The sequence below is a fragment of the Mus musculus genome, chromosome 3 (genome assembly GCF_000001635.26).
Source record: "Mus musculus strain C57BL/6J chromosome 3, GRCm38.p6 C57BL/6J".
In the NCBI taxonomy this organism is placed as follows: Eukaryota; Metazoa; Chordata; class Mammalia; order Rodentia; family Muridae; genus Mus; species Mus musculus.
Window position 1 is genome coordinate 49,891,826 of NC_000069.6, and position 72,089 is coordinate 49,963,914.

Below are 72,089 nucleotides of genomic sequence, written 5' to 3' on the forward strand. Positions count from 1 at the left end.
TTTGTTATAGAGTTACAGGGATATTAATGCCTAAATAGAAATGGAATTGTTATTAATAACCCTAACAGTTTCAAAATTTGATCTACATATGAGGTCAAAATTCCATTTACTCTTATAATAAACATGAGCTGTTGTTATAATTTTAGTGAATTTTCTTCTAGGAATTTGTAAACCTAATTGCATTTTCTCAGACCAAGAAGAGGCAAGCCAACTATGCTGTCCAAATACAGCATTTCCTTTTCCACAGAGAGTAAAGGAGTAAAGGACATGAACTTCAGCAGATGTATCATAAATATCTGGACTCCAAGGACCACTGTCACATACCTATACTTTGGGTGAATGTACTAATTCTATCTCTACCATCTGTTTCTTATAGTATTCCAACTTAGGGTGGAAACAAATACTTTTCTGACCCTTTGATCATCACTGAAGCCCACTCACATTCATCTGTAGCTTTGCTTTTCTCTCTGAAGCCTCTCAAGTGTTCATAATCTTCCAAACAAATGAACTAAGTGTCTTTCTATCTGAAATAGGGTGCCTTTGTTTGACAAAGTGATCTTCACTGATACATAACAAGATACATAACAATGGCCTTATCAGCATTATTTTAATTAACTAATTAGATAGTTAATTAATGTATTGAAGTGGAAATTTCTGGTTTCCTTGGAGGCTCAGTTGTGTCGTGTGATTTTTTTTTTCCTGAAAATTGTCTTATGAGGCTGTTTTGCTGAAGCAGACATGAGAGGATGTCCTACTGAAGCAGACATGTGGTGTCTTTCTGGAAGTTGCCTGTTGAAAGGGCATGTGATGTTTATCTGGAGCAGATGCTTGAGAGGACATGTGAATTTTGGAAAGAGTCTAAGTAGAATCCACCAAACAGTAGGTGATGCTCTTGCATTGGCTTGTCTTGTAAGAGTTTGCTGGATTTTCTTAGGTTGTGCTGATGCTGGTGTTCAGTGATGACATTCTTGCATTGGTTTACCTTGCAGTGGTTTGCCGTACTTCATTGATGACACTTGCACTGGTTCATCTTGCATTCTTTGCTGATCTTACTTTGTTGTGACTTTGAAGAGAGAAACACTCCAAAGAACTTCTGGTGGTATTCTAGCTGCTTCTTGCCATGTTGCAAGGAATTTCCATCATGCCAATTGGTAGAGCCTTGCAGTTTCTTCTGGATAGAGCGGCTGCTGTTGATTTGTTTTTAGTGCTTTGCTAGTGTACTGGACTTTTGACAATGGATTAGAATAGCCCCAAAGAACTATTTCTAAACCGGGCCACAACCAGTGTTTCCTATTAACCTTCCTTTTCTGGTGGGTAGTAGGCTAGAAGGCAAGTTGAAGCATTAAAAAACAAACAAACAAACAAACAAAAAACCAAACAAAACAAAAAAAACAAAACCCATAGTTTAAAGTAACTTTCGAAAAATCTAATCCTACCAAAAATAACTGTCATTATTACATGACACTTGTCCTGAGTAAAATTCTTCACCTGAGAAATTTCTAACACAGAAAAATTTAACCTGTGTTGATAGTTTGCATGCCTTCAGTTTAGATCTGTGGGATTTCAAACTTTGTTATTTATACTGTGCATATCTAAAAAGGTGCTTTGAAAAGAAAATGGCAGTTTGGTATATTGTAGGATATGTTTATATCACGTTTACAGTCCCCAGCCTGGAGCTCCCACTTCCTACTTGACCTTCCTTTGGGTGGTTAAAGCAACTCAAAGTAATGTAGCCATGACTTAAGTATACTCTCTCATTCTCATAGCCAATGATCATGATTCGTGCTCAGTGCATTTGAACTCTGTGGACTTTTCATGCCTATCCTCTGGGCTAATAGAGATACCTGTGCCACATACTATGATATAGAACACACTTAGAAATGAAGATACTTTACTGTTCGATAAATAGAGAAGCATACATTTTCTGAAATCTATTACACCACAATTTCTGGGTACCCAGTTTCTCTCCTACTCTTTTCTATGTGCATGTCAGCCACACAGATTTTATGCAACAAAGAATTCAGTTTACCATCAAATCAAATGTGTACATGAACAGATATTCAGTATACATCAATAAATGTGCCTTAGCCTAATTTTCTACCTTTGTAAACTATAAGAGGCCAGTGTGTGTAAACAATTTTACAGCCCTCTACATTTATAGGCCATGATGAGAAAAGACAGCTCATGCCAAAAGATACATGAAATAGAAGCCTTTTAAGGAATGCCCATCTCACACTCTGAAATGAAATTGACTGACAGGGTTAAGCCTAACCACAGATATTTCTTTTAAGCTCTGTCTCACTACACAAAAGGCTATTCTTCAGCCCTGTGGTTCATTTCACATCAGTATAATGAGAATCTTTGCTGTCTCAAGCTGGCTTGAATACAGCAAAGAAAGATGAAGGCTAAGTATCTGTGTGTACACTGCATCATGTCAAACAATAAATTATATGTCTTGAATTAGAATCAACAAATCAACAGAGACAACTTATTTTTTGAGGCTAAAGAATACTTTATAAGAAAATATTAAAGCTTTAACAAAAATATCAGTGGAAAATGATAAATGAGTTTGTAATGATAGATTTTTAAATAAATTTTTAAGTAATTTTGTTAAAATAGTGTTAATTATCAAGTTTATTCAATTAGATCCTTAAGAGAATATTATAAATAATATTTTCTGAGGTATCTGAATGAGTATTGAGTGAGCCACATTTTAGCATCTCTTAAATCTTAAAAAACTGATACAATATAGTTTCTGCCCTGTCACAAACAATACCATGAATTATAACAACTGACTTTCAAGATATGTAGAGAATTAAATTACCAACCAGTAAATAACATCATTTTTTAATGGGGTAAAATTCACAAAAGAAGATATGTAGACAAGAAGTAGACATTTGAAGAGATGTTATCCATCACATCATAAGGAAAAGGCAAAGGGAAGAAGAAATCCTGGCACACATCTGAGAACGGCTGCTATCCAAACTATGGCCAACACCACATGCAGACAAGGATGTAGCAACATGAGAACTGAGACTGTTTACCATTGGAAGTTCCTGAAGGTCAAGGTACTTTAGGGGACAGTTTGTTTGTGCTTTGGAACACTAAACAGATCTCATTACAGGCTTCAGGAGCCAATATACATAGGTTGTTTATCCAAAGAAGTTTGAATATACCCACTTACAAGTTATCAGGTGGGTGTTTGTAGGAGTTTTCCTTATAATTTCAGAACTCTGCAAGCAGCCATGATGATGTCTTTTAGTGGGTGAGGGAATAATGTAATAAGTCTGGTTATCCAGCCACACACTGGGAGATTATTTAACAGGAATAAAAGGAATGGAAGCAGCAAACCCTAAGCAGCTGTGGAAGAGACATAAATGATCATTAACAAGTGAAGGAAGTCCATCCGAAGACCATGCACCCTAGTTCAACTACATGGCATCCTGAAAATTCCAAAACAATAGAGACAGTGAAAAGACAAGTGATGGGAAAGGGTGGATGGGAAGAATATGAGTTCACATAGGAGAGAGGACTTTTAGGGAAAGGCAAGTACTCTGTATGAGATGGTAGCTCCATATACGTGGAACATTCTATACAACTGTAAACTACACATTTTGGGAGACGGTAGTATGTGACTGACTGCAGCTTCACCAAATGTGACTCTGGGGTCAAGTTGATAAATGAGGAGTTTACATGTGGGGAAAGGCAGGTAGGCCATGGGAAACCTCTGCACCTTCCTCTTAGAACATCTCTGAAACCTAAAACATCTCTGGAGGGAAAAGCATTGTATACCAGAACTCACATCTTACTGTTTCACATGAAACAGCGTCAAACATCAGTGAAGAATCTTATCAATAGAGCTGAAAGTTAGCCCCTTGGTCAAGAGCACTGTTAGCTCCTAAGAGGGCTGGCGTTTGCTTCTCAGCACTCCTGGTGGCTTACAGTTTCCTTCAGTCCTGGTTTCACAGGGTCCAACATCGTCTTCTGTCCAGGACACATACATGCAGGTAAAAAATCTGTACATTTAAAATAAAATTAACTTTTAAAAAGACCATTGATTTCTTTTCTAACCATAATAACAATAAATAAGAAGTTAGAAAAAATTAGGGATGGGATTAGTGATTGGTTTTTAGAGAGTACGCAGAGTCCGTTAGGTTCTAGTCAGGTGTGTACTTTAAAGTACCTCTGATTGGGCAGCAGAAAGAAAATTGAAAAAACCTGCATATCCTAAATTTCCCAAAGAGTGCTTATCATGACAGTGCCTATACAGGGGGTGCTTTTCATTTTGTTTCGTGGTGTTGAGGAATGAACTTAGAGGTGGATACATTCAAATTCGGCACTCTGCAATGGAGCCACATCCTTACCAAAACTATGTTTGACTTCAGACTCTCTGTGTGTGTGTGTGTTATTTGTTTTCTTTTCTTTTTGTTTTGTTTTTGTTTTTGTTTTTGTTTTGTTTTCTAGACAGAATTTCTCTGTATAGCCCTGGCTGTCCTGGAACTCACTTTGTAGCCCAGGCTGGCCTCAAACTCAGAAGTCTGCCTGCCTCTGCCTCCAGAGTGCTGGGATTAAAAGCGTGCACCACCACACCTGGCATGTTATTTGTTTTCTTGTTTTTGTTTTTTTGTTTGGTTTTGCTTTCTCAGTAGAGCTAGGACATTCAAAGATTTTTGCTCTGGAAGTGCCTGGATGATCTAATTTCATGATTTTAACTGATTCAAATAGCTACTCTGTATTTTTTAAGCACTACTGAAATTTAGAAGTAATTCAATTAAACTTATTTAGTTTTTAAAAATATTTTTATAAAATAAGTTGAGCACAGGTTTTAAAAGTTAGGTAATTCAAAAACATATGGTGCATATTATGTGTTTACGTGTGAATAGAAATTATACTTCTATGAAACAGTTAATCTCTCTCTCCTTCTCTCTTCTATCTTCATGAAAATATTCTTGAGGTGCTGGTGGGTACAATTCATGCCCAGGAATGCCCTGATAATCCAGAAGGTGGCAAAACTCTGAGGCCTCCCTTAACTCTTTTCTTAAGATAACAACATGGATGCAAAAGATATTTTCTGTGTTGTAAAAGTTAATAACAATAAACTTGCTTTGTGTGTGTTCAGTATGATTTATGTCTAATATTGTAGGGGAATTTTAATCCAGCAACATGACTGCTTTGGCATAAGATCATGTCCACAGATATAATCTAGCTGGAATGTAAACGTGCCACACACCTTTAATAATTCTAGCTGGGGTACAAGCATTCCTGCAGTACAAACATTTAATCCCAAACAATGATGTCTAATTGAAGGGCAGACAAAGTGCTGAATCAGAGAAAGATTTGTCAAGATCAGAGATAGGATATACTCAACTCTCAGACAGGAAAGAGAGGTTATTTAAAGAGCAGTGATGGAGAAACAATTCAAGTCAGTGGTGTGCAGTTCAGTTGGGGGCAGTTGAGCTCAGCACAGAGTAAAGCAGTTGAGAGAAACCCAGAGGCAGTTTTTCCAGTCAACATCATTCTGTCAGAAGCAAGAGAAGTCAATTTGAATTAGTCACTTTGGAGAGGAATTTGAGCCAGAACACCTGAGTTGAACCAGCCAGCCAGAATTCTGAAAGAGCTAGAAAGAGTGAGTTTATTCAGCAGTAAGTTTCAGAGGCTGAAACATTCTAGTTCTAGGTTAGCAGATGAAAGCTGGAATCTAAATCCTTCAAGATCTGGGTTTGCAGAAGATTAAATTGTATTGAGCCTAGAAACTTCCAGGCCTAGGTCTAGGGATAGTTAGAAACACTCTGGGCTCAGTCCAAACCAGCTGGGTAAGGCTCTCATCTCATCACTTCAGCTGAGGAAATAAAAGTGACATTTACATTTACATAATATAAATACATTTTATTATAATAATATTAACAAAAAAGATTGTAAAGCAAATGGTCCAAGAACTCCCTAAGGCATTTATTTATCCTTGTGGGGCAGAAATAAGACAAGAAACAAATTACAAACATTAGTGCAAAATATAGTTCACTGTCTTAGTATCCTTTGGCAACAGGATTTTATTGTTTAAATACATCATACACATTGGATTACCTGAACACGTTTTGTTTTATGTGTACACTTCGTGTTGTAGATTCAAAATGTTGTCTCCTCATTTTTATGCAATGGTTTAACACCTTCTGTACGTTCATTGTTTTGTAAGTTCACAATCACATGTACCTTTTACAAACTAAGGTTACATAATATTTAAAAAGATTGAAGTTGATGGAAGAAACACTAATACTCTCATAATGTAATGTTAGAGTTACTCTCATAATGTAATGTTAGAGTTACAGTCAACAAAGATAGGAATGAACATTGCGTGTTGTCAAGCTGAGGCCGTGCTCTAGATTACCAATCCCATTAGCGTGCCTCTTCAAGTAGATAAAGAAGATCTATGGAGACAGAAATATACGAATGAAGTCTGCCTCCATCTTTGGTCTAAATCCAGTCCCATAGACTATCAATTTTGTTAGTCTCTCATGCTGTTCACACTAAGGAGGGAAAGATGAAAAGAGGCCACAGACACAGTGCTGCAGATTACTTAGCAATAGGTGCTCAGGGAGGTGAGCTGGCTCGTCCCCATTTAGAGCACAGAGGAGATCATTTGAGGATTGGTCCAGCAATCAAACCATCAATATCACTTTGCATTTGGATCACCTGTAAAACGTGACTTAACTTCCGAGCCATCGTCCTAGTGAATAAAAACCAAGGAATTGAGCTTCCTTCTGAAAATAGCTTCAAAATTTATCTGTGGTCACTTTTCTGAGTTCCATTTCTGGAACTGGAATTAGATTTCTTAATTTTCTTCCCCGTAAGAGGGAGAAAATCATGTGTCAAGTTTTATGATGTCATTAAGAGCCCGTTTGAGTACTGACAGGGCAGCCGCATGAATTGTAGTGTCTGAAACAATGAGAACTGACCCTTAGACATTACATATTCCTGTGCACGGCGTTATCTGCAATTGCAGAGGGTGGAGGAAGAATTGAGAAAAAAATAAGAAACTTGATAAATCAACCTGAAGAGCGCATCTGCTAATTGAATCAAAGAAGCCTCGCATTTTCTGGACAACGTGGAATGTTCCAATTTCTCACTTCATTGAAAGGAGGCATCTCCGTGTAGTAGCCTGAAATATTAATTTTTAATATCACAGTGCTTCCTAAAACCCACTGTAAATAACTCCAAGGATCTGAGAACTCCTTGTTAATTTTCAAGTTGATATTGGTTCAGTCAGTACCAATCCAGAGCTAGGAGTCAGCAGCCTTGATTTAAACTTCCTGAACTTTGAAAACCACACCTGGCCTCCCATAGGATGGTAAGTGCTAAAAGCCTTCTGAAAAGAAAAGGAAACCACATATAAAGCAAACTTTAGAAGAATCAGTGTTCAGCAGAAGTTTGGTATCAAAAACGTAACTGACTGAAAAGTTGATCTTTAGAAATGTCAAGGCAATGCAAATATTCATGCAACTTTACCTACCCTCAGGTCATCTTACAGGCTCCGGTGTGTCATTTTCTATATGTGGAATCTGTGAAACTAAGATTTCAGACTTCAGAGAACTCTGAGTTTTTTATTTTTAGTTACTCAATCTTATATTAATTTTCTCACAAACTATGTAGCTATGAGTTACAATACATATCTGTCACAACGGAATAAATTTATCCTCAGGGATTGCAAAAATGAGCCTTTTTTATTGATGGCCAAATTCTCAGCACTTCCACAAAGCTCCCCTGCTTTTGGTGTGCATAGCTACATACAAATATTGGACTAATACCAATGTTTTCTTTCAAAGATGTTACTTTTTTTTTCAACAGATCTTCTTAATGAGCTTCATCTAAGATTTCTCCTGGGATTTCTGAAGTGTGGCTATTCAGCGCTTCTTCCAGAGGTCTGCCTGTGACCTGTCTGGTTTACACTCTGTTTACAAATGACCTACTGAGTTCTCTTGGTGCATGTCTGGATTTCTTTGTAAAACTCTTTTCAGCTTTCATGTACCACAATCTTTCCTTGCAATCCAAGCCCCCCAGTTTAATGGAGAGGTTTTCTTATAAACAATTTAAGTATGGTTGTTCCAAATCTATGCCAGCTGCTTCAGCTTCCTCCCTCATATTCTGGCAATTAACATCTGTAGCAGGGAGTGAGGGAGCGAGGGAGGGAGGAAAGGCCACCTTGCTCAGTGTCTCTTCTTTTCTCCTCAAGGGCTTCCAGTCCTCCTGCCTGGTTTCATTTTAGCTTAATGAAAAGTATAATTTAAAGAAAGATCTCTAGTCTTCAGTCTCACTGTGGTTAAAGGTACTCTTTTGAAATACAAAATAGACTTAGATATAAAAGTGGAGAAGTGACTGCAGATTAGGATTTCTGTGTGGTAGTCCTAAGGCTTGGGTGGTTTGCATCAAATGGAAGAAGAAAAGCAATCAAACAGTACAATACCAAGGGAAAGAGCAAAGACAATCCCAAGTGTGATGGATTGTATATGCTTGACCCAGGGAGTGGCACTATTAGAAGGTGTGGCCCTGATGGAGTAGGTGTTGCCTTGTTGGAGTAGGTGTGTAACTGTGGATGTGGGCTATAAGACCCTCATCCTAGCTGCCTGGAAATTAGTATTTTGCCAGCAGCCTTCACATGAAGATGTAGAACTCTCGGCTCCTTTTGCACCATATCTGCCTGGATGCTGCCCTGTTCCCAACTTGGTGATAATGGACTGAACCTCTAAACCTGTAAGCCAGCCCCAATTAAATGTTGTCCTTATAAGAGCTGCCTTGGCCATGGTGTTTGTTCACAGCAGCACAACCCTTACTAAGATACCATGCTAAGGGAGGAAAACTCTCTCCATCTCCAGTACTTAGAACTATGCAGCTCTTCACTACATGCCTGGAGGGAGATGAATGTGTCACTCATGGAATCCAGGGAAACAGGAGAACATCTTATTTCTAATATATTTTTTCAAATTAAATGTGGGCCAGCAACCCAGGAGAACTCTGCACAGCAGAAGCAAGAGAGACCCTCACTCAACAAGGAGTACAAGAGGAGAATTGGTCCCCAAAGCTATGTACTATGTACATATGACCTTCTTCACATGTGCCTGGTGGCACTCGTGTGTTTGAATGCACATCCACACTCTATATAAGTAATCAGAAATTAAAAAATAAACATTATTTATTCCTCTAGTATTTGATTTATAGACTTCTGATCCATCGACTCCTGTGTAACAATGTCACAGTATTACAGCTGTAATGGGGGTCAGGTGTTATTATGCCTGCACTTTAGTGTAAAAACGGTGCTTTCTGGTTTTGTCTGTTCATTTATGGTTTTAGTAATTAGTTAGAAAATTCTGGTAAGAAATTGAACTTACTGGACACACCAAAAACCAGATGAACACTCATTTAAAGGGTACAGAACTTGAAATGCACACAGACACTCTTGGTGTCATATGTAGGTGCATTTTGGCTATAAGAAATTCAGAATAAACCACAGATGAGAATTCATGAAAGATCCTCCTGAGAGAAATTGGACAGGATTTCCATGTTTGGCAAATAAAATGTAGGAAACTCTTTTTAGCATTAAAAATACCCTATGAAATATTTAAAACATACTTATCTTAAAGCTATTTGCTCTGTGTTTGAAATTCATCTACAACTGACTCTTCTCTCTGTCTCTGAAAACCATAATATTGATATTAAAAAATAGATCCACGAGCAACTCTGGAATTTATGAACACTATTATAGAACAGCCAAACTTGAAGTTTGTTCTCAGTCTGTGGAGGATGGGTGTATTAGTCAGCCTTAAATACTTCAGGATATCAATTTAAGAAGCAGAAAATAATATTTAGAAATATATTTTGAGGGTGGGTTGATGAGCAGAGGGAGAGGGGGATGGGATGGGGGTTTTCAGAGGGGAAATCAGGAAAGGGGATAATATTTGAAATGTAAATAAAGAAAATATCTAATTAAAACATACACACAAACAAAAGCAAAAGCAACAACAACAAAAAACAAACAAACAAGAACTACATTTTGGTTGTTTTATTACTGGTCGGTCTATTTTCTGCCTTGACCCCGAGGGCAGGGAGAACATCCTGAGGAAAGGCCATGGCATTGGTGTTGCTCCTCTCACTGGGTGGGGACAGAAAAGGTGCAGAAAGAGAATGCCCCTTTCAGAGACATGATCCCAGCAACTTAGCCTCCTGCCTCTAGGCCCCATCACTTACTAAGTAGGAGAGGCAACACATGCTCCCTCATGACCAAGCCTTCATCACATGGCCTTTGTGAGATGCTGAGCAGTAGAGAAGTGTTTGAGGATAAGGATATGAAGATTTCATTTGTCCAGTGAACAGCTGAGGGAGGGAAGAGAATAGCCTGAATGAATTTATAAGAAAAATAGAGAAACACAATTTTATAAAGAGACTTTGGGTCACAAGGTAGTTTTGCTATTGTTTGAAAATCAACTTGGCTGATGAGCAGTAGAAAATCATCAAACGGTTCTTCTCTGTAGGGGTTACATGGGTGGTATATGGATGCATGGGTGTGTACTTGCACCATGCAAGGAAGCCATAGGATGCTGGGTACCATGGTCCATCATTCCTCCCCACATTTCCATATGATAGGACCTCTCACTGAGTCTGAAACCTGGACACCATGGCAGCAAGTTCTTGGTATTTCAGAGCAGTTTAAAGATAACAGAAAACCTTCAGAGGACCCCTTAGTACTTGTTCTCCACTCCTGGCCTATGATACTTGCTCAGCTGCCCAAATACCAAAATTTCACTCTCTGTATGTCTGACCATCACTCACAAGACTACAGTAGTTTCTTTTATTTTGCTTTAACCCCAACACTGCCACCCTGAAATGAAGAAAACCATTCTCTTACAACTGTAATAGCACGCCCCACCCAACCCCAAAGGGAAAGAAGCTAGGCTCTCAGTCTCTAAAATCCATTTACTATGTAAACACACTGTGACTTGGACCACAGGAGGGCTGCCTAGTGGTCCCCTTAGTGAGACTCTCCTACATCACAGTAATCGAGGCCTCTCTCCTTACTGTCTGATACTCCACAGAGGCCGAGAACACCAGGCTGTACAAAACATTCTAGTAGCTTGCTGCCATCACCCTTTGAATAGAACTAGAAGTGCCTTTAAACCCAAGGACTCAGATTTGTCTTCTCTGTCTCTTCCCTGCCAACCCATCCCTTGCCCTCAGCAGGACATGGCTTTTGTTTATTTCTTTGTTTTGTTTTGTTTTGATTTGTTTTATCTCTCTGAATTTGGCTCTTCCCTCCAGACTTCTCTTTCACTCGTTTCTGACTCTATTCTAATACAGTCAGTTGTATCTCTGCTGAGGGAATCCTTCCAAAGCTGTGCATCTAATGGCCACCCCACACCCAATAGGCTTTGATTTCATCTTCCTATCTCCCTTTATTTTTCCTTGCAATACTCTAAGGTATGAGAAACTGGCTACTTATATATTGCATACCACTGCATATTAAAACATTATGCCCTTAACAGCAAAGTTTGTCTCTCTTGCTCTCTGATCCAACCCAGCACTAAAGAGTTCCTCAATGTTTGCTTTTTGAATTAATACATGGACTGAATATCCCTGGACATATGAGACTGATATAATTCTTTTAAGACAACTGACCAGAACACAATGAGCTGCAAAAAAAAAAAGTATTCGAAAGGAGGGAGACATAAGATGTGTTAGTTAGGACTTGCCTCTTTTCAGCCAAGCTTCAGGGTTAGTTAGACATTCTGATGCTAGGAATAAAGGGAAGAGTGACTGAATAGGATACAGTACATCTTTCTCTGCACATAGTCACACACACACACACACACACACACACACACACACACACACACACACACACTATACACTTATACATTTACGTACATACAAAAGGAGGGAGAATAATAGTATATTCAATATTATACTTTCCCTATACCTTAAACTCTGCTTTTTGTGGTGGGCAGGGTGTAAATGTGCTATGCTTATTTTCAATATTAAAGTTAAGTTAGTTAAACTTCTACTAAAAGTAAGATAAACAAGGGAAAGAGAAAATTTCACAAGCTTTTCAAGTTAAAAAAAAATCCTAACAAAATCAAGAAAAATTTTCTAAGAAGAAAATTAAATGGTAAATCATATAACAAAGCTAATTCAATTGGGTGAAAATTAAACTCCATTATTTTATCCATTCGTTTATGGCAGAACATCATGAATTGAGAATTTGGCTTGAAGGATCAGAAGAGCTCTTCCCAAAGGGCTGGACTCAGGGCTTGAAGGCATGGCTATTCAGGAAGACCAGCTGCTTCTTGATCTATAACTGACCTATATTTTACTGAGCCAAGTAACAAATTATAGTCAACACGGGGCAAAAATCATCATTCTGCAATTATTACTACTAAAGTGTTAAAAAAAAAAAAAGGAAAGGAAAACCTTTCATTGCAAGCCATAATTTTCCCCTTCAATTTCCTTGACAAATTCAGTAAAGAACCTGATTTATTTTTTAGCCCGTGACCAAGGTACACTACAAAAGCCAGAAATCTAAGGTCAGACCATCTGAGTGTTTCCTAGGCTGAGTGTACTATTATCACGGAACCCGTTACACATCCTAACAGGCTAGAAACCCAAGGAAAACAGCTTTTCTTTTCCAAAAGACTGAGCACAAATGGCAGAAGAAACATCATGAGAGTCTATCTCTAACACATAGATTTCTCCTTAAATATTTTTGGAGGAATGAGTAAAAAAGGTAAGAAATAATTAGTTCATTTTCTCCCTTTGAAATTATCTCAAAAGAAATCTACTGAATTTGGAAGCTCATATTTTTTTTTCCTTACAGATTGGAATCTTTATTTTATTTTATTATTTTATTCTATGTTACTATTTTCTGTTTATGGTGTTGATAGTGGTTGTGTCTGTGAGCATGCACATAGAGCTATGTGTGTATGTATGTCTATGCACGTGTGAAGGTCAAAGATTGATGATAGTTTTCTTCTTTAAATTCAATGTTATTTTTGAAAAGCAATCTCCCATTGAAAGCAGAGCTCACTGATTTAGCTAGACTGTCTGACCCATGAACTCCAGGGATCTGCTGGCCTCAACCTCCTTCTACAGTCTAGATCCTGCGCTTCCCAAGGCACGGGTCATCTCCTAGCTTCTACTTAGGGGTGTACACCCAATGTTTGTGAAATAGGTACTCCGCCAACTGACAGAACCCTCACCCCATCTTAAAAGAGCCATCTCTCAGTTCTCCATCATTTTCCCCAATACTAATATATGCCTCCCTCCAGTTGACTCTCCATGGCTGTTACTCTGTGCACAAATGACTCTCACCTTTCTTCCTTCCTTCCTACTCCATCCTTTTGGGTTTCTCCTTTTCCTCCTCCTCGCTCTTATGTTCATGTTTCTCCTTGGCTGTGTGTTCACCCGCTGCCCTGCAGTCCCTAGTGAGCGCTCATAAATATTCATGATTTGAATATTCCCTCTATGTTGAGGACTCAGATAACATCGCCAGTTCCCAAAGCTCAGCGACATTCCTGATGGATGCAGCTTGCTCACTGCCAAAGCTGATGCCCAAATGTTGGACGGACCTGTAGTGACGCCACAGTTCCCCCTTACCTCCTAAGTCATGCCAAGACAATGGCGTTTTGAATATAAAGCGGGTTTCTCCAGTTGCTTCTGTTATAAATTCTGACTGAAGTCACTGTGGCTCGCCATGTTCCTGGGGTGTTCAAAACCACCTCGAAGCTGCTCTTTCCTCTGAAAATCCCTACTTCGCCGATTCCCTGGGTCCGGCTGCACTCTGGAGATGAATTCTTCACTTTACAGACGGAAATCCAAAAGTGAAACCAAAAATCAAAGGCTGGTAACAACTTTTCTGTCTAACTAGGACTCAAGGAAGAGACTTCTCCCTAGTCTTTATTTTTACCAGGACAAGATGTGAGAGTTACTCTGGGCCCTTGACTAAGTTCCATTTTCTTCTCCTTATTTTGAACACAAATGCTAGATACAAATACAAAATTGGCTCTTTTGCCTTAAGTCTCAATATTGTTTATTTTTACTATTTTCCAAGCTTAGCAATCCTAAGTTTCAAGTATATTTTTTTGCATCACTGCAATATTCACCATAAAAGTGTGCATTATAGAGCTTGTTAGGTTTTTGTTAACTTCATACAATTGGGTGTCAACTTGGAGATGGAACTTGAATTGATAAAAGGCCTCCATCAGATTGGACTTTGGGCAAGTCCATGGAGGAGTTTTCTTAATTAGCAATTGATGAGGGAGGACCTAGCCTACTGTGGACAACACTGTCCCTAGGCAGGTAGGCCTGGGAAGTTACAAGAAAGATAGATAAACGTGGGCCTAGAGAGCAAGCTATAGAGCAGCACCCCTGCTTCATGACAGAACGCAGGATAGGAGATGTAATAAATCTTTTCCTCAATCAGGTCGTATTTGGCCATGATGTTTATCACAGCTATGGTAAGCAAACTAGGATAAGCACTATAAGACTTTTACTGGTGGGAATTTATAATGAACTAAATTTAAAAAAAAATAGAAGAGAAAACAAAGAAGATCCATGAGGCTGCAACCCTATACAAAAAAAACCCAGGTAACAGAGGAAACCTGAAGTAGAACAGGTCACCTTCAGCAAGAAACAGCAATCCAACTGGTTGTCCAGTGCTAAACAGTAAACCCAACTAACATCACATGGGCTCATCATGTTAGTCCTAAAAATATGTATGTATATAAATTACATACATGTATGCAATAGCAATTTTAAAAAGAAGCCATTAATTTCATGGACAAGGAAAGGGGTATATAATAGGATTTGGAGAGAAAATAGGGAAGTAAGAAATGTTAAAATAAATTAAAATTTCAAAAATAAGCAAACAAAATAAAAAGTATTCACAACGTTTAATGTCAATAAATATGAAACATAGAGATTTGATTTCATGATAATTTAGTCATAGTAGATACTCCAATATTGAGTTGTCATGACATGAGCCCACTGAACAATTTCAGTTCAGTGATTTATAAACATGAAGCTCTTTTTCAAGAATTATCTACATCTAGGTTATATTGAAGCTTAACTCTTGGTAAATAACATTGGTTAAAACAAATTTTGGCTGTTTCTGACTTTTACCTGCCTCAGACACCCTTTCCTTCTACTGGGCTGCCTTGTCTAGCCTCAGTCGGAGTCAGTGAGCCTCGTCTTACTGCAACCTGATATGCCAAGTCTGGTTGCTATCCATAGGAGGCCTTTTCTTCTCTGAAAATAAATAGATGTTGGGGGCATGGGGCGGGGGCGGGGGGGAGATAGGGAGTACTAGAAGAGAGAAGTGAGGGAAAACTGTGGTCAGGACGCAAAATTAGTTAATTTAAAACATATTGGGCTCAGCTGGTTGTGGTGGCACACACCTTTAATCTCAGCACTGGGGAACAGAGGCAGGCAGATCTTCCTGGAGAGTTCTAGGACATCTGGGGCTATGGAAACAAACCCTGTCTCAAAAGAAAAAGAGAGGGTGTCCAGTCTTGGAGTTTTTCATCTTCTTTCAATAATCCATGGTCAATAGAGTTTACTGGACTCATCTGGTTTACCTTGAAACTTTGACAGTCTAATGTTCTTCCCTGTCTCTAGTTAAGTTCTCATGGCTGCAGGATGGGTAGATTTGATGTGACTCTTTCCTAATCCTTTCTCATGGAGCTACTTTCTCAAATACTGGTGGGGAAAATCCAGGAACTCCAGAATCTCGACTTTTTCTCAGTGCTTGCAGTCCCCTAACACCTACCTAACAAACTCAGAGATCCAACTCGTCCTTAGCAAGATCAGCATGGAGACATGGTCACTCAGTCTGGATAGCAGCCTACAATCTGCAGTTTCTTAAGACTGCCTCTGCATTCCCAGCAACCAACAGAGCCAATGGCTTGAGCTATGGTTAATCATGATTATCAAGTGATAAGATTCAGAATTATTTTGGAAGCAAAGCACTGGGCGTAGCGGTGCTGGGTTTTCTAGATTAGGATGAGGAGGGAAGGGAGGATCTACATGAAGTGTGTGGGGAGCACCATTGCATGGAATGAACTACTGTTCTAAATAAAAAGGAGAAAGAGTTGAGAATCTACCTTCATCACAGAATCTCTGGTAGTGACCATAATGTGAGCAACTAACCACACTCTTTGGCCTCCCTTATGCAACTGTGCTCTTGAACTGTGAACCAGCATAACTCTTCCTTTCTTAACCTGCTCTTGTCACATATTAACAGTAATTACAGAAGTAGCTGATATAGCAAGCAATGCTTGAACTTCCAAGTTCAATCCCTAACACCCCTTGAAAAGGAGCCCCAAGAGTGTGATGTTCACAAACAGCTTTTCCTTTAGCCACAGTCTCTACGGAAACACACAGTTCTATTACATCTTTCTTCCCACCAATTCTATGACCAGTGTGTGCATCTCAGATGCATATCTTAGACTGTTTAGGACGGAAAAACGGGTGGTGGAACACAGCAGCGTTTGCCCCAGTCTTCCCCACTTTCCCGATGTGCTCTCCCACATTTTATTCCTCTGTTCTTCTATTAGACAACATGCCAATGAGCAGGATTCTAGGACTACGACAGAAGCCTTAACTTTTTGGAAACCTCCTCCCCACCCCCACCACATCCCTGCAAAGTACTTGGCTTGGGTAAAACAAAGAAAGTCAGTTTCCAGCAACATTTGGATGTTTGTGTTAGCCAGCCTTACAAGAATCTAGGACATTTTTGCTTTCACCCGTGAAGGCTGAGGTTCAGAGACTGACAAAAAAGCTTTGTGTTTTTCTTTATCTATCATAACCTATAAAGTTCCCAAGACTTTATGTAAGACAATTTGTAGCCCTTGGCATCTTAGCATTTTTACAGTGTAGAAAGGCAGTGCTCTGTGTGGCTGGCAGGACAATAGGTTCTGAAGCTCAGCAGGCATGCCGATGTATAATAATGTCAAAGGACCAAACAGCCATAGCTTCTAACCCTTTGTGTTTACAGTGATGATTTCAGGCAGTTGCGGTACTCGAGTTTTCAATCTCTCTTTTAAAAGTTCACTCTTGAAGTTTGATTCCCAAGGGAGAAAATACACTTCGTACATCTCATAGAGGGGCAGCATCAGTTTTTTTTTTTTTTTTCACTTCCTTCTCCTTGTTTGTCTTAGCTGCTGCACACTCAGAACTGCCTGAGAGCCTTGGGAGCTTTAGGGAGGTTAACTATTGGGTTTCATCTCTGCCTCACAGAAAGCATCTGAAAATAATCAAGATACAGAGAGAAGCTTGGAATGGGGGCGGGAAAGCCTTCAGGATTTGATTTAGAGGAACTTCCACTGTGAGCCACATTTCTTTGTTTACATGCATTCCTGCTCAGAAGGCCAACTTCCTGTCGTAAAGCTGCGTACAGAATTCGAGTATTCAGAAAACAACATGGCTCAATCCATCAGAACTCTGGAAGGGGACTTCGAATAACGAATAACTATTACTCTCAAAGGGCATGTTATAAAACCCAGCACCTCATCCGCGATTCTCGCCATTCATGTGCTTTCAGAGACATGAGTCTCTGCTGCTTCCACAGAACAGGAAATCAGAGCTTCTTACTCACAGAGAAAATGGCTAGTATAGACTTTGCCTGGAGACACAAAGGGGTATAGTAGAAATTCAGAAAAGAAACAGGAACTTTCTTAATGTGATAAAACCAAGAGAAGACACTATGAATGTAGTTCAGCCCCTGGAGTGCAGTGACCAATCACTCAGAATGTAGATGGCCCCTCCCCCCCCCCTAGTTCACTGCTCTTCTGTCAATTATCTTCTATTGATTAGGAATTCCACATCACTCACTTCCTTTTGAAAGTATTGCTCAGATTTTTCGGACTTAGCCCACATTCATAATTCCTCCACAAATATCAGTTAGTCTTCTGTGGCAATACCCGTTTTCATGACATACTCTAAAGATGCTGCTGTAGCCTCCATTTCTAGCTCTCTGCTCCTCACAGTGTACCTCACAGCATTCAGCTTCAAGTTTCCAGGTCTATGTAACTAAACTAAGCTTAAAGAAAGACAAAACTACCACTCAGAGGTCCCTCTTTGCAAGGTCACCGCCATTGTTATTAAGTCAAAATCAGGGGCAGTTTCAGCATCCCCTTATTCTCTGTCTGTTGTCAGTGGGCCCCTCATATCACCTCACCCTTCTTGAAAGCCTGATTTGGTGGCCATTACTGAGCCTGTGGAGTTATCTTCAGGGTCACTTCTTTCTCCATCTGGGATTAAATCTTGATGCTTTGCAGTATACCATTACCAAATGTACCTCTTTCCACATGCTCTCGTTGTTTGTTATAGCCTTGGCTGCACAAGAAATACTGATGAATCCCCAAACGACATTTCTATGTTTCTTGTTCATGTTTTGTATTAATTCAGGGACCCAGTCCTACCCATCCTAAGTATAATTCATATAATCCACTAGTCTTATGATTTATCACTGTTGCTAATCTTAAGAACAACATGCTAAGAATGTAGATCGCCCTATATGTAAGTCTTGGTTCTGCCTTCTCTTGCCTGCACAATCAGGGGAGAGTTAGTTAAATCCCTCTGCAGTTCACCTTTCTCCTTACCAAACTGAGTCTGGAAAGAGTAACTTATATGAAATAGAGATTTCATTGTTTTGACTACCATGGTTCCATTGGCCATCTTATAACTCTTAATAAATGGAATTACCGCCTGATATGTTTTCTCCTCCATCTTGTCTTACTTATAATTATTCTGCAAAGCAATCAAAGAGTTCATTCTGCCAAACTTCACTATGACATCTTTTTTGATGCCAGAATTCTGAGCAGAATTCTGCTCACCTTTATTTTTACAATGTAACTTATGACTCAAGGCTCAACGATTCTTGCCAACTCCACAATCCAAACAGTTGAAGACAGAGGTGCATTGCAGGGGAGGGGGGAGCACAGCAGAGCCATCCTCAGGTTTGAACCAGCAATTGCAATTTCATGCATCCAGCTTCTCAGCAGGACAAGTATTTTCTCTGGGACAAAAATATGCTCCTTATCTCTATCTGCATTCAAACTTGCATATAAGCTGCATTCAGGACACATAGTCAAGTTTTAAATGGGGCTTAATAGTTTTCATGGGGAGGGCAGTAAAATCATATACTAAGCAGGTTACCAAAACCATAACTGTTCTCACACAGCTTCTGTTTAGCCAGCTCTCATCTACATTCTTTCTTTGTCTGACCTCCTTACATTGCGTTCCTGGTGTTTCATTTCACTCTGTCATGCTTCACTGTGCTGTGAGCAATAACCACAGGGATGAAGTGAATTGATTGTGTTCAGTAGAGACAGAGGAGATGGTGGAGGTAATTAGGTGGAGAGGTAAATTTTCTGCAGAAGCCAAACTGAGAAACTTTGAAATGATGTTTCACTTGAAAATATTTGCCTAAGGCAAGACAAAGATACCAGAATGCAAATTAATTAAACAAATTAATTAAAGCAGTTTTTTAGAGGGTGGAGAATAATTAAGACCTACATGAAAAGGTTTCTGAGGATTCTAGAAAATATACAAAAAAGCATCATAGCTTATTAAAGGTTCTTGATACATGTGTAGGTAGAATGTATATAAATATGCATATACATACTTATAAAATTTTAATCTGAAGTAATGTTTTTGAACTTCAGATTCAGAATGAGGTTGTGTGTCTCTACCCCTATATTTATGACCAAGAGAAACCAAGTGACTTCAAAGAAACAAAACCAATATTTAAAAATTAGATCAGCTCTCTATGGCTTTGAAAATAAAACATTGATTTCTTTCTTGTTAGTTAAGTTGACACAAAATGCTTAAGGAAACTGAATCATATAAAATAATATTTAACAATAATTCTAACATTTTCAGTCTAATTAACACAGTTTGGTCTATGGTATTATTGTAAAGGACTATAACAAAATTACTGACCCCCCTAATTAGAATTAATTGTATACATTTAATTTGAACTGTTACTTGAAGACCATTCTCAACATATCATCACTTCTTATGTGATAGTTAACTATATGCCTTAATTTTTCTAGGACTGATATGGATTGACTATATTGAAATTCTACATTATAATGTTTTGTGTTGATATAAATTATTTAGTCTAAAGCCTCTCATATCACTTACCAATATGAAAGAGTATTTTCACTCCATTTATACAAACACAAACTGAACATCATTGGCTTCTTTGTTTGCAAATGTTATTTGAGCAGAAGGGCCTTGTCTCACAACTAAGAACAGGAATTGAGGCTGAGGGCAGGTAACAGAAGCCCCAGGGTCCAAGAAACTTGCCATGAGTGGTAACTCCACATCAGCTCCTCCAAGAAGAGGCAGCGACTATCAGCAAAACTGCTTCTCAGGCTTCTCTGAGGAATGCAGGTAAGTGGTCCCTCAGGTAAGCAGGACGCAGACAATAAAGCTTTACAGACTGCAAGCTGCACCTTAATGATGTTTAAATGTGTGCAGGAAGTTGATGCAGCTCTCTGTGGTGAGATGAAGTTTAGAGTATTAAGCAAACATGTGCTTTATTTCGGTGCCTTGGAAACTGCAGAGTAGGTGCCAACAGTGTGTTAATATTTGATCATCTTTAATATTTCAGAAGTCTTAATTTTAAACAATCAAGATGCACATGAAAAATACAATCTTCCTGAGGCTTCATTATGTTTGTATTATAACTGGCCTAGCGTTTGATCAGATGGAAATAAATAGTTGTATATATATGGAGATTATCTTTACATGGAAATGGTTCATCTTGCTATGACACAAGTACCATCATTTCTCTGCTTTTGTATATTTTCTACTACCAGTTACAGTGTTTTTAAATTTTCTCCCAGATATAATTTTTGTTATTTTAGCTTTTGATGATTTCATATATGTTGTGTGTTTTTATCATGTTCATCTCCATTTTCTTGTCTCCCTCCGTTTCCCGATTTCCTCTCTGCCCTCTGTGAGTTTAACTAGGGATTCTTGCATTAGCAATGGTGGGCTCTTATTTCTAGAGGATAGATAATTATGAGCAATGGCTACACCACTAAAAGAAGTGTCTCCTCTGCCCCCTACATATCTTTATTTCATTTAGAGAATAAGTTGTCTGAAATCCACGCTTCATTTTATTATAACATATAATCAGTTGAGTGAGTTAATTTAATGTCTTTTAACATCATTTTTAAGGGAAAAGGAGGCTCTGGGTAGATGTTTCAGTTAGTAACATGCAAGTCACCTAAGCAAGAGGACCTGAATCTAATTCCTAGCACTCATGTAAAAAAAAAAAAAGCCATAAATCCTAGGATATGGTAGAAAGAGATGGAAGATGCTTATACTTTGCTGGCCAACAAGTCTAGCTGAATTAGCAACCTTCAGTTTCTGTGAGAAACCCATTCTCAAAAATAAGATAGAGTGTTAAGGGAGACAAATATTCTGTCAACTTCTGACAATCACATGATTACAAACATATACACATTTGTACACACACATCCACATGAAGATGAAATATCATTGAGTAATCTGTGAGCATTAAAGACAACCACAAAATATGCCAGGTGCATGATTGCTTTGCGGACTCAGAAAATCAGACTTAATATTCCTAATAGAAATTCTCATATTCTTAGGCTGGTGAAGTAACAGGGCTAAAATGCTTTCCCAGTTCTCATGTGGCCTAGGGTTTATCCCAAATCATTAAGGGCAAGACCATCTTATGAAATAAGAGAAATTATAGGAGACAAAGCCATATGTTGTATATAAAATTGGACACCTAATTATAAATATATATGTACATTGACTTTAAAATAGTAGTAGGTATTAGTAGTAATCGTCCCAAATCTACCCTGATGTTTTTTATTAAACAAATAAGGAAGAAAACAAATGAGTCCAACCATAAGATTGCCAGTGAGATGACAAGATGACTCTTGATGTAGAGGTATAACCAAGGCTGAATTTGTAGGTTCAAACCCCAGAATCCATACAAAGGTAAGAGGACAGAACAGAATCCACAACTGATTTCAACACACACACACACACACACACCATATAACTGCAGGAAAAATATATGTTTATGAAATATCATTACTATGTCCTAAGTAGAAAATACTAAAGAAGCAACACATCTTTATCATACATTTGTGTACTTTCCCTTGTCTGAGTCCCATTGTGACAAATATAAGGATTTATACAATGATTATCTGAGGCAAGAGCTGGAATGTATCCACTGTGTACACAGACATTCACAGAGCACAGCTGGCTTCACAGCCTGCCTTTGATTGTGTTAGCTCAAGGCTTTTCCCAGTGGAGCTTAGCACTAAGGCCTGGGTGTCAGCTCTCTTTCCCACATAGCATCGAACTCAGCTCATCATTGCAGGCAGCTACTTCTTGGGAGTGCATCTTGGAAATTCCAAAACTTTCCAGTTGTACAGCTAATATAAACGCTAAACCATACAAGGTTCCTTGGTATAAGCACACACTGGAGACCACTTCTTAATATAGAAGAGCCCGGGTTCTCCTTTGGTTACATTGTCTCCTTTGGTTATTTTTCTTTAGACCACCCTAGATCTTAGCGAGGATAGCTCTAAAATATTTACATGAGAATATAAATGAAAATTACAACTTATTTCTTTTATAAATCAATGTCTGTTAACATGACCTTTTCTGCTGTGGCTTTTTGCTTTTCTTATTTGCTTGCAACTAATAATTTTTATGTTAAATTTGAATGTTTTTGCCCCTCAGGCATGTAGCACCCAATGTGAGAGTGTTTCCATAAAAATAAGTTCTCTTATGCCACTCATGTATTTCTTTCTTTTTTTTTTCTTTCTTTTTTTTTTTTTTTTTTTACCATTCAGGCTCCCAAGCAACACTCAGTGATTTTGTTAAAGAGCTGTCCTATATGAATCTGGAAAGACAGCACTGTGGTTAGGAGTTCTTACTGTTCTTTGAAAGGGCTAGAGTTTGGTTCCCAGAACCTAAGTCAGGAAACTCACCATCATCCTTAGATCCAGCTCCAGGGCGTCTGACATGCTCTTCTGATCACATGAGCACCTGCAAACATACGCACAAACCTATACTCAGACACTTGAATGCATGCAATAAAAAACAAAATCTTTGTTTTGAAAGTTATGTATCATGTATATTAGTTCAGCCAGTACATGTGTTAGCCAAGAAAACCTGATGACACAAGGCCAGAACCTGTGCTCAGGCAACCGCAATCTCAGGATCCTTATGGTAAAGGTGAAGTGGACCTGTAACAATTCCTCAGAAGTTTCTGGGCTCATCAACCTGCAATTCATAGTGAAGTAGCAGAGGCAAATGAGACCCCACTGCAACAATGCAGAAGGCAAAAACCAGGTCCCCAAATTTATTCTCTGACTTACACATATATACAGTGGCAATCACATGTCCATATTTATACTCACACACACACACACACACACACACACACACACACACACGCACACACATGCACACACGCACACTCACGCGCACAAAGACTCACATGTGCTAAATATAAAAATATAATTCTTATGTATGTTAAATAAATGGTGAGCCGCCTGTAGTGCAAGCTGCCCTTCACTCACCATATAGATGAAGATGACCTTGAACATACAATCTGTCTGCCTCCACCTTGTAGTGTTTCAAAATACATCTCCATGCCAAGTGCTGAGATAACAAAACCGCACACTATGTCCAGGTTTATTAAGTGCTGGAGATTGGCATCAGCGCCTTATGAAAGCTAGACAAGAACTTCTAAACTCAGCAACATCCCTAGCTTCAATAAATAACCTTCATATTCAACTTTACTTCCTTTCTGAAAAATTATAGTGATTTTTACACATTAAATAATCATATATACCTATATATGTATGTATATGGAGTGCAGAAGGATGTGGCAAATTATAAGTACATTTTAAAAATTATATATCCAATATTGGAATATATATATTTTCCTTTTGTATGTGAAAAGGTCACTGCTTTGGGAAAGTAGCTCTTATAATTACCATATTTAGAAAAGTTATAGAAATCATGTAGATGACAAGTTTGTTTATAAATAGCACTTTTGAGGACCAAACACCAGATCCCTCACTTAAAGATAGTCTTATGGAATGCAGAATTAATATATAAATAAAATGTATTGGATCGAAATGGAAAATATCACTCTAAGGATAGGCTATCTCCTATGCCAGAAGTTATTACAGTGATTTTGGAAATAGTCAATAAATAACATTAAACTCAGACTCCAGTGCAAGGCAAGTGTAGTGCTGTTGAAACCCACCATCTCTCTCTATTCACACAAACACTAGCAAGTCATAACCAAGCAGAATTTTTAGCTAAAAACTGATGCCTTGAGCTTAGACTTACTGGGACACTTTTAAGGGTTTATTGAGTCAGATGTGAAGACAGAGGGCAAATCAAGTTTTTCAGAGGAATGATAATTTTACTTTTTACTTTTATTGATCCCTCTGAATTCATTATCTTAAATTTATATATGTATGCATAAATAGGAAAGAAAATCTGGTCTGTTAGTAAAAATTATATCTTGTCTTTCTTCTTTTATGCTAAATGTGTTCATAAACATAAAACAACTTATTTTATTTTATAATGGCAAGTGAATCATTTTTTGCTTTCACTCTTTTGTTTAAATGAAGAAAGAGAACATTTTAAAATACCTATCTGTTACAAACTAGAATATTTCTTTCTTTCTTTATTGGTCCTAGGTACAAATAACAGATGCTCAGTTGAGATGACCTTTGCAGGGAAAACTCAGTAATTCCTTTTTTATTTACAGGGCTATCACAGTGTTTCAGTTTCCCCTCTTCAGGCTCATGGTGCTTAGTTCTCTCTAAATTCTGCTAGAGCAGCACACTTTTTTTTTTCATTTTTCAAACCAAACCTGGGTAATGATGCAATTGGAGAAGAAGGTTACCTTCTGTGGTAGTTTGAATACGCTTGGCCCAGGGAGTGGCATTATTTGGACGTATGGCCTTGTTGGGGGAAGTTGGTCACTGTGGGCCTGGGCATTAAGACTCTCCTCCTAATTATGTGGGAGCCAATCTTCTCCTAGAGGCCTTCAGATGAAGTTGTAGAACTCTCAGCTCCTCCTGCACCATGCCTGCCGGTCTGCTGCCATGCTCCTACCTTGATGATAATTGATTGAACCTTTGAATCTGGAAGCCAACCCCAGTTAAATGTTGTCCTTATAAGAGTTGCTTTGGTCATGGTGTCTGTTCAGAGCAGTAAAACCCTAAGACACCCTCCAAAATACATTTGTTTGGTTTGTTTTTCTCTCCAATTCGCCTAAAAGTCAATTTGCTCTCCAAAGAGGAAAATGTTGTCTTTCTTTCATATATGAAATTATCTTATTTGAGAAGAGGACAAGATTAAAATATCATGAGTACCATCCTGAAAGACATGTTATCAGATATCAAAAACTACTAGTATTACTTCTTTGCTCTCACTGAATGAATCATCTCCACACACGGTTATCACACAGTTGTTGAATATAATTTTTAAAGACATGCTACTGCCTTTCTGGGAGCTCAGCCTTCACTCTAAGCTTAGCTGGCAGATTGGACACAACCAACCGCCAACCCAGGAAAGCCATGAGCTGCTGTCTTCACTCTACCAGTTCCCTTTTGACTTTTCTTTTGTTCTTCCTGGCTAGCTTCGCCAAAGCACCAGGTACCATACTGCCTTTGCCACATTCAGACAGCTTTATTATTTTAGGGCTTATCAGAGAACACAATTGCTGGGCAATGTATCTCTTGCCCTACCCTTATCAGCTAGCCTATATCAATAATCTGCTGGTGGCAGAGGCTGCTGCTTCTGTCTGCTCCAAGAACTTACATGGTTGTTGCGTCCTTCTCATCATAAAGCCTGGCTCAAAGAAAGTTCTTTCTTTCCCCTTCCCTCTTCCTCCTAGGACTCAGAAGTCCCATTTTTACCCTTCACCCAGCAATTGACTTCTGCCTTATTTATTGACCGAATCAAGAATCAATTAGGGAACCAGACATTATTATCAGCTTACACACAGTTGACACTTGTTTCAAGATAAACATATGAAATGGAGTCTGAATGAGGCTGAATTGCTGGCTCCACTACTGCCCGGCTAGGTAGACAACATTTGTCTTTTGGATCTGTTTAAGCCTCAATTTCTTAGATTATAAATGGAGACAATTAATGCCCACCTCATTGTATTAGTTCAAGTAATGCCCAAATGATGCATGTAAAATCATTTAGAGTGTACCTGGCATGTCATTAGTGCTAGATAAATTGTAAAAAAGAAAAGTCGGCATTATAATATGCTCTTTGTAATTGCCTCACAGTGTAGCAATCAGCTTAAATCATATCATAGTTTTCTCAATACCAGCCAATAGTTACCAATCACCCTTAAATCATCTAATAGATTCCAGGGGTCAGAAGCCACACATGATGCTATATCATCTTGCCTCACTGTCTTAGTTTTGAGCTACTTTCAAATTTCTGTATTTCTCTGATCCCCTCTCCCTGATATTCTCTTTATTCCTATAACCCATCAGGCTTGCTTCAATATTGTGGAATTTTTCCTTAGCCTCCTTATTTTTCAGAATTCTATTCTGCAAAATCTAAATTTGATGAACTTTTGTTAGCTATATGTCCAGAAAAATTTAAATACCCAATCGCTTTTAATATTTTTGTGCAGTTTCCAGCTGGTTAAAGCTTCCTGTATTTTTTTCTTGGTTTTGTTTATCTGTTTGCTGTTAATCCTCAGAGTAGGGAGGTAACAATTTTCTGTTCTGTTCAGCATCATGTTCAAGTGTTGAGTATACAATTTGACAGATAGTAAATATTCAAATAGTTTCTGTATAATGACATAAATGGTACACATTCCTACCTTGGTGAGTCATTTTGCTATAGGTTCCCCCAGAAAAGAAATTGTGAATGTTTTTGTATCTGGTGATACCAGAGGAAGTTTCTAGGGAATCGCTGGTATGGGAGGTTCCTCTTTAGTACTCTTGACCTTCCATTCTTCTAGTCATCTTGACCTTTATAACTTATGCTGTGGAGAAGAAAGGGAAAGTGGTGACATGGAAGCATGGTAAACTTTTTGCATCAGCATAGATTCATGTCAAGCTGTGTTGTGAGATGACAAACAATCATCACATCTACAACTGCCATACAGTGTTGGGTTGTACACAGAAACATTCATCTAAGAGCCTCGTGGATGTTAACGGGGTGTTCAAAGAGTTCAAAGACTTCCAGAATATAAGATGGACTTGAATATTAAAAGTACCCCAAAGCACCTAATATCTAGCTCTGAATTTTTGGGATTAGGCTCTAGTAAAATAAATCATGGCTGCTAGAAGCTACATGGGAGTGTAGGACTAAGAGAGAAATTGGGTTAGAACAAACTATAATGCCCCAAAGAAGGGAAGGTCTAAAATAACAAAGCTCCCAGGAAGATGGAAGGGTGTCAAAAAAAAAAAAAAAAAAAAACACGGCATCAAGGGAAAGAAGTTCCCAAGCCCAAAGGATAAATGGAAGAACAAAAAAAAAAAAAAAAAAAAACAATGAAATACAATATGAATAATTACAAATTAACACTAATAGAAAGAAATAACAGAGTGCACACAAATGAGGGCAATAAGTAAAATTGCCTTGTAGAATTCCTAATGTTTGTAGACATTCTCAGCTTGCGGAGGTGAACCAGAAATCCTATATAAATGTTGGGCTCTCATAGTCACTTCCTTCTCTAATATACAGTGTAGAATAGGAGAGAAAATATTTGTGATGAGGAACGAAGACAGTAATGATGTAGATGACCACAAACCATGAGGCATTAATAAATTGATTAATGCAATAAATTGATTAATATAATAAATGAGAGGCTGTAACTTTGTGGATTTGTCACTTCCAAGCTGTCTCAGCCAAAAGGAACCCATAGCGATCAGGTGACTAAAATGTGCTGTATCTTGATTTTCTTGGAGCAGATTACCCTACAAGCTAAGCAAACTCAGTAAATTTGAAGTATGAACATTAATAGTGTATCAATGTTGATTTGTTTGTTATAGATGGAGCATACCAATATAAATAATAAGAGAAACTGGGTTTAACATATACAGAACTCTCCATGTTTGTTACTTACATTTTTGTGAATATTAAATTATTATGAAATTAAAAGCCAATTAGAAGAAAAGGAGGAAGAAGAGGGGGAAGAGAAGGTTAAAGAGATGGAGAGAGAGAAAAAGCAAAACGCAGAGGGGCAGGAGGAGGAAGAAGAGAAGGAGGAGATACAGGAGGAGGAGGGAGAAGAAGACTCCTTTTCTCATTCTCCCGTATTCTGGGTCATCCAGGACAGCAGTCAATGTTTGAGGTCATAGGCAACTGATAAGTGTCCTCTAAGAATTTAGAGACAATTCAGAAACATTTGCTCAATATCCAACAGAACTGAGTAAACAAAGTCATTTAGTGTTTCGGTTGTAGAACACATGTGTGATATATAAACTATGGAATTAACAAGAAAAGTATTTTTTTTGTTTACTCTATTTTACTAGGTTAGAAATTACTCTTTAAGTTTTATTAAGTGAGATTTGGGGAGAATCATAAACAAAAGAGAGGCAAGAGTTATTGGTTGCAAACAAGGAGGGGGACTAATCCTTGGGTATTTATTTCATTTGAATTAAATTAAAACAACACTATAATAGCAGTTTTATGTGAGATTTTCCATAATAAATCAAAAGATTTTCTTAGGAGACATTATCTCATTCTCTCCAATATGTTGTGTAGATTAATGGGGAAAACTAAACACATCTTTTCTCTATTAACACAGTTATTTGAAAATCAGGCTGGAACCAACATTATTTAATTTAGTTATTTTGAAGCCTGACTAGCTGACTTCCTTTGGGATACATTACTATTTTTAACTTAGGGCAGCTATTTATATAAAATCCCCCAAGGAAAGCATCTACTCTGGTTTCTGGTCCCAGAATCCTGGTTAAAAAAACCAAACTCTGAACTGAAAACAAACAGCATGAACTAATGTGGTTAATGGTTGTGTTTAAAATAATGACATTTTCCAAAGTAAGTAAATCACCAAAAATGGTGTTACTGCTCTAGTAAGACTCAACAAAAGTTATACTATCTTCTGTCACTGGTGATCATGTTGACTGATTATATTTAAAAGATGCAAAAAAAGGTTTTCCTTAACTATATTAAATGTTGGGAATAAGCAATACAATGTCAACAATAAGAGTAAGAACAGTGTATATGTTCATATATATATATACATATATATATGAATATATCTGATATATTAATATATCTGATATATATGTATATATATATATGCACTCTCAATAAATATAAAACAAAACAGTTTACATAAAAATATAGTATATGAGTTCGAGGCCAGACTGGTCTACAAAGTGAGTTCCAGGACTGCCAGAGTTATACAGAGAAACCCTGTCTTGAAAAAAATAAACCCAAAATATATGTATGTGTATATGCATATGCGTGTGTGTGTGTGTGTGTGTGTGTGTGTGTGTGTATATATATATATATATATATATATATATATATATATATATATATATATACTATAAAAGTAAGAACTATCATAGTGGTTAACTTAGTACTAAACCTGAAACTAATGCCTAAACTCAACTGATAACATGGTATTGATCTCTGGTTGTATTATTGATGCTACTTGGTAGCAGAGTTGGTTTGCTGTGAATATAGAAATACACACAACTACAAGTTGATTGTATCATTTTCCATTGTGAGAAACCAAACTCAAGGCATGCTATGTGAGTGCTCTACCACTGATGCAAATCCCCAGTCCCCAAACTTATCATTCTGAAAGCATTATTAAGCCATTACGAGAGTAGCATTTAACCAGTACATATGATTAAAATAGGCCCACTCTTCCACCTTATGTCATTGACTAAAATTGGTGTAATTGAAGCAGTTGAATTGGACAAGAAAAACAGTTACAGGAAAACCTGGGGCTAACACAATGTCCCAGTGGGTAAAGTGATAGCTTCAAGAACCAGGGGCCAGAGTTTAGATTGCCACCACCCGTGTGAAATATAAACTCTGGGTATGACTGTACTATCTGTAATCCCAGCACTGAAAGTAGAGACCAGAGAATCCCTAGGGCATTCTGAATAGCCAGTCTGGGCAATCTATAAGTGTCAACTTCAGTAAGAGACCCTGATTCAAAAAATAATGTAGATAATGACACAAGGAAGGTATCTAAAGTTGACTTCTATAGAGTTCCCCATGTCATTATCAACACAACACACACACCTTTGCATTGAGACATTCTTTTGGCTACTTTTGAAGACCATATTGCTCTTCTCAGTTTTTCTTGTAATGAGGATTACAAATTCATCATTAGTGGTACTGATGCACATGCTGTTAAGGTTACAGATCAAGATTCATGTGGTAGCCCCAATTTTGATCATCTGGATTTTTATTTCTGGTATTATATTCCCTAGAGCCCAGTCTCAGAACGGCTGGTGTAGAATCATATCTGTGACCCACCTGTCTGACATCCTTTTGAAGGATTTGATCATGGGCTAGTATGTAGTGGAAAAGTCAAATATCAAGTTTGCTCAGATTCAAACCAACCAAAGTGCCTTTAATTGCTATCTTACATTTAATTGGAAGCATAATTACCCAATCTCCATTTCTTCTGAGAACTTCATTATCACAACTAGCTGTGGGCTTCAGGGCAATGGAAAAGATTCCCCCAAACCTAAAATCCTAGGTTGGGTCCAAGGACATTTTCTTGTATTAAAATGAGGCAATTTATTCTGACATTGGCTCAGAAACAAGTTAATTCCTATTAATGGATTTTTTTTCCATTATGGGGGAACGCCCCCCCCTTAAAAGAGTCCCTAGTGTGGCTTTCTATTAGAACTGGCCCAAAGACAGGAATTTCTCAGAATAAGATACTCCCCACTCCGGACACACACACAGTGGAGAAATGTTGAAATACAGCCATTGATTTTGAGATCAAGGTTGAAAAACACATTTCTTTTTGGAGCTTAAAAATATCATTGCAACTTTCCTGCACTGAGGTTATTAATACACAATATTATTCTCAAAGTCTATTCAGATGTTCTGCTTTTCCACTCCTGCTCACTCTGTATGAAAGTGATATGCAAAGGAGAATATGGTGTGTTAAACCGTGTAGGGTCAGGTGCATGTTATTAGAAGACCAGATCTCTAACTCATGCAAATGCTCATTTCTACACAAAGATATCACTCATGTTGTTTTGTAAGTTAATCATAGACTGTCATGATTAACTCTGAGCATTCTAGAATAAAACCTGGATATCTTATAGATTCTATAGTAACCTGGCCTATCATGAATGGAGAATTTATTGACATGAAAAACGGCCTAATCTAAACGCAAGTGAATGACTTGGATAGATCGAAAATGTTCACCAAGGGAGAGGGATGAAACATGCATTGCTCTCAGGTAATAAATAAAAAAGTGGAATTATCATAGTCTAGATTTCTGCACTGTAGTGTGTGTGTGTGTGTGTGTGCGTGTGCGTGTGTGTGTGTTGATATTTACTCATGTGAGGGAGTAGCAATATGCACCAGGGTATGTTGTGTATATACATGTGTCCAGATGACAGAGAAGGGTATTGTCTTTTCCAGTTCTCTCTGCCTTATTCTCCCAAGATAATCTTACTGACATCAGAGATTGCTGTTCTTGCCTGGCTACAAGCAAGTCTTAGCAATTTCCCTGTCTCCTCTGCCTACTGCCAGTCCCATCTGGTCAGGGTCAAGACTGACTTCTTTTACATATGTGTTTGCAATAGAATTCAGTTTCTCATGCTTGTGTAAGGAGTGTGCTTACCCACTGAGCTATCTGCCCAGTCCAGTGTACTATTCTTAATTGTTCATTTTAAAAATAATTCCAGAGATTTATAAACATACATTTATAGAATTTCTTCCCCCAAAAGATTTGTATGAAATGCTAAAGTATTCTTTAATACAGCTACCTTTCCTTTCCTAACACTAGCATTTACCTCAATGTTTTCATCCATCAATGTTGTAAAAGTTATACATTAAGAATATCCTAGTGTTTCCTAAGATATGCGTACAATGCTATACCAAAGTCCCCCATACCCACCCACCCCCACTCCCCTACACACCCACTCCCCGTTTTTGGCCCTGGCGTTCCCCTGTACTGGGGCATATAAAGTTTGCGTGTCCAATGGGCCTCTCTTTCCAGTGATGGCCGACTAGGCCATCTTTTGATACATATGCAGCTAGAGTCAAGAGCTCCGGGGTACTGGTTAGTTCATAATGTTGTTCCACCTATAGGGTTGCAGGTCCCTTTAGCTCCTTGGGTACTTTCTCTAGCTCCTCCATTGGGAGCCCTGTGATCCATCCATTAGCTGACTGTGAGCATCCACTTCTGTGTTTGCTAGGCCCCGGCATAGTCTCACAAGAGACAGCTACATCTGGGTCCTTTCGATAAAATCTTGCTAGTGTATGCAATGGTGTCAGCGTTTGGATGCTGATTATGGGGTGGATCCCTGGATATGGCAGTCTCTACATGGTCCATCCTTTCATCTCAGCTCCAAACTTTGTCTCTGTAACTCCTTCCATGGGTGTTTTGTTCCCAATTCTAAGGAGGGGCATAGTGTCCACACTTCAGTCTTCATTCTTCTTGAGTTTCATGTGTTTAGCAAATTGTATCTTATATCTTGGGTATCCTAGGTTTGGGGCTAATATCCACTTATCAGTGAGTACATATTGTGTGAGTTCCTTTGTGAATGTGTTACCTCACTCAGGATGATGCCCTCCAGGTCCATCCATTTGCCTAGGAATTTCATAAATTCATTCTTTTTAATAGCTGAGTAGTACTCCATTGTGTAGATGTACCACATTTTCTGTATCCATTCCTCTGTTGAGGGGCATCTGGGTTCTTTCCAGCTTCTGGCTATTATAAATAAGGCTGCTATGAACATAGTGGAGCATGTGTCCTTCTTCAGAACACATGATTCAAGCATCATTTGGGTAAAGGTACTTTTAAAGTGAATTCTCTATTTGGCTTGAAAATAATAAAACCCCATCAATATTAAGCAAACTGTGTTAATTTCTTTATCATTAATTGCATTGATTTCTGTTTTTATAAACATAATTTAAATATGAATATTTTTGAATGCCATAATAATTCATATATGTGTAAACCTACAAGATTACAAGTCACCATTTTTATTTCATTGGTGAATGCTTTCACTGGCTCAGTCTTAATAGGATGAGAGTGATATAGAGAAAAGTAATGAGCCTTCAAACTATAAAGATTGGACAGCTTAATACTTTTAACTTAGACATCATCTGTTATGGAAGATAATATATATAGTGCCAATATGATATGAGATTATGGCCCAGAAAGGCAGAGAAAGAGAAGTTGAGGTTGTCTTAGAGGTTCTGTCCTCAGCACCCTATGAAGACAACTGTGTTTAACATCCAAGAAGAGAAAAAGATTCAAAAGATATTTTTCTCTCATGTGACCAACACTGGTAACTGTAACTATTCTGAAGGTTTGGGACATAAGAAAGTAATCACAAAAGGGGAGGGAGGGAGGGACATGGGAGGGAAAGTCGTTGAGGGGGGTGTGGGGGAGGGGGGAGCCTGATTGGTATTGGGTGAGGGAAAAGGACTGAAGCCTTGAGGGCCAGCAGAAAGAATAGAAACAGGAAACCTCAGGAAATAGGAGGTTGGGGGGGGGGGGAACCCTCCAGAATGCACCAGAGACCTGGAATGTGAGAGACTCTCAGGACTCAATGGGAGGGACTTTAGATAAAATACCTGACAGCAGGGGGAGGTAACTTATAGAACCCACCTTCCGCAGGAAGATAGGACATCAAGTGAGGGATGGGAATGCCATCCCACAGTCACAACTCTGACCCATAATTGTTCCTGTCTGAAAGAATTACAGGGATGGAAATGGAGAGGAGCCTGAGGAAAAGAAGGTCTAGCGACAGGCTCAAAGTGGGGTCCAGCTCAAGGACAGGTCCCAAGACCTGATACTATTACTGAAGCTATGGAGCGCTCACAAAAAGGGACCTATCATGACTTCCCTCCAAAAGACCCAACAAACAGCTGCAAGAGTCAGATGCAGATATTTGCACCCAACGAATGGACAGAAGCAGCTGACCCCTGTTGTTGAATTAGGGAAGGCTGAAAGAAGCTGAGGAGCAGGGCGATTCTATAGGAGGACCAGCAGTCTCAATTAATCTAGACTCCTGAGATCTCTCAAACATGGACTACCAAACAGACAGCATACACTAACTGATATGAGGCCCCCAACACACATACAGTATAAAACTTCAGGGTCTGTGTTCATTCAGAGATGATGCACCTAGTCCTCAAGAAACTGAAAGCCCCAAGGTATTTAGAGGTCCATGTGGAAACAGGGGTGTGGGGAAGAAGTATGGGATATGGAATAGTCAGAGGGGGGACCGGGGCAGGGGGTATAAAATATGGAGTGTAGAAAATAAATTAATTAAAATAAAGTAAAGTAAAATTTTAAAAAATGAATTTATGTCTTTGTATGAAACATATGGCAAATGGGACTAGTTATACAGTTAATGAAAAGACACTTAATAGTCGATAACTAAAAGTCTATTTTCAGTCATCACACAGCAGAAGAAGAGGGCTGACTCCTTGAAATAAACCTTTGACCACACCACACTATGTCACACACACACACACACACACACACACACACACACACACACACACACACACACACACACACACACAAACACCAAATGCAAGAAACAAATGTAATCTAAACAGTTAAAAGTGTATATGTAGATGTGCATAGGGACTTCTGGAATGCAGATACTGAGTGCCCTGTTACAATGCTTATTGATCATGGGGAGAGACTTCTAAGCATGAGCAGATTTGAAAACAGCAGAAACAAATGTGCAAGTCACTCCATCATCAATATTTGACTTCTGAATAGAAAAACGATTAATTAATGTATGACAGATATTTACGATTTTTTCAAGCGAAGTACTGTTATTTATTTGTATTTTGATTTATAATTTGAAACCATCTTCCCAGAAGAATAGTAAATATTTTTCTTGACATATAAGTTGAAGCATCTATTGCAGAAACATACAAATATGAAATATTACGTGCTTTTCTGCAGGCTTGAACTATTTTTTTTCAGGGTGAATTTTAAATAGATCATTAGTGTTTTCAAGTCTGCTGAGTGATGAAAGGTTCACAGGATGATTGAAGGTTCTTTCAGCTTTCTGGTTTTATAGATCATAACATCATGCAGGAGGAATTCTGGTTAAGTTTTAGATTTAGGAAGGCTGGAAGTTTAAAGAGGTGAAGGTGGTTAATTTACAGTATGAAATCTATATTAGGCTAGATTGTCCATTAGCTACAAAAGCTACACAAATATACAATAAAAATGGGCAATATACAGAAAATAGTGGTAGACTGTGGCTGTCATCGTGTTTGACTCTTTCAAATGAATCAGCACCATGATGAATGAAGGATTTGATGAGATGTGTCCTGTCAGAGTACCAGTGTCAGGGAGAACGCAATGGTTGAAACTGTGAAACAATTCCGAGAACACGTAAGTACCATTTCACACACACTTTTCTTTAATGATTGTTATATTTATTTCCATATTTTGAGATGGGGAGCATTTATGCCAAGGTCTAGTTGCGGAAGTCAGGATCCCTGTAAGAGCCAGTTCTCTGCTTTCACGATGTGGTTTCCTGGGCTCAAACAGAGGCATTTAGTTGGGAGTGAACACCTTTCTTTACCTACTGAGTCATCTCGATTGCCTGACATTTTTCATGTGAAAATTTATGAAATCTTCTAGTAAGGTTTAGCTAATGGGACTCTGATAAATATTCATCCATCTAGCTTAGCAAAAAAGCAAGCCTATTAATACGTTCTATTATGCTGATGGAAAGTGCACACATAGCAACAGCCCAAAGCATACAAGTGGGAAGGCATTTGCCTTCCAGTAATTTATTTTCACTCCCTGGTCTACAAATTAATAGTAAACAAAATGTGTCTAGAAAGAATATCTGGTTAATGCAGTCCTCCTTTGACAGGCTCTGAATACTAATGAATAGTTATTAACAGGGATATTTTAAATAGTAGCTACCTACCACATTTTTGTTATATAATTAGCTGCATTTTATGTCTCAGACTAGTCATTTAAATGGTTTTGTTTAGAAAAACATGTATTTGTTAAAAACATTAATACTCCAAATGTGGAACCTCTAACCTACACAAGCCTATGTGGTTGTTATTCACATCAGTTCAACTCTTATTAACACTGTTCATGCTTTCCCTTCAGTAAGAGTCATATTGCTGAATTTATTAAATGATCAGAGCATCTCCTGGGTCGAAGATGATTAGGTCCTTGTTTTGTCACTAAAAGACTTAAGGGATGTTGCTAAATTGAACAGGCTGATGTATTTTGACTTAAAAACGAATGGGGTATTAGAAGGGCCTACCTGTTAGGATTTGAGTGAGTTCCAATGTTTGTAAATGCCTCCTTACAGTGATAGCTGTACTTTAGTGTTGGCTATAGAGAATACAAATGAGCCTTAAATACATTGGTCCAAAATGTTAAGAATTCAAATTAACAGAGACAACTGAAGTATTAAAACCTTTGAACTTCAAGTAAAGAAAATGAAAAAAGTATCATTTTCAACTTCAGATTGCTATTACAAAGGTCAGTCCAGTGTGTAAGTTTGTTATCTCTCATTCACTGTGATGTATTTAACAGACAAGTTCTGGTTTTGGTAAAGGTCACAGTAGTCACACATGTCAAACCTCATTAGTCTTACTTGGCTGAGACAAAAGTTACCTGCATAACTGTGTGCTTAACACAAGATTGCTTGATTTCCTTGTTAAATATGTCTCTTAAATTTCAACAATTCTTGAAAAAATGTTTTGTTTCAAGCAGTGGATTTTTGTGAAGCTCTCATATTATATGTTTCAAGCTGAACCGATTTCTGTTCTGCCAGCTTAGCCAGCCTATCTCATTGCAACTGCATTATATATACAGTGGTGCATATCTAGAAGGCTGAGAGAGAAGCGTTCACACAGACCATAGCATTTCTCAAATTTTTATGAGGAACTTATTTTTCTCTCTCTTTCATGGAACCAAAAGTTTGTGAATGTGGTCACACTGTTTTATGGTAATTGGGACCAGCTGTTACACTTTGTGGTTTCTGAAAGCCTCTGTCTTGCCTTCTAGCTATTCTGACTCTGGGCAGGCCTTAATAAACGAAATTAAGGAATGTGCAAGCTTGAGTGGCTGCCACATCCTTCTTCAGAGGGCTTTAATTCAGAGCAGACGTTGGAGGCATTGCTTTTCCATTGCCATTTGTCTACAACCCACATGCAGATAAAACAATGACTTTTTTGTTCATTATTAGTGGCTTTTGAATTTTTACTATCCTCCTTGCTCTGTTGAAATGTGCCATCTAATGACCTTACCTACAACAAGGCCAAAAATTTGTAAATATACACAATACTGTCTGGTAGTTTACTTTTATTTCCTTTAAGTTATTCTTTTGATATAACATGAGAACATAGCACATATTACTTCAGACAAAACTTGTTACATCAGGGAGATAAGATGACATTCTAACATTTAAAGCTCTTTCAAGATGACACACTTGTGTCCATATTTGGTTAAGATAAGAAAACTTGTAAGAGGTCAGATAAGGACTCAGAGGTTGGAAGTGACAAGTATTTTTAATCTCAGTGTCCCATGGTGGGACATAGTGTCCCAAAATCAAGTCACTCACATCTGTGAGAACTGGACCTTCCATGGCAAAGAAAGATCTTGCAGGTGTGACTAATCATGTGTTGAAATGGGAGTTTCTGGGATGTCTAATGGGCATAGTGCAATCTCAAGAGACTTGGAAGCATAAAGAGATGAGAAAGGCATCTACTGATTGGATTGAAGATGGAGTTAAAGGTAGACAGAAGCAGATTCTCCCCTGAAGCCCTTACAGGGAAACCAGAGCCCTGTAGCTCAATAGAGTAATAGTAAGATTGGGACTCCCCTCCCCTCTCCTCCCCTCTCCTCCCCTCTCCTCTCCTCCCCTCCCCTCCCCTCCCCTTCCCTTCCATTCTCTTCTTCTTCCTCCACAAATGTGTGCCCCATTCTAAATTACAGATTTTTAAAAAAACATTTCAAAGTTCCCAGAATCTCTCAGTGATAATATTACTATTTCCCTGCTTCAGATTTATATAGCACAGGGATTATCCAAGAAAACATTTGTGTCCCTGAATACTGAATTCCTGCTATGAAAGTAAAGACCTTTAGATAACACATAAATACCATTCAGAAGAGGTTAAAAATTCTCCCAGTCATTATTTTTGAAATTAGAATTGTTAGTTTGATCTCATCTGTCTCTCTGTCTATCATCTATATATTATCTTTCATCTTCTTACTTGGTTCCCTAAAACAATTAATGAAATAAATCATACCAGAAAAACAAATGCCTTTTAGATCCAGGCAAAAAAGCTTAGAGTAATATTTCTCACTAAAAATAAACATAATTTTCTGGGCCAATCCTTCACCCTGATCAGTACACGCCTAGTCTCAAGCCACATATGTGTATAGCTTAAGGCTGAGGTGGGTCTCTATGTCTTTAGTGAGTTATCAAATTCGCATAGGTGACTACTAAGATCACTAAGGATATATAGCTGGTTAATAAATGCTTTCTATAGGTTGTGATGAACAACATGTATAATTTTGCTGAAAGAATCAGTTCTCAGACCAGAAAACAAGCTCTACCTGAAGACCCAGCTATACCTTTCTTGGGCACTACTGAGTACTACTCAGCTATTAAAAGCCATGACTTCATGAAATTTGCAGGAAAATGGATGGAACTAGAAAATATCATCCCAAGTGAAGTAACCCAGACACAAAAGAATACACATGGTATAAACTCACAGATAAATGGATATTAGCCCAAAAGCCCAGAATACCCACGATGCAACCCACAACCATATGGAGTTTAAGAAGAAGGAAGACAAAAATGTAGATGCTTAAATCCTACATAGAATGTAGAACAAAACAATCACAGGAAGTAGAGGGAGGGAAGAACTTGGAAGGGAGAGAGGTAAAGGAGGGGAAAAAGTGGAGTAAGATCAGGTATTGGTAGAGTCAGGAAAGAAGTACAGAGGGTCAGGAAATGGAAAAGAAACAAGTAGCACTGAGGGATGTGGAACTGGGGGTAGCCAATAGAAAGTCCCACACTTCAGGGAAGCGAAAGATTCCTAGGACACAGCAGCAATAACTTTAGCCAAAATCCCCAACAAAGGGGAGAGACAACCTGTAGAGATCACTTCCAGCAGATATGCATGGCCTCCAGTTGAGGAATGGGGCCAGCCATGCATCTCAAAGTCTTTAACCCAGAAATGATCTTGTCAAAAGAAAAGACAGGGAAAAAAAAAAAAAGAAAAAAGAAACAGAAACTGAAGGAAAGGTCACCAGACACTGTGCCACCTAGGGATCCAATCCCATTTGCAGACACCAAATGCCTACATTATTACTGACACCAAGAAGCACTTGCTCACAGGAACCTGGTATGACTGGTCCCTGAGAGGTTCTCCCTTCATCTGACCAATATAGAGTCAGATACTCAAAGCCAACTATTGGAGCTGACCTCAGGAACCACAATGGAAGAGCTAGAGGAAGGACTGGAGGAGCTGAAGGGGATTGCAACCCCCTTGGAAGAACAATATCAGCTAACAGGACCACCCAGAGCTTCCAGAGACTAAACCATCAACCAAAGAGTATACATGGAGTTAGCCATGGCTCCACATACATATGTAGCAGAGGAAGGCCTTATCTGACATCAATTCGAGGGAAGGCCCTTGGTCCTGCTGTGGAGGCTTGATGCCCTAGTGTAGGGGGATGCTAGAGCAGTGAGGCAGAAGTGTGAGAATGGTTACAGGAGCACTCTCATAGAGGCAAAGGGAAGGAAGGGGGGGTAGGATGGGGGAGTTTGTGAAGGGATAACCAAGAAGGAGGATATCATTTAAAATACAAATGAATAGAATGATTAATAAAAGAAGAAAAAACCAAACCAAACCAAACCAAACCAAACAAACAAACAAACAAAAAATGATCTAGCAGATTTTCTTTTTTTTCCCACAGAAAAAAGGGAGCCATTTCCCCAGGGAAAGGAATCATATTGACTGGATCACATAGAGAACAAAGTCTTAACTTCTTAAGAGGTAAATTAGTAAGAAATCAAAAAGTTGAAGCTAGTACTCATCAAGTAATAGATGGTGCTACAAACAGGTAGACATAAAGTGAAGGCAATTATTATCTTATTGGATACAGCAGGACTGATGCATTTGAAGTCACTGGGAATGTGACAGCATGGACATGCCTGCTCGAGTTCAAACCAGACAAAATCCCACCCCTGAGAAGGGAAAGGGGACACAAAACCCTCCCCGAAACAAGAAGCTATTGGCATGGCTGAGAAAACTAAAAAAAGAATCAGTTTTCCCCAAGAGTGACATTGGGTTTCCAACCACACTCCATTCAGACCCCATGCTTAGAGTAGCTGACCAACACAAAACTGAGCCCATGTTTTGTGTGTGAATTTTATTTTCTTTTGGTATTTTTTCCTTTTAGATTTTTCTCTTTAAATTTTTTTTTCAGTTTTGTTGTTTTCCATTTTTGAGAGTGAGAGACAGAGAGGAAGTACATAAAAAAGTTAAGTATGTAAGAAGATGGGAAGGACTTGGGTGGAGTTAGGGGAGGGAAATAATACAGTCAGAATATGTTATATAAAATTAAATAAGGAGTATTTTTAAAAATTAAATTTATACAACTTATTCAATATTCCATTATAGATTTAGATTTTTTTATTATTCACAACAATCTCTTAAGTTAAACAGTATTTTATTAATTTAAACAGAGAAAATTTGAAGTATATAAAGCTTGTGCATTTGATATAAGCAAAACTAAGACATACTAGTTATGATTCTAAGACTGTAAAGTAAGAGAATTGAACAAAGTTAAATATATGTGTGTATATATATATGTATATATATATATATATCCACTAAATTACATATTATATGAGAATAGAGTTATTTGCTTTAAGAAATTAGAAATGCAGTATATCCATATGTAAATATGAGCAAAACTAAATACTATGATACCATAGTTTAAATTTTTTATATTTTTGAGTAAAACACTTCCATACCTATTAATAGGTTGAATTGTTTTATAAAGGAGAGGAGGTGGTTTGATTTACAGATGAGTAACAAGAAGTTTCAAGAGGAACTGAAAACTCTCTAGGTGGGAAGGTTCACACAAACATAATGGAACTTCAGACAGCTCTGAGCATGTACAGAGAAGGCGTTCTGTCAAGATGCTGAATTGTAAAATTTCTTCTTTAATTTTCCATTTGTATGTCTGTAAATCTTCTCTGAGAGATATTCAATAGTTTTCATCGGATTATAGGAGTGTTCCATGGAACTATTGTGCTGGAATTCATGAATACCACTTAGCAAAATTATTAATTTCCCATTATTGTAGCAAAACCTAATAAACTGAGTGGCATACGGATGAGACATGGATTCACTCTCATGTTTAAAAGCAAGAATTCTCCAACCCATACGTGAGTTAAGTCATGGTTTTTGTGTGACCTCCTTGCCCATTTAATCCTTTGATGTTTCCAAAATCCATTGGGTTTTGGTATCAGAGCTCCACGTCTATATTTATTTCACATGATATGTCTGTCTGTCTGTCTGCCTGCCTGCCTGTCTGTCTGTCTGTCTGTCTGTCTGTCTGTCTGTCTGTGTGACTGTGTGTGTATATGTCTGTGTTCATGTCTGTGTGTATTTTTATAGGATGCAGAAAGTTGAAGGTCATTGAATTTAAATCTAAGATACTTTCATTTTATCTGCAGATCTTATTTCCAAATAAGGTAGTTTCCTGATAATATCAATTGACATGCATTTGAGAGGATGCTGCTAATTACTGTAGAAAAGAAAAAGAATCACTCTTAAGCCATAAGGGGAGTGGAAAATAAAAGCAGGGCTATTTATATGAGAGATGAGCCCTAGACCTCCCGCTTGGGAGAAGATTGCTATGTTGCATGTGAAAGCACCAGAAAGAGGATGCAGATCCAAGGGTGGATCCACATGGTGCATTTACCCAGGACATGAAGGTTGCTTCTTATTCCCAAGGGAAGAAATGCCCCAGATGCAATGGAAAATATGCCAATCTCTTCTAATGCTGGGATGCTTTAATGAAAGGACAAACATGAAATGGGAACAAAAGTCAGATATGTGAACCCCCATCTGCAAAGTCTTTAGAAATGAATCAGTTCTGACTGCTGTATAGTCTCATTGGACAGTTCAGAAGGCAGTCTAGACTGCAGAGGAATCAAGATCTGTTAGGAATTGTTTCTAAGGCTTTGAATTTAATCCGGTCGGGGTGGCCCACGTCTTTAATCCCAGCGCTTGGGGGGCAGAGGCAGGCGAATTTCTAAGTTCGAGGCCAGCCTGGTCTACAGAGTGAGCTCCAGGACAGCTAGGGCTACACAGAGAAACCCTGTTTCGAAAAACCAAAAAAAAAAAAAAAAAAAAAGATCCGGTCTCCAAAATCGGGAATCTATGTGTCCAAATGGGTCCTTGTCCCCTACTGGGTTTTGGTCGATCAATAAAGAGCCAACACCGATGGCTAGGAAGATAGACTGAGGAGGGAACTGGAGATTTGCATAGACAAGGAACCAGGAGAGAGGAAGGAGGTAGAAAAGAAAGACCAGACCTGAAAGTCCACCAATATATGAAAATCAGTGAAACTCACCACACACATCACTTTTGCATCACTTCTGCATTTGTGTTTGGGGTAGCAGAGATGAAATATGGATTTTAAAAGATATTAACTCAGTAGTACCAGAGAGGAGTGTTTTCTAGCAGTGGGAAGGATTAGAAACACCCAGCCATTAAGCTAGTCACAGCATATAAAAATTAACTGGTGTGTGTGTACGTGTGTGGAGGGGGTTAACTGATTACTGCTACAAAGATCCTCTTAGGAAAGGAAGCAAAGCCCCAAAACATGACAATAGTCCAAAAGCCTGAAGTGAAATAGCTGAAATAATTGTGGGCTCATAGCACAGGATTCTTTCTCAAAATTAAAAGAAAAAAAAAAAGCATGGTTCATGTGCCAAAGGAAGGGAATCTATAGAGAAAAAAGCAAATTATATTGTAACTTTAAAAAAAAAAATTTAGAAGATCACCAGAAAAAATAAGCAACAAAAGAAATTAGATGAGCAACATGCAAGAAAATACAGAGGCATGGGGGTCTTCTTAACACATTCAGTACTTCAGGCACCTTAATCTCCCAGAGAACCAGGGAGCTGTTAGGAAACAGCAGAGTCAAGACGTGGGATGAGGTCAGCAGCAGTCTCTTTCTTATTAGGAAGTAGTGGGAGAAGTCACTGGCTTATGGCAAAGTTGCTGATGCCATGATGAGTGTGGTGACAGTTCCTAAGAGCCACTAAGGATCACTGAATGCATCACAGAGAACAGCAGCAGACATGAGAAAAGCCTGCTACCTAGAAGCTCAGGACTCTCCCAGGGCTCGCACTAATCACTCAGGGTGAGGACATCCCCTACTATAGTTCTGCAGGAGTGCTGAGAGACACTTTGAGGTCATTTACTTCTGAGTTGGCTAATGACATTGTCTTCAGTGCTTATCTAAAAATGCTGAAGAAAGGCAGATTCTGTGGGTCATTATTTTTGAAGAAGACTGTTGGAAATGTATTCAGGATTCAGCTCCTTAAGAGCTACAAGAGTGTATTTATGCCCTGCTTGCATCAGGCAATTTATAAGACTAAATAGAAAATTCATTCTTGGAGAAAGGGTCATAATATTTCTCTGCAGCTATCACCTAAGCAAAGTGAAACATATTAAAGAAACTTAGCATACCGGAGAGCTTGAAAATAAACTCTCAGACTTGCCAACTACTTGGAGATGTGAATAGTTTTGCAGAGTGGCACTTGGGCTTAATGTCAACCTGAAACAATACAAAAACATGGATTTTAAACCAATTTATCTCCCCGCTCCTATATAGACTACTCCATCAAGAAACTGGAGAGAAATCAAGAGGCTAGACACTAGAGCCAAAATGCAGAGAGTATGTTTGTTCCAAGAACCACTCCAACCCGCTACAAATTACTTAATCTTTTTATGCCTCAATTTTACCATCTTGGAAAAGAAGACACTCACAGAAGTTAATTCATGATTATTAAATAGGTGAGTAAGGTAAATTGTACAAACATAGAGGAATTAACTGAAAATAGCAGTGCAGGTATTCTCTATAATTATACTAATATGAAGATGTTTAAATTGTCATATTCAATTGTATACCAATTTCATATGCTCTGTAATGTAGAGACTTTAAAGTAAATCTAGATTTCATGGGAGATGAAATAAATTTATATATTTACATACCTTTAAAATATATACATAATACTACAATCCTGTTATTGCTGCACTAGTTGAAAAGTAACATCAATTTAAGATCCATTTTAAATAGAATGAGTCAGATTAGCAGATAATGGGTTTTGAATATGGAGATGAGTCTCTTGACATTTATGAACAATTAATTAATTAAATTATATAGCTCCAGAACTGATTTTACTATGGAAATACTAGATACAGATACCACATATTAAGTATGTTTGTCTGCCTGTGTCTTAAATGTCCACATTAAGACCATATTTTTACTATTTACAAGATGTTATTCTAAATATCTGCATATAAAATTACCCATTTCAAAAATTCCATGAATACTTGCTATCACTTCTGAGTCTGTGACTATTTAAATAAAATATGCTGAGATCTACCAGCCAAGTGGACTTCATCATGTAATTTTCACATAGAGAATTAAATTCACATAGTTTTTCTACTAACTCTTTGGGTAACCTGAGAAATTCCTTAATAGTTTCACAATCCTTTATTATATTTAATAAAATGATGGTTTTGATGCTCCTCCCAATCTGCCTGTTTCACACCGTATTTTCTGCAGATTCCAGTAAATGAGCATCAGACATGTAAATGAACTGAAAACATTTGGAGTGAACATTATAAACTGGTAATTAGTGAATACCATTATCTTATGAGTATTTATACCTTTGTTTGAAGACTCACAATTTTGAAGACTGAAATAATGAACTCTTGCAAGTTCAATATATCTAAGAGTTTCTAGCATTTACTGGACTATAGACTGATCTAAAACTGATAATTAAGTAAATGTGTGCACCTATTAAGGAAAAGGATATGCCAATATGTCAAGATTTAACTTTGCTGCCAAACAGTAAAAGCTCCCAAGCTTTACAAATTAATATGCTGAAGCCTCATGTAATTTAAGACTAGTATAATTCTCTATAATTGATCTGATCATTGCTGTTTTATACTTAAGAGATATTTCACAGTAAATTTGCCTATAGTTCTGAACAAGAACACCTAATGACTTCTTGCAGAATAGTCTTTCCTCTTAGTGTCTTGATGGCCTCTATTCATTTGAAATATAACATGCATTCTATCTGCTTCTCTACAGTTCTGATCCATCGACTCGTCTCCTAAATGTGCACTTTAGTACTCTACTTTTAGTAGCTCTAGGGGAGTTTTGTTTTCAGCTATCCACACACTGACTTGTGTTCTTATTTGCAAATGCAGTTCTCCTCATTCTGAAACACATTATGTGCTTTGCACACACCTTGTGTGGACCATAGGGTTTTCAGAGACTGCAAAGCAAAGCACACCCGAAGACTCAAAATGAACACAACTCGTGTTCAGCAGATGCAGTGTGTAGGTTTCATTTCATCTCTGTCTTCCATTCTGTCCAGAATAGCTGAGAGTGTTGATGCTTTGCCTGTAACAGGCAGTGTGGTGAGTGTCATATACTGATAGTATATGACAGGCCTGGTGGCAGCAAAAGAACACAGTGTTTCAGACTTACAGTGAGATGCTCTTTATAGACACTTACATAAAAGAAAAAGTTGTTAGTTCACAAAGAAAGAGAGCTGCCCTGTAGAACACCAAGCATGGAGTTTTAATACTGGCTGTATTGCTAAATAGCAGTGCAATTATGAACAGAACTGTGTAAAGATTCCTGAACCTCATTTATTATGCATGAAAAACTTTGGTCCACAGGATTTTGCTTTAAATAATAGATTAGCCACAGTGACAAAAGTGTTTTTAGGTTGTATAAATTTAGGATTTTTACAATTATTTTTACATTAAAATGAAGACATCACACATAGGGGATGACATTAGCTGAAATACCCAACAGCAGGGGGATAGGACCTGAAGAGAACACATCTAGGAGATAGACACAGGCTCCAGTGGAGGCTGGAGAGAGAGAGCTCAGTGGTTTAGAGCCCTAGCTGCTCTTCCAGAGGACCCGGGCACCTAGAAAGTAGCTCACGACTGTCTGTAACTCTAGTTTCTGGGGATCTGGCAATCTCACACAGACATACATGCCAAAGTACCTAAAATAAAATCCTGATTTTTTTAAATTGGTCTTTACAAGTTTAGTAAATGTAAATTTACCCCAACATTTTATAATCAAATTGATTAAATTTGAGGTTGATTCAATCAAGGACTAGGTTATGACACATTTGAGGGTAAAGAGGATCTATTGTTTAAAAATGTTATTACTATCTCAGTTACATAATGTAGACTGACCTCACACACACACCACACACACACACACACACACACACACACACACGGGGGGGGGTTTCTAAAATGCTTTATTTAGAGTAATTCATAAATCAACCATAGTTTAGTAAACACATATTGAGTATAAGACACATAATATTCTATAATGGATTAGAAATTATAAAACAAGAAAGAACCACGTAAATTTTAATATTGTGGTTTTTTTGGAATTTAGTAAATCAGCACTTGAAACGATCTGCAAAGCCTTCGGCAACCTCGTCTTCTACACACTTAAAGCAGAAGTTTAACAAATTTTACTTTTCATTTTATTTTTTTTTTATTTTGTGTGAGTCTCTTGCCAGGACCTATAACTCTGTTCCATGTATGTACAGTGATCACGGAAAGGGCACTGGTTCCCCTGGAACAAGAGCTACAGATAGTTGTGAGCTTCCATGTGGGTGCTGGAAACCAACTCTAGTTCTCTGCAAGAGCAGCCAGAATTCTTAGCCACTGAGGATGCTCTCCAGATTCTCAATAGTTTTTTGCAGAAACTAGATAGAAATGTATTTTCCATTTGTTCATTCATGTATGCACACCTGCATGCTTGCATCTTACTGAGCATATATGAGCAAATATGCAATATATATTTATTATACATTAATATATACAATATTATATTAAATATACTGTAATACATATATATAAGAATTAGTAATACAGTCTGGGACTATGACTTAAAATTCATGAAAGGCTCCATTTCCTGTAGCTTAATGAAGAAGCACCCTAGATATTCACGCATGATTTAACATAGATGTAGCTTATGATGAGTGAAAAGGGACGAAATTGTACTGATTTGTAATCACCACTTTCCCAACTTCTTTAAGGGAGAACTGTGAGAATCTAAATTGAGTGAATTCTAAGTGGAGTTGAGAAGAATAAGAAGCCAGTGACAGGTGGAGCAAAGTCTCTGCTGAGCCTTTCCCCTTGGAAGGAAATGTCTCAGTGCTCTCAGATGGAGAACTGGTTACAGCAGTGTCCTGAGGCAGGGACTTGACATGAGGAGAATGGGAAAGCTCATCAGACAAGGCTTTGGGAGCCATGCAGACAAAGTTTGGGTTTTATTTGAAGGCAAATACAGTAAAGACAAACACAAACACAGAGGAGATTAAAGGGTTTATGCTTCTACACAAATTAGCTTTTGTTGTTTTTGTTGGCATTGTTGTTGTTAAAAGGGTTGCCTAAGAGGGCCAGGGGATGATAAGAGCAAAGTCCTCTGCAGAAACCTCTGTTGCCTAGGTGACAGGTGATGCTGTTTTGGACCAGTGTGGTCACATGGTACCAGCATCTTTACTTTTAAAACCTGGAAATGGCAGTGTGGGATGTTGAACTGAAGGTCATTTACAAGCCTTGACTTACTTTTCTGAAAGGAAAGAGCAGAGAATTTTTATTAACTTCTCTGCCACCAGCACAAATATATTCATAGGAAACGTCTCTCCCTAGCACCTAGCCCTAAACCTCCTCAGCAGGGAGCTTTCAATTTCTTTACAGAAGTTATGCTCTCCAGCTTGTCAAACATTGTTCTCACACATATATTTTGTACTTTCTAGATGCCAGGCGCCCTGATGGAAGTGTTCCCCGTACCACTCTCATCTAATCTCTGTAACTGCAATGCCATCTCCATGTTTTGAGCTAGGGAATAAAAAGAAGGAAATAACAAACTTCTCCAAGGTGATGTTTTGCATTCGATTTGGAATCTACAACTAGCTTTACCTGACCTCCCAATTTCATGCTGTGTAGCTTCAGACTCTCAGTCTTTCCTTTTCCCTCCTTCTTTCTTCTTTTCCCTCCTATATACTCTCAAGTCATCAATTTTTAATTTCCTTCTTTACATTCTGTCCTGCTTTCTCTTATCTCTCCTTCTTACTTGCTACCTTTCTTCCGAAAACCAGTATTGGTTTACGCTGATTTCAGGATTTTACATGAATTTATAATTTTGTTCATAAAATTACTTCTCATGTTTTATAAGGAATGCCTTAGTTTCCTTTGAAAACTCTAGAGCAGCGGTTCTCCACCTTATTTATGTTGTATCCTTTTTAATACAGTTCCTCGTGTTGTTGTGCCACCCGAGCACAAAATTATCTTCATTGCTACTTCATAACTGTAACTTTGATCCTGTTATGAATTGTATTGTAAACAGTTTTGAGTCTAGAAAAAGGGGTTATGACCCATAGGTTGAGAACCACTACCCTAAAGCATCGTGCAGATAGAAAACTGGCAATTCAGACAAAAATAACTTTCTGTTTGCATTTGTATCCACAGCATCTGAGTCTCCAGAGAGACCTGCTGGTTCTGTCTAAGCATTGTGTTAAAAATTTGGATGGTCATGCTCCCTATCTGCTAGTATACCTTCTAATTGTAGATCATTGACAAATATCTGCCCTTCAAATATTTCATAGTTTAGAATAAAAGAAACCCATACATGTGTTGTTACTAGAATTTTATCAAGATATTTTTGTTCCCTGACTTGGCCAGTATGAAAACAACTAGATAAGAGAGGCAGTATACACAGTGACCCAGTGAATTTTCTGAGTGCAGCAGACAATCCCCCGGAAGAGTAGTTAGGAGACAGTTCACTGAGAGGGAAGGATGCTTGGCCAGTCTATCACACACAGTGATGGTGATATTTTAAGTGTGATCCTTTGACTCTCAGGTGGTGCAGGTGAGAATGTTTACTAACATTCTTGGTCTGTCCATACTTGATAAACCACAGTAGTGTACCTCTCCCATTTATGATGATCTATACCTTCTGCTGTTGACTCATTTCATGAAAAGGCATGGTTACCTCTGGCTGAGACACAAGGCTCTAGACACAGAAAACACTCTGCTCCAAGAAGCTGTGGTATTCCAGGATGTATTCAGGCTGCTAACTAATGGTTTCTGATATAGAAAGCCCGACATCCCAAATACCAAGGGAATGTATGCTGATGATCAGAAAAGAAAAGAAAGAAAAAAGAAAAAAATGGAATTCTTATATAGTTCTCAATTTGAAAATGTGGGTTCAGTTGACTTTTTATTTCCTACATATTTACAATACATTTTAAAACAAAACACTTTTCCTTACCTCCTGGGACAGTTTCCATTTGACCTATTCTGGCATTAATAAAATTTAACTAGAAAACTTGCAAATATTCAGGTATCTTATTTTAATGACTTATGAAAAGACATTATAAAAATGCAAGAAGTTTTGAAAAAAAGAAATAGTAAATTGAGTTAGTTAAAAAGATGTTTACATCAACCAAAGGAGCTCTCTGGTTCAGAGGGACTCTAACAGTGTCTGTGTACTTCAGCGACCTGAACCTGCTTGCTTAGCAGCAACTACAGGTCAAAGTAAGACAGGAGAGGCATGGCTTCCTCGTGTGCCCCAGTGCATGCATTATCCATGGGTGTACTATTTTTTCTAGCAAGCCAAAACTGGTTTTGAATGCTTGAAAAAGCCATAGATATAGGCCACATTCTCTATAGGAAAATAACAGGGCAGCATCAGCATAGCTACAGAGAGGGGACAATTAGGAAACAATGATTTAGGGAGATGGGTCAGGCCAGGTCACTCCACTCATACTCTCAGAGAATAACTGCACCACATAAGTAGCATAGGAGTTATTATAGAAAATGTTATTATAGAAAAGTATGTTTCTGTAACAAATTATTATGTCAGATGAGCAGATACCTCATCACACCTCATATGTGCATGAGAGCCCTCCAGATGCTTGTCATCAATTTTGAGACAAAAGCATCTTCAACAGTATTAGAGTATGATCCCATTACCACTACAAGGGCACTAGCTGAAAAGGGTATCATGGGCATCTCCCAATGGTTGTAGAAGGTGATCTAGGAAAGCTGCCTTGAAAACATTAGATGGAACGCCAGTTTAGTAACCATGAGGGAAGTCCAGAGTCATGAAGGCTAAGAAAACAAAGACATGATAATCCTTGAGGAGACTTGAACAAATGTCTATTTATCTTGGATAGAGCACTGAAGACTGATCCAAAGAAAGGCGCCTACCTTCACAGTAAGCCAATGTGCTTATTGTAGTTACTCATAGGAACAGGAATGATACCATGACATCTGTATCATCAGAAATACACAGTGATACAGCTAACACATCACAAAATCTCCATCACTGGCATTCACTGCACTCCTTGCAGACATCTCCACTAAGATTTTCTCCTCCCCACCAGCAACTATTTACTCCTTAATATATAATGTTGGAGAGAGGCCTGTGAGTCTTGTAAGATTCATGTGTTTCCTGATCTTTGTGAGTTTTCCAACCCTCCAACTCACAAAACAGATGCTGTATCTAAAGTCACAGAATATATACATACATATACATATATATATATATATATATATATATATATATATATATATATATATATATATATATATATTCCCTAGTAGTTGCTCAGTTTCAAAAGGGTGAATGTCTCAGCTGGTTTTTTGAATATGATGGAGTCCTGAAGAAGTAGACTCCAATGCCAATGAAGGAATGGATGTGCTAGCAAGGCAAGGGCAAGCAGGTGAAGAGGAAACCTTCCCTTTTTCTATGTCCTTATATAGACTACCAGCCAAGATAAAGCCTAGATTACTGGTATGTCTTCCTGCCTCAAGATTTGGATTAAAGTCCTGTGTCCTCCAGCCTTAAGATCCAGATCAAAGGCATATATGTCTTCTTACTTCAAAGGTCCATACTCACAGTGGATTCATCACTTCACACCAAACAGAAATTCCCTCACCTGTGTACCCTCCATTTCTGGACTGTAGTTCATTCCACATACAGTCAAATGGACAACCAATAGTCTTCACAGCCATCATATAGGTATTACTGAAAAGGAATGCTGGGTGAGATTCCCATAGATGCTGAGATCCACAGTGACATACGTCAGAGGAAACAGAGTGATTGAAACCATTATTTAGGTTCATGGGTGAGATTAGGCTATTAACTGATTCCCAGGAGAGGGTTGCAGTGGTGAAGGAGCTAATGAGGTCAACTTCTGTGGATCACATACCTAGGAGAGCACACCACAGAGATAAAGTGCTAACCCAGAAACCCACAACTTCAGCACTTGCTTAGATTCTGTTCTGGAGAGGAATAGTTTTGATCACTATGCAGATGTCATGCCAAAGGCAATATGCCAGTGTTGTTGGTTGGGTATGCTGTTCATTTTCCAATACCTGGTGTTTGGTTTATTTGTTTTCTGTTGTTTGTTTGTTTGTTTTTGCTTGTTTGTGGATTATTTTGTTGTTTTTGTTTCCTGTGCTGGGAATCCAACCTAGAGCTTTGTGCATCCCAAGTAAGTATGTTAAACACTGACCAGACCTCTCTGTGCCTCAACCTTATTTTGGCATTACTCTAAAAAGAGTTATTCTTTTAAAAGTACAAAAGTAATCTTGTTCACACTTAAAAACTATAGGGCAAATGTGTATCATAATGGTCAAGATGTCTACATTCCTGTGTAAAACCAGTAAGTTCAGCTCCAGCAGGGTGTAGGATACTTCATCCTTGGCTGGATGCATGGTTCTCAGCTCACCACAATCCTCCTCACTCTTGGGTCTTTACCTCTACTTTATTATCTGACCAAATCCACGGGGCTCTAAAGACCTTGACTACAGAAATTGAACTGTGTTCTCTTTCATAGTGTACAATGTGGTTCTTCAAGCTCGAGGATATGGGATGCAACAAAAACAACAACAGCAACAACAAAAATGGAGTTTTCACTGAAACCTTCATTTGCATATCACTTCAGAAAAGCTATGTCAAGAAACAAACCACCAGTAATTAGGACTGACAGACAAGCAGACAAGATAAAAATGAAATGAAATCGGCATTAGGAAGAAAAGTGGGAAATGCTCATGTGAGAGCCAAGGCTAAGTTGGATATGTAGTTCTTCATAATTTTGACTCACTTGAGTTTTACTTATGGATTTAGGAGTTAATTGAAAAATAATTATTATTATCAGTAATATATAACTCACATTGCAGTTCATCAAATTACTGTGCCATTTGTTTCTTTGGAATTTTTTTCTTTTTTTGATCACCAATTTTGCCATACCCACACTCTAAATGCTAGTTCTCCTGGGCTGATTTCCTCTATTATTGGGGGGAAAGTGCTAAAGGGCAAGTTCATTTTATCACAGAGAGTTCAACAGGGTGACATTCTTCTCCCATTTCTGAAAACCCAGAGCCACTTTGCACCCAGCTTGACCCAACAGCTGAAGCTCTTCCGCTCTCACTCCCAAATCTGTTTGCGTTTGGCTTACGTTCCTAGCTCTTTGGTGTGCTGGTGATTATACTTGTCTGGGAGGCTTAGGAGCTATAAAAAATCTGGACCTCCTCATATTTCAGAACAAGGAGATAAGGCTTGAGCTCCAATTTGGAGCTGCACAAACTCAAATGGTGCATGTAAGCCCAGAGTTAGCAACAGCAGCCTGCCAGCTTGAATCCACTTCTCCAAAGCTACATACCATATGGTCGGCTACAAATTGAAACCCAAACAGGCCAAGATGTTTCACAGAAAACTCAATCGGACTTCTGTTAACATATGTGCTTGGCACCCAGAAAGAGAAATATTGGTACTTGGAACTTCACAATCCCAATTGTAATCTAACTAGAATATTTCTCTTTTAGAAATAACTTATCCTTGAGATGAGTAGAGCTCACTGGTAGAGTGTTTCCCTACTACATGAGAGGACTACAGAAGAAGGAGAAGGAGGAGGAGGAAGATAAGGAGAAAGAGGAGGGGAGGAGGAGGAAGAGAAGGAAGAGGAGAAATAACACAAAAACAGCTTAACAATCTGACAAATCCAATTAAAAGAATGATTAAATATCACTATAATGTTTATTTTCAATGGACAGAAAAGTAGAAGTTATGAAAAAGTTTTAATTAAAATTGTTTTAGGAGATATAGATAAAAATCCATGTTAGATACATTTAAATAATAGAGAATGTGCTACTGTTGAAACTGCTAAAGGCATAAATTATTTAGCTAGATTAGCAAAACTAATGATTATTGATAGCTAGCAATGAACCGTCCTGACTCTGAGCATGTGAACAATGTAAAAACTGGTCTTCACTAGACTGATAGAAACTTCCAGCTGTGATATGCTTTAAGACAACTATCACTATTTAGATGTGTTATCATGTCCAAGGATGCGAGTTTTGAAAGCTTGATCTTCTTGTAGAGATGTTAAGGAATGAGATGCTTAAAAGAGTTGGTGCTTAGTGACAGATACTGAGACCATAGAGGCAATCTGACCATGGGAGGCATCAATACGATTTCCATGGGACTCTCATTAGCTCTCACAAGAGAGTAATTATGCAAAAATAAGAAAGGCCCCTTCCCTTTCTTTGACCCTATTTCTGAAGATGCAATTGTTCTGGTAACCAGGACTTCATGGCATGATGTGCATGCTATGAGGCCCTTGTTAGACTCTAAGTAGGCACTCATTGCCTCAGATTACCTAACCTCTATAACTGCAGGAAATACATCTCTGTTGTATAAGGAGTATTTGTAGTATCATGTTGCAGCAGTCCAAATGAACTAAGATGGCAGGTAATCCATTATTGAGACTTGCAATTGTATTTGAAAGCATTTAAATGCATTGTTTCTCATTGACTTAGTAACATAGGGCCAATGACATCCTTCACCAGTGACTTTATGACCACCATTAAACATATTACATCATTTCTGGGTAGTTTTAGGGGAAGAAGCTATCTTGCTGGAGATAAAGTTACTTTTTAAAAGTAGTGCACACATTTAAAAGCACTAAAAAGTCAGCTGAAAATATTTGAGATTAAAATAACAAGAAAAAGGAGCTTCATTTTACTAAGTCCTGAAGACATTACATTTCTTATTATTTTCCAACTCCTGATGAAAATCAAGCTTTTCTATCAAGCTTTTCCACATCTTGAAGATGTGGATTCTTCCAAAAAATGTGTTAAATTTACCTTTACTGAAAAGGAGTTGTGGTGAATCTTTCCAAATGACCATAGCAATAAGATGTAAATGACCACAAAGAGTGGTAAATTACAGTTATACACGGAGCAAAGACTCATCAGTTTGTCCTCAAAGTCACATCAGGGTTCCCCGGATGAAAGGGCACAGGGACCCATGAGCAGGAAACATGTGCTTTGAAAACTGGTTTGAGTCACCAGGGTGAACTTCAGCCTGGGAGCTTAGAAGATAATTTGTTTAGTTTTAGCACTTAATGAGATAAAAGTTGATGTTTTTTTGCAATGTGTCTGCCCTGGAAAATAGCAACTGGAAAGTGGGTATAAATGCATAAAAACAAATGGAGCCAGAATGAGCATCTCAGCTTGACTGGAGCTGGTAGAGGGCCAGGGTTTCCTTTCCCTTTACATTCTTGAATCACTACCAAAGATGAAAAACTGACACCCATAGTTTTGACCCGCCCCTGCTTCCAAAGGAAGAGCCAGCTTAAAACAGCAGGAATCACTCAACATTCTTCACTGAAAGCAGTCTCAGAACCTGCCTGCATGCTCTGTTTGCAGCTTCCCCAGTCGACACTCTGCAAAGCAAGCATTTGATAATATAACATCAAGGCAGCCACCATCTACTGTGTGCACAAACTCAAATCACTTCAGATAACAGTCTTACTGGAACTTCAGCTTTTAAAACATACACAGAGCAGATAAGGTCTCTATTTCTACATCAATAAAAACAAAACACCAACACCAAGAAAAACCATATGTAACCCTGTTTGAAAAGCCAAATACCAATTCTAAGAAGGGGCAAAGTGTCCACACTTTGGTCTTCATTCTTCTTGAGTTTCATATGTTTTGCAAATTGTATCTTGTATCTTGGGTATTCTAAGTTTCTGGGCTAATATCCACTTATCGGTGAGTACATATCATGTGAGTATCATATTTGTGATTGGGTTACCTCATTCAGGATGATGCCCTCCAGGTCTATCCATTTGCCTAGGAATTTCATAAATTCATTCTTTTTAATAGCTGAGTAGTACTCCATTGTGTAAATGTACCACATTTTCTGTATCCATTCCTCTGTTGAGGGACATGTGGGTTCTTTCCAGTTTCTGGCTACTATAAATAAGGCTGCTATGAACATAGTGGAGCATGTGTCCTTCTTACCAGTTGGAACATCTTCTGAATATGCCCAGGAGAGGTATTGTGAGATCCTCCAGTAGTACTATGTCCAATTTTCTGAGGAACCACCAGATTGATTTCCAGAGTGGTTGTACACGCTTGCAACCCCACCAACAATGGAGGAGTGTACTAACCAGTAACCCTGGAGCTCGTGTCTCTAGCTGCATATGTATCAGAAAATGGCCTAGTCAGCCATCATTGGGAAGAGAGGCCCCTTGGTCTTGCAAACTTTATATGCCTTAGTACAGGGGAACGCCAGGGCCAAGAAGTAGGGGTGGGTGGGTAGGGGAGTCAGGGGGAGGAGGGTCTGGGGGACTTTTGGGATAGCATTTGAAATGTAAATGAAGAAAATACTTAATTAAAAAATTATTAAAAAAAAAAGAATGAAAAGCCAAATACCACCAACAAGTACCCATAGAGGGATCCATGGCTCCAGCTGCATATGTAGCACTGAATGGCCTTATTTGGCATCAATGGGAGAAGATGTCATTGGTCCTGTGAAGGCTAGATGTTCCAGTGTAGGGGAATATCAGGGTGGTGAGGTGGGAGGAGGAGGGAGTATCCTCATAGAAGCAGAGGGAGGGAGGATAGAATGGACATGTGCTGAGGGGAAATCAGGAAAGAGGATAACATTTGAAATGTAAATACATAAAATATTCAATATAAAAAAAGAAATGGAAAGCCAAATACCCAGTATGAGGAAGAGGATTGCAATGGGAGTGTGAATATAGATTCTAATCATTTCATTTTCTGCGACATAGTTGAAAAAAACTTACCCCAGGAGACACAGGATTTCATCTTATGTTTTCAAAAGTAGAACTAAACGAACTCTAATTAGAAGAGAAAATTGTCACATTTCTAACCAGGAAAAATTACAAAACAAAGGTGTTTCTTAGGAAATGAGTTAAAGAAAGAAAGACAGGAGAGTGGAGTGAATGTCACTTCCAGAATTATCTAACAAACCCAGTGCGACACAGGGTGTGTGTGAAATGAGGAGTGATCAGATGCAGTGTGTGGGAAGAAAATAAACAGAGTCTGGAAGCTATGGGAAATCAAGTCCCCTTGCCTTCACAGACACTCAAATATCTACTGGAAGATAAATGGAAAAAATATATTAAGAAACAGCTATTTCCCAAGTAAAATAAAACAGCTGGGGGTAAAAAAGATCAATGTGAGACAGAAAATCTTATAGAATTAAGAATACAACCAGAGAATGTAACCACAACAATAAAAAGAAATCTTTGTTAATTTGATTTTTTATTAAAATTGAAGAAATGATGAAATGAAATTTCCTAATAGAAATTATGAAGCACAATTTTTCCATAGAAGTTTTTAAAGTGATGTTTTCAAAGCTATCTAGAAAAATTATGGTCTGATGTATAATACATCTTCAAAATGAAACTCATTATTATTTATTCTATTATTAATATGTGTGCCACATAACTAAGGAAATAAAAGCATATTTAGAAAATAATAAGTGTTGTGATTGTCCTTAGTTTAATGTTCTATATGATTGTTTTAATGAGACATACTATTGTTTCAATAGGCTCTCTATCTTGCAATTCCCTACCAATTCTCCTACCTCTATTGCATATGAAGAATATAGTTTTAAAAAAAGATCTGTAAATTTGTAGGAAATCATTTATATGTAAAATAAGATGCGAACTGTTGAAATAGTGAATGGTAAATTTTACAGTATCTGAAAATGATGTTATTCTTAGATACATCATAAATATTTTGAAAACAAAAGAAAAACTCAAGTAACTTAGTTCATGAAAATCGATAAAAGAAAATTTGAATATTTTGCAATTCCTTTTCCGTTATAGTCATCTGAGACAAGAGGAAGACTGCATCTATCTGCACTAGCTCTGAGCTAGTTGGTAACCAGACATTAAACTAGCTCTTTCAAACTTGATTTTGTCAGTTAATGACAGAAACAGCCTGGTGGTAGGCAATTATTTTAAACAAGGATTTTGATCATACATCATTTTCTTAACAGTCTGAATAAATGTAAAAATACAGAGAGAAATAAAGGAAATAAAGGAAAATAAAGCGCACACCCAGAACTTACTAGTGTACAAAACTTAAAATGTAAAAATACACATGAAATAATTAGCCAAACCAGTCAGTGGTGACACATATCAAAGACATTGTTACTTTGTGGAAACAGATTTTCTAGAATAGTCATGTCATGGTTGCTCTACTGTTTTTGTCTTTGTGTTTCTTTAGATATCCCTTTCTGATTAAGAAATGAAAATTGGCCATTATAGAGAACTTCTATTCATATTCCCTTTATCAGGGATATATGTCACAAGTAACATTCAAAACATTCATCTTATATGGCAATTTAAGTATGGGAAGGATGACTGGGTGTTAGGTTGCACTGCAACATAGAATTCACATGAGATCGTAAGCATTCTGATAACCAGAATACAACTAGTTGATTAAATTCCATCAGTGTTAATTCACAGCTTGTCACATAGCCTTAATGAGAAATAGATTGCCAATTACAGACTTTTTCTCAATAGATAACTAAATGATTAATCACATAACTAATAGGATCATATACTTTCCTATAAAGTGGTAACATACAAACACTTTATTTAAAAATACTTTGCTATATCATGATATATCATGATCATATTGACATGTTGACATAGGATTATTTATATAACCTATGTACTAAAATTCAGTATCCCAATATATCAAGATAAAATATGATAATTATGAATTTTCAAACAGTAAAGTAGAGGCAATGATAGAAAGAAGTGGGTTTATGTTAATTTTAGCAGTAAATATGCCATTCAATATGTATATCAGGGAATACCAATAAATTTCACCCTACCAGGAAGTCTTAACTGTCAACTAATGTAAATTGCACGTGTTAAAATCATGTCATCTAATCTAAAATGATGATGAATACATTTATTAAAAAAACAAAACACAAATTGTATTACCTATGAAATGACTTCATACTAAAACAAAGCAAAAGAAAGTAAATCCCAAATACTTAGATTCACCAATGTGCATGACGGCTCAGTGAGTAAAAGAGCTTGCCTCCAAGCCAGACTTCGATGCAGGGCTCCACATGGTGAAAGGAGATAGAAGGCTTCCACATTCCCTGATACACACACATTTATAGGAAAGAAAGAAAGAAGAAAAGAGAGAGAGAGAGAGAGAGAGAGAGAGAGAGAGAGAGAGAGAGAAAGGAAGAAAGAAAGAAAGAAAGAAAGAAAGAAAGAAAGAAAGAAAGAAAGAAAGAAAGAAAGAAAGAAAGAAAGAAAGAAAGAAAGGAAGGAAGGAAGGAAGGAAGAAAGAAAGGAAAGAAGGAAGAAAGAAGGAAACAGAAGAAAGAAAGAAAGAAAGAAAGAAAGAAAGAAAGAAAGAAAGAAAGAAAGAAGGGAGGGAGGGAGGGAGGGAGGGAGGGAGGGAGGGAGGGAGGGAGGGAGGGAGGGAGGGAGAAAGGGAGGGAAGAAGGGAGGGAGGGATGAAGGAAGACAGCTAAAAGACAAAGAGTTTGAAAAGTTCCCAGTGGTTTTAATAAACCAAGCAACCATATTAGATTTTTGTCTATTGTCTCTTTTGAATCTTAAACCAAGGGATAAATTTTGGAGGATTGGGTATAAAATTAGTAGACCATCCTGAATTACTTTGTTTATCTTATATAATTCTTTATTGTATACAGTCCAGAAGGCACTGAGGTAGACTACATGTTCTGTGATGTCATCCAGTGGTGTTTACCTGCCTAGTATAGTAACGTCTCTTCAACAGCATTTTTTTTTTTTTTTTGCTGCAAACTGCAAGAGGATTTTTATTCAAGAGCGCTCTTGGGTCCACGGTCATACACCACGCAGGGGTAAAGGACCATGGCACCTCAAGTAGCTGGGTAAGGGGGTATTTAAATGAAGAAACCACAACTCAAGGAGGTGGGAAGGGCTTTGTTGGAAAATACCAAAAATACCAGTTAAGAGTCACAAGGAAGTGCAAAGTCACAAGAGTCACCAGGAATACCTGGTAATTGTGAGGGTTATTTCTCAAGACAGTTTCTAAGAGCCCCTAACAATAGCACCTTTGCATAGTGGGTTCCAGCAATGGTCAGGGTGGGTTAAGGTGACTTTCTTTGAATGAACACTCCTTGAACCCAGGAAGCAGGTGGGTGGAGGAATGTCACTATCTGTTTTATGATTAGCATACCTTGGGGCATTGAGTCACAAAGGTCACATTCTCAAGCCTCAAAGCTAAAAGCCACACTGCACTAATTTTTGTTCTAAAAAAGGTGACTTGCCTATTTAACACACATGGACCTATAATTAAAAGCAGAAGCAAAATCAAAAGGGGTCCATAAAGGCCCACTTTCTCCCTACCTCTTCAACATAGTACTTGAAGTCCTAGCCAGAGCAATTCGACAACAAAAGAAGATCAAGGGGATACAAATTGGAAAAGATGAAGTCAAAATATCACTCTTTGCAATTGATATGATAGTATATATAAGTGACCCTAAAAATTCCACCAGAGAACTCCTAAACCTTGTTAAACAGCTTCGGTGAAGTAGTTGGATATAAAATTAACTCAAACAAGTCAATGGCCTTTCTCTACACAAAGAATAAACAGGCTGAGAAAGAAATTAGGGAAACAACACCCTTCTCAATAGTCTCAAATAATATAAAATATCTTGGTGTGACTCTAACTAAGGAAGTGAAAGATCTGTATGATAAGAACTTCAAGTCTCTGAAGAAAGAAATCAAAGAAGATCTCAGAAGATGGAAAGATCTCCCATGATCATGGATTGGCAGGATCAACATTGTAAAAATGGCTATCTTGCCAAAAGCAATCTACAGATTCAATGCAATCCCCATCAAAATTCCAACTCAATTCTTCAATGAATTAGAAATAGCAATCTGTAAATTCATCTGGAATAACAAAAACCTAGGAGAGCAAAAACTCTTCTCAAGGATAAAAGAATCTCTGGTGGAATCACCATGCCTGACCTAAAGCTTTACTACAGAGCAATTGTAATAAAAAAATGGCATAGTACTGGTATAGTGACAGACAAGTAGACCAATGGAATAGAATTGAAGACCCAGAAATGAACCCACACACCTATGGTCACTTGATCTTCGACAAGGGAGCTGAAACCATCAAGTGGAAGAAAGACAGCATTTTCAACAAATGGTGCTGGCACAACTGGTTGTTATCATGTAGAAGAATGCGAATCAATCCATTCCTATCTCCTTGTACTAAGGTCAAATCTAAGTGGATCAAGGAACTTCACATAAAACCAGAGACACTGGAACTTATAGAGGAGAAAGTGGGAAAAGCCTTGAAGATATGGGCACAGGGGGAAAATTCCTGAATAGAACAGCAATGGCTTGTGCTGTAAGATCAAGAATTGACAAATGGGACCTCATGAAACTGCAAAGCTTCTGTAAGGCAAAAGACACCGTCAATAAGACAAAAAGGCCACCAAGAGATTGGGAAAGTATCTTTACCTATCCTAAATCAGATAGGGGACTAATATCCAATATATATAAAGAACTCAAGAAGGTGGACTCCAGAAAATCAAATAACCCCATTAAAAATGGGGCTCAGAGTTAAACAAAGAATTCTCACCTGAGGAATACCGAATGGCTGAGAAGCACCTGAAAAAATGCTCAGCATCCTTAATCATCAGAGAAATGCAAATCAAAACAACCCTGAGATTCCATCTCACACTAGTCAGAATGGCTAAGATCAAAAATTCAGGTGACAGCAGATGCTGGCAAAGACCATCTAGAGACTACCATATCCAGGGATCCACCCCATAATCAGCCTCCAAACGCTGACACCATTGTATACACTAGCAAGATTTTGCTGATAGGACCCTGATATAGCTGTCTCTAGAGAGATTATGCCGGGGCCTAGCAAACACATAAGTGGATGCTCACAGTCAGCTATTGGATGGATCACAGGGCCCCCAATGGAGGAGCTATAGAAAGTACCCAAGGAGCTAAAGAGATCTTCAACCCTATAGGTGCAACAACATTATGTACTAAGCAGTACCCCGGAGCTCTTGACTCTAGCTGCATATGTATCAAAAGATGGCCTAGTCGCCATCACTGGAAAGAGAGGCCCATTGGACACGCGACCTTTATATGCCCCAGTACAGGGGAACACCAGGGCCAAAAAAATGGGAATGGGTGGGTAGGGAAGTGGCGGGGAGGGTATGGGGGACTTTTGGGATAGCATTCTAAATGTAATTGAGGAAAATACATAATAATAAAAAATATTTTTAAAAAAAGAAGAAGAAGAAAGTAGGGTGGTCAAGAGTACAAGATAAAGGCCTTTCCACCGGAGTCTCAAGGTTTTCTGCGTGGAGATGTTTAATGTAGCAGGTCTTCTTTTCTTGAGTAGGCCTTCTGGAGCTGCTTTTTTTGCTCGCTGTCTCACTCACTGGAGTACCTTGAGCCTAAAGAACAAAGGCTGTGAAAGCAGCATGTCAGCACTATGTACAAAGGCTATTTTTACCAGTGGAGGTGGTCCCCTGTAGAGTAATTTATGGGGGGGGTCACTCTAAACTGTCCAGGGGTCTTTCTAACCCTGAATAGCACAAAGGGTAGGAGAGCTATCCAATCATTAGCGCCAGTCTCCGCTGTCAATTTGGTAAGGGTCTCTTAATGGTTCTGTTCATTCTCTCTACCTGTCCTGAGCTTTGGGGCCTGCATGCACAATGTAACTTCTAATCAATCCCCAATATCTTGGCCAGTCCCTGATTTACCTGGGCAACAAAGACAGGTCCGTTATTGGACCCAGTTACCTTGGGAAGATTTCTTCTAGAAATTCTACCTCGTCATAGCACAGGCCTTGCAGCTTTTGACTATTTCTTCTGCCAAGTCAGAGAGTCCTGTAATTTAGTAGTCTAAGGACCTAACCACACCTTTTTAATTTCTTGGCCCCTCCAAGTGGGTCAAGTAATCTGAGTTGGTAAAATACTTGTGTCCTTCTTCCCGTGGGAGGACTAGTTTTCCTTCTTCTGCTTCTACTACTCCATACAGGGTTTCCTTTACCAGTCCTAATTTGTCCATAAGTTGATAGTCCTCAGGGGTGTATCTAAAGCTGGTTTCTCTGATGTCATTTCTTGAAAGTCTGTGTAGTTCTGGTCCTGTGGCTCATCCCTTTAATGTTTGTTTCAGAAAGTCATGGGTGAGAGTGCTGTAGCCACCATTCTTTTGTTAAGGCTCATGCCTGACTACAACAGTCCCTGCAAATGCTGATGACTTATCCCAGGCAATTTGCTAACTAGCTTCTTCACATATGCATCTGCCCTGAGATACAAGACCTTGAACCTAATAATGCAAAGAAGGCAACTATCTCTTTAGTTTAATTAATAAACATAGGATAAAAATGTTGAACTTTATGAAATTAAAGTTGTGTCTTTAAAGGTAATGTTTTAAGCTATCATTAACTACTATAATATTAACTGTGAATAAAGTACCTAGGAAAGAGATAAAATGGGAGGGAAAATAAAAAACGAGGAAAGGAAAGAAGAGGAGGGGGAGAGGAAAGAAGGGAAGATAGAGGAGGGGGGAAGAGGGGAGGTGAGAGGAGATAGGAGCATAGAACAGAACAGGAATGGGAAAAGGGAAAAGAAGGGAGCAGAGGGAAGGGAAGGAGAGAAGTTAGAACATGAGATAGCACGCGGAAAAATGACTTTGAACAACTTTTCTTAAATTCATTTTATGACACCAAGAAGGCTTCATCTCAGTGATGCAAGGATGGTTCAATATACAAAAATCAGACAATGCAATCCATCATATTAACAAACAGAAAGGCACAAATCACATGATCATTTTACTAGATGCCGAAAAGGCTTTTGACAAAATCCAACAGCCCTTCATATTAAAATCTTGGATTGAATTTTGCTATTCACACAGATGGTATAATAATATGCATAAGTGGTATCAAAAATTCTACCAGAGAACTGCTACAGCCAATAAACACATTCAGCCAAGTATCTGGATACAAAATTAACTCAGAAAAATAAGTAGCCTTCATTTATACAAATGGAAAACGGGCTATGAGAGAAGTTAGAGAGACAATACCTTTCACAATAGCCACAAATAATATAAACATCTTGGTGTAACTCTAACCAAGCACCTGAAAGGCCTGTATGATACGAACTTCAAGTCTCTGAAGAAATAAGCTGAAAAAAAAATCAGAAGATGGAAAGACCTCCTATGCTCATGGATCAGTAGGATTAACACAGTGAGAGAAGATGGGCAGAGGATCTGTGTGAGGGGGCACTGGAAGGAGAGCGGTGCGGATGCTGGGATGTAAAGTGGATAAATACATAATGAAAAAAATTGGTCCTAAAAGGAGCCTGAAAATCTGTTGTATCAAACTGTCTTGCCTACAGAAATTGGAGCCTTTAATCAAGAAAAATTTACTTTAAGACAACGCAACTATGTTGGAATCTGCTATCTAAGAACATAATTCTCTATTTAAAAGAAACCTCAGACTAATGTCCACTGAGTAGAATGGTGACCTGCAGATCATGCCCATCATAAATTCCCTTTAATCATTTTAATAGCAGATGCATGAGCCAAAGCCCATCGGTGGCATGCCATGACTTGTCTTATTTTCTGCCACCATGCTTTCTTTATTTCCTTCTTACACCTATAAAACCCTGTGTTCCCTCTTGTCTTCCAGGAACCAAGATTCAGCTCCATAAATGAACCCAAGAAAACTTTTCAGACTTCCAAGAAAACCATTTTATTTGTATATTGTCTGAGCTATATTATATCTCCAATAAATGACTGATATTTTCTTTTGCATAGCTGGCCTAGCCATACACCCCTCCCCAAACCCCATTGCTTCTCTGTGTCCTATTGTCTCCTGTTTGCCAACAACTTAGTCCTTCCTCTGACATTTGCTCTGAAATCTATGAATTGTTTTCTGATCTTTGAATGCCCATTTACTCAGCCACTCTGGTAACTGAAGTTGAAGTTTATTCCACTAGTCAGGCACTGTCTGATTTAACTGAGACTCTCAATGATCAGAAAAATATTTAGGCCTTTTTATTACTTCATTTTACTTTGAGGAGATTCTGAAACCTTTATTTCTCCTGGCAATTCTTTATAAGACCAATCTCCCGACCCCATGCTATTTTATGACATCAAAGCATTTATATGAAGAGAAAAAATAAGTCTCAAATATACTTTTTCACAGCTGCTTTTAAATGGGCAAGGTCATCATTAGACTATAATAACAGTATGTTTTCTATGCAACCTAAAATCTTTCTCAGTGTTATGAAATTAGCCAACAGAGAAATGGGAGGTGAATCCAGAACTCCAGACATTCCAGTGACATCCATGCAGATTCTCATGCCTATTGTGAAACAAATGCTTTAAAATGCATGAAGACTTTGTCACCCATCAACATAATTGTAAATTTTGGGGAAAATTACTTTTGGGGGAAATTACTTTTTTAATGAAACAAAAGAATAAAAGATAATTATGAGTAACTTCTACTTCTGAGAAGTGTAAGTGCTGAACTATTAATATGTATTATGAATCTGGAGTTATAGGCCCCAGAGTGGCCATAGCCAGCTGTCAGGTAAATACACAGGCCCTTGCAATGTTTTATACAATGCTGTGCTGTGCACCATAAAACAAAATAATGTTACTTACTAGTGGCTTGCAGAGTTTTCAGTGTGAAAGTTTAAAGTTTATACTGCCGTGGTCTGAATTTATTTGTTTTAATAAAAAATCCACTGTTCCTTATTTGTGTGTAAACATAATTCTTTGATTAAACATTTGAACAGTGAAAGGCCAGACAAATAGAAGAGGTCATAGGTTCTTATTAATTTTTATTAATAACTTTATTGCTCCCTCATATTACCTTAAAAACTAAATTTATGTGCATAGCTCTACATCAGTAATGTGTATACAACTGTGATAGTTATTTTAAGAAAGGAAAAGAAAGCATGAATAAATCAAAACCGTTGCTGCCTTTCACATTACTGCCATGGGAGGGATCAATCAAGTAGCTGAATAGGACGCTGCATGCAAAACTCCCTATTTCCACACAGTTCCCTGGTCTAGTTGTAATCAGTTGGTAGGTTCTGTATAGTATAATGATATCAGACGCTATGGCTGAAGCCTTTAATACCTGACTTTGAGAGACACAGACATGTTCTTCTGTGAGCTCTAGGCCTGATTGGGCTCCATAGTGAGACCAGTCAACTGAAAGTGTGTGTGGGAGAGGCCGGGGTGGGGGTGGGGGAGAAGATGGAAAATAGAAGGGGGAGGGAGGGATGGAGAAGGAGAGAGATAAAGAGGGTTTCCCAAAGATATTTTTTATTCATATGTAGTTGTGTATTTGTATATACACAGGTGTACAGGTGCCCATGGAGACCAGAAGAAGCCAATGGAGGCAAGAGCTCAAGTTGTGGGCAGTTGAAATATGCCTGGCATGGGTACTAAGAAGTGAATAGGAAATTTTGGAAGAAGAGGAAGCATTCCTATCTTCAGATCCATCACTGCAGCCCTACAACAAGCTCTTAAAGAGCTCATAATACTTTCCTCTTGTAGAGGAGTTAAATATTACTAGAACACATTCTGCCTTGCAGGGCTGGATTGATTATGGGGAAGATTGGTAGGGGCCAAGCAAGGTGATTTCCATGTCTCAAGTAAGTGCTCTCTCTCTCTCTTTCCCTCACTCTCTCTCCCTCCCTCTCTCTCTCTCTCTTTCCCTCACTCTCTATGCCTTGCTCTGCCACACACACATGCACATATGCACACACACACACACACACACACACACACACACACACACACACACCACCTGATGCCACTGAACGTGCTGTGACCTACAGTAAGCTCTCATCAGAATCTTTTCCCACACTCCTAAACTTCCATACTAAATCTCAAGTGTTTTATTGAAGGAATGTGAAAGAAATTAAGACAATGTTTGAAATGGAGGTACCTTAAAGCAAGATCCCACAATAAATTAAGGGAGGGCAGTGTACCTACCTCGGGCCCCAGAATGGACTGATAAAGAAAAATGGTTGGTTTAGGTTACAACTATTACTCAAGCTTCAACATGGGCCTTTTATGTTGCTAAGGGATATTTTAGCACATCACAGTCACATTTGTAATTAGCACATAACTTCACAATGGCCTGTGTAAGCAGCTGAAAGTCTTACATATTTGCATATGTAAATGTAAGCATCTCGGATGCTGACTTGTTTTATCAGCACTAAGTAGAAAGGGAACTGATGCTTCCCAGAACTTCTGTGGTTCAGAATTCCTGAGGAGCAGTAGGCCAGTCCCATGTCAGATCTACACATCTTCACCACCCTTAGCTCCTTCCCTTTCACTTCACTCATATGCATCTATACATCCCTGTGTGCGCTTATCTTTCTAGCCGTACGGATACTAATATCTATCAAGATAGGTCAATGAACAGATAAATATTGAGATGGAATTCAAGTGCTGTTAAAAACATAGACAGGTATAAGTTAATTCACTCTCAACATGAAAACTATATACCTGTGAAGCTCTTTGCATGAGTCAGCACCCTGCAAACGTAACAAAAGTCCTGACAGTGTCAACTTTAGAAAAGTTTTATTTCGTTGACCATCTTACAGATTTGGGTTCATGATCCCTTGGCTGCACCAGTATCTCTTGGGCCTGTGATGTGACAGAAGGCTGTACTGGGAAGTGTGTAGCAGCAAATATGTTACAATGGACAGGAAGCAAAGAAAGAAGTAAAGACTCTTTCTTTATTGGATATTTTCTTTATTTGCATTTCAAATGTTATCCACTTTCAAGGTCCCTCCTCCCTGGAAACCCCCTATTCCATCCCCTCCTCCTGCTTCTATGAGGGTGCTCCCCTATCCACTTACCCACTCCCACCTCCACTCTTATCTGTGCCTCACAGGCTCCTCTCTAGGGCATACACCTTAAGTGGTCTGGAATCTTCAATATGTCTTATATCTTAAAGTCTTTCACATCTTAATGCTATGGTAAGGCTCAAGTCTTTAATTCATGTAACTTTGGGGAACATTCCAGGTACAAATTATAACATTCCTTCTACATGGTAAAGTGGATAGACGGCTCAGCAGTTAAAGGTTAGGCTCACAACCATAAATATAAGAAAATGGGATCAAAGTGAGGTATGCAGAAAGTTAATTTTTTAAAATAATGATATTAACTTATTATTCTGTTGCTCAATGAGGGCCAAGACGTTGTCTTGAGAAGTCTGACTATTAATGGAATTAATTTCTGTTATATTTTAATTTGTGGTTTCTGACATTCTAAACGTGTGAAATATTTAATAATTAGGGTAGAAATGGTTGGTTGTGATGGGTGAATGCTAGAAAACACAGCAGAAGAAGCTTAAGAGTAAACATGAAATTTTGAATGTTTTTATAAACACTAAAGGAAGGACAGAGGAATCCCAAGAAATATAATCATTAATATCATAAGACATACAAAGTAAGGTATTTGGTATGTATATTACTATACAATATATAACTAGTATCAGTTTGCTTGTAAATGGAGATGATCTGTGTGTGGAGAGATGTTTTAGTGCTTCTATCTAGACTGAGGAAAGGCACCTATCAATACAAATTGCACAGCAGGAAGCTTTTGAGAGTTCCAGATTCAAAGCCCATTGTGGCTTATGGGACTTCTTCCAATAATGACTGGCAACACCAGAGCAGTAGTGTTGAGAACTGTGACAATTTTTAATATCTACTAGGGAGCACTGGAGATGAGATAAAATGTTTGGCTTATTGAAAAAGCAATAATCTGATGGCAGCCCTGAAGATCAGTTGAGCACCACAATTTGATGACTGTCAGCCCTGTGCTTTTGTAGGTCTGTCTCCAGGTTATCACATTGGGAGCTAGAGGTTCAGCCTATGGATTTAAGACAGATCATTTTCAACATGAACTGCAGTTGGGTCTCCTGTTTCTGTGTCAGAAGGCCTGAATGTTACACCATGGAATGAGTCATATTGTGGGAAAACTAAAATGGCCAAAGAAAAAGCATTTTTCCAAGTCCAGAGTCATTAGAATAAACTAGTATCAACATGCAGCGGGACTTCACAAATCAAAACCATGCACAAAAATCCTGTGGGTATTTTTCAAACATTGAGTGTGGTGTGGTGTGCATGTGCTTGTGCATGTGCATGTGTGTGTGCGTGTGTGTGCAAGAACATTTAATGGTGTACTTGTGGAAGTCAGGAGGCAACTTGCAGGAGCACTTTTCTCCTTCTGCCGTGCCTGGTGGGTTATGGAGATCAAACTCAGGTCACCAAGCAGGGCAGAAGGTGTCTTTACCCTCTGAGCTATTCTGCAGTCCCTAGAAACATTCTTTTAGCTTCCTTCTCTGGTATACAAAATCTGTACATGTACCAGTGAAAAATAAAAGTTTATCTCCAGTTGTCTGCTGCCCACAATTAGAAGTAGCTTGGAATTTAAGCCACCAACTGAGAATAACCTTAGCAGCTGGAGGTTTCTAAAAGGAAGGCTTTGGGAAGCAAGGCATCCAGGGACCAAGGACTGCAGGGACTCCTGTCACCAGGAACACTGAAATCAAACGAAGAGCCTTGAGTTCTATGTCTGTTTTTCTCTAGGCTATCATTAAATGTGGCCTTCCTTGAAAAGGAGAATTCGGAATGAAGCACAATGCTCTGACAGAAAAGACGATAGGATACGAATAGCTGTACATTTCACCTTCCTGGGCAGACAACACCTGGGACAAGAAAAAACCCTGTGAACAGCACCAGTTCTCAGGTGAGACAGTTAAATTGCTTATGGCTTAGGGATAAACTACTTCAAGAGAGTGTGTTTGGAAGTTATTTTTTCCGTATATTCACAGAAGATCATTGGCCACTAGGAGCCTTCTTTATTGGCACAGCACTCACAGGGGAGTGATTTTTAAACTTTTATCTCACAACTTAGCTGTTACTGCTCCATTTCACAAGAGTCCTACTTGTCCATATGTCCCTCCAAGAAGTCATACTTAATTTATCACCATCATGTTTACGTTGCTGCTAGGTATTCAAAACACTATGGCTACATTATCTAAAAAACATGTCAAAACGCTTTCAATAATTCATCAAACTTTTGTCAAACCAATACTCGGGGCTGACATATATTTGATAAATTTCTAAATACATGTTTTTGTATATACATTCAACAAATATGGGCTAATCTTTGTTTACAGCTGTGAGTATTGTATCTTTGAACAGTTCTAAAGAATAATAACTTAGTTTCAGTTATCTGTAAAAATGTTTTTCAGAAAATGTAGTCTGCTAAAGGTGAGATAGTAATTCAGTTATTCTAGTAAAAGTTTTAATGTTTTTTGATTACTTTTAGAAATACAGTGAGATTCACACAAAGTTGAGTTCATCCTCTCAGGAGGCAAAATTCTTAATTCTAGCATTATGATCTTATACACATAAAGTAACTGTGTGTGTTTGTTTGCACAAATACTTGTCTGATAGCTATAATTTTCTAAAGAAAACTTGTCTTTAAAAGCATAAAAATACATACATAGAAAAATAAGCCTAGCAACATGGGATTGATATAAAAACAAAGCATTCAGAAAATCATTTCAGAAAGTTTAAGGCTACAATATAATAAGAAAGCAGTCTTGAGAACTTATATAAAAATTTGTTTATATTTAATCTCCATAAACTTCTGCAACATAGGCAATATTCCTATGTCAATTTAAGAAATGTGACTCTAGAGACAGAAGAATAAGCAGCTTATGGATTAGAATATCGGTGAGGGAGGTTGTATATCTTCCTGTGGAGCTAGAAACATTGGACAAACACAGACATATAAGTGCTGTGTTCACCTACACATGACCAACACACACATAAAATAAGCACACACAATACATACCCATAAACAGGCACACATACACATGCACATGCATACACATAGATAAACACACAAATATACACAGTGCACATAGACACAAACAAATACACACACATAGACACACATAAATACCACACATGTACATACATACTCAAAGATACTCACACACATATATGTGCAGTATACACATATATGTGCAGGCCCTGAAAATAGGAGGCATGCTAAAGGGAAGACAAGGTTTAGGAGGAGTAGGATGACAAGGTGGTAGCAGTGGGTAGGATAACAATATATTGCAAATAGGGAAGAAACTTTAATAATAATAAGAACCGTAGACACATCCATATTATTATTTGGCTTGAGTGCACCTGCCAACATCAGATCTTGCAAAGTGACAAGGATAAGAAGATAGTGTTGTGGGGCTGGATATGTTTATGCAGTACTTGCTGGATAGCCTTGTGCTGGTAGACACTAGGTCATTCCAGCTTGCAGACTCTAACACTCAGATAGCCCAAGCTAAAGAAATCCTCTCATAGCCTTGCGACTGCATTAATGCAGAAAGTGGCCCAGCTGTTCCCTGTTGTCCCCATGACTGACTTTGAACCCAGGTATGCTCATCAATATACTTCATTATTTACAAAAATAAAAATCATTTATCTGGTTTTGAATAACCCAGGGATATCATGTAATTATACTGTTGTAACTCACAACCAATTCAAAAATTTCCCATCTATGTGCTGTCAGGAAAATGCAAATCAAAATGACTCTGAGATTCCAACTTACACCTGTCAGAATAACTAAGATCAAAAATACAAGTGACATTGCATGCTGGCAATGCTGTGGAGCAACGGTAATGTTCTTCAATTGTTGGTGAAAGTGCAAACTTGTATAGCCACTTTGGAAGTCAATAGAGTGGTTTCTCAGAAAATTGGGAATAGATCTACCAGAAGGCCCATCTATACTCAATTTTGGCCATATACCTAAAGGACTTTTGATCCTTCCACAAGGATACTTCCTCAACTATGTTCATAGAAGCTTTATTCATAATAGCCCAAAACTGGAAACAACCTAAATGTCCCTCAACCAAAGAATGGACCAAGAAAATGTGGTACATTTGCACAAAGGAGTATCACTCAGCTATTAAAAACAATGACATAATGAAATTTGCCAGCAAATAGATGGAATTAGAAAGATCATCCTGAGTGAGTTAACAGACCCAATTGTCATCACAGACGCTTCACCCAGCAACTGACACAAACAGATGCGGAGACCCACAGCCAAACATTA